We start from the raw sequence: 69,373 nt of genomic DNA on the forward strand, positions 1-69,373 counted from the left end.
ATTGATTTCCGAAATTCAAGGAATTAAAGGAAATCTTCGTAATCTATAAGATTTGATTCTCCGGTAATTAAGGAATTTGAGATTTTCTTTGATTAAATGCGGTGGATTGTCTCAATTGTTGTGTTTGAAATTTTGCTATAAATTAGCTTATTCAGTTTCATTATCTTCACCACTTCTATACTTTCTTCCTCAATTCAAACTTCCAAAAGATTAAGAAAATGCTTAATCCAGTTCTGATCCTGGTTATTATATTGACCATATATGCAGTCATTCTTCTTTTTCTTTTACCGTCAGAGGAATCTGTTTACTTCTACTATGCTCTTGGGGTTATAGTGTTTTTAATTATCCTGTGTCTTTATATTGCTATACGCATTGATATACACGGTTTGTAATTTCGGAGTCGTTATCGGGCTTTATATTTTCCCTTATATGTCGGAGCTTTATGCGTTTGTTTCTTCTTCCCGACTTCAAGTCAAGCGAGTAATGGTCCAGAATTCATAGGTATGAAGTTTCGAATGAACATAATATATAAAGTAAAAAGGAAAGGTAATAGCACGATTTGATTTGTCATATTACCAGAATATCCGAAAAAGACCGAATCATCAAGAAAAATATTTTCTTGATATGTTTAGAGGTTAAATAGAATGTAAGAGTCGTGTAACATGGCAAATGATGATTATAAAATCTATGAATCATCATCTTCCATTAAAAACTTAGCATGACTTACTGTAATATAATCACGTTGGCCTGACGTCATTATATTATACTAACTCATGCTTCAATTCCCAACACTTCTTCAAAGCATTTATAATTTAAACTCGAATTTTACAGAATATAGAAACTAAAACAGTTTCCTTTATAAAGATATCGCAAAGAGATACTTAATTGCGGACATGAATCGTTATGAAGATATCTTCCGAAATATAGAGGATATTTATGATGATATTTTGGAATTTTTAAGTTCGAAAGTTGATGAAGAAAAATTTTCCGCAAGTTTTTAACATGACTTCGGAGCAAGATATTCTCTAAAGATTTCACCGGATTCAGAATTACCTGGATTCTTTGAATATAGGGTTTGGCCCTTGTGTTTGTCCTTGGTCTCCTCCATGGTTAGCTCAATCCGTTTTCCAGTTCCAAATTTTCTTTTGAGCTTTTTCAACGTACCATTCTTTATTATCAAACTGTTGGCCCTCAAGACCATCTACAATTTTTCTGTTTTCTCTGCATTTAATGCAGCCATATTTGAATCATAGGTTATCAATCCGAGATGGTTTCAAGAAATTTCATTTTTAGATGATTAAACGCTGATTGCGATCGTCAAGATTCAAAGGACGTTTTCAAGAATTTTGAATTTGAAGTGTTTAAGCGTAAGATGCATCCATCAATGGATCTAACGTTTGACGAAGAAATGTTGTGATTTTCAAAAGTAAGGAATGGTAAGTTCGGTGGTTTGATGTGATAATTCATCATAGAATACGAATGAATATAATTCATGAATGTAGTGATCTTTAGGATGATAACACTTGCTAAAGCTTTACTTAAGTTCCGATATGTCAAAATCAGAATATGTAACTGAATTTGTATGAAAATGGTTGTTCTTTGGTGAACATATACATATATCATGTGAATGTAAGTAGTATAGTTAACAACTGCTGAATCAGAATGGAAGAATGTACAATGTAACATATTTATATGAGATATGAATATCTCTCGGGTTTTACCTACCCGTTAAAATATTTTTCACAATTAACAGTTTGTACAAAAGAGAAGATATACGTTCATATATGTATTCTTCAGATGTAATCATGGTTTTAATGAGTTAATATAATATTAAACTCATTTGATTTGCTGTTGAAACGAGAATAAATAATCTCCAAAACCTTAGAGATTTCATAATTGTCGTGAAATATTTCGCTAATGAAGTTATGAATCAATACTTCATCGTTCATTGTTATTGATATACTTTGGTATATGACGTTGGTGCTCGTGGAATTCTTGTGAAATTCATAAGGCACTAATGATGTTGTCTAGAAAGTTTCGAGTACAACGAAAATTAAAGTATACAATCAATCATGTATTTGAGTAATACACTTGGTTTATTACGAAATGGAGTTTATTGTGTTGAAGCAATGATTAACGATTGTTAAGTTATTAACAAAAGATGTACATCATAGCATATTGTGATATGAATTAACCATGTAGTACATACTAGTTAAGATTCACACGTAATAGCTTAGTACAACAAGATTTATTATTGTTCCAATCCATATATATAAAGTATACATATGTAATTCTTCAGGAAGAATGAGTCAATACATCTTAACTCATTATTACTAATATTCCTTGGTATCTATGGGGCGTATGATGTTGATGTTTGAGGTACTGAGTGTGATGTTGAGGCGTGGAATGCGGATGTTGTCGTTGGTGAAGCTGGTGATGTTGGTGGTGATGCCGATGGTACTGGTGGTACTGGTTATGCTGCTGGTGCTGCTGCTGATGTTCGTAGGTTTCGCACCATATTCTTCAGAGCCACTACTCGAGCGCGAAGCTCGTTGACTTCTTCTATTATTCCGGGATGATTGGCGGTTCGGACAAGTGGATGAATAAGATCTAAAATTTTAGATATTATATATTCGTTACTGGATATCCTGGAAATGAGGGTGAAAATAGTGTTCCGAACGGGTTCGCCAGTAAGTGCTTCAGGTTCTTCACCAAGAGGTGAATTCGGTTGGTGGAAGGGATCACATTCTTCTTGTCTCTATTGATTAAGTTTACTACGAACCCATCCCCAATTCATCCAAAATAGATGATGGCTGATTGGTTAGTTCATTCCGGTTACGCTGCCATTGGAGCTCGAAGAGTTCGAGGAATCCATATTATGTGTTTGGAATTAGGGTTTTTTTGATATGAGATTAGTGTTGAATACTGGATGATATATTCGTCTCCTCGAATACGTGTATATAGCAAAAATATTTCCGTAATTTATGGAGGGAATTTAGGAAAAGTGTTAGACAAAATCTATTGGGATAGATACGATAAGATATAATAAGATATGATGTGTCTATACTTTAATAATGGCAGTATGACTTGTCGAGATCATAAAGTGATAAGTATGTAATCTAATAATCTTTTGATTAAAGACTTTCAATTCGTATACTGTGATAACCCAATGACATTTTTCGATTCGCAAACCGATGCATAAAGGCATAAGGCATATAGGTACGTGATATAACAGGGAGTTATATACGTTTGAGTGTGAGTAGTAACAATTATAAGAGTTTCAAAATCATGGATAATATTTCATGTAATACATATGTAATACACATAACCATGATAGATGACTTATGAATGTCAAGAATTTCTGAAATCATTGTGTCGCATTTAGATGCGGTGGTGTAATTGGATAGTACTCAGGAAAGTGAGCAGAGTTCTTAGATTAGCTCGGCATTCTAAGATAAGTAAAGTTTCTAAAGTATAGTGTAGCATTTAACAGTTAAAGGCAACAATTAAAGGCACTATGGTCAAGGAAAGTTGTAGTCCTACATTAGGAAAGAGACTTTGATTAGAATCTTTAAGTCAAGTTTGGTAAAGCATGATTGTTAAGATTATAAGGCAATCCTAAGTGCTTTAAGTCTAAGGCAGGAAAGATTATAGTTTCCTAGATTACTAAGGCACCCTAGCTAGCAAGTAAGGCACACATAAAAATGCAATCCTGGTTCTCTATAACAGCCTGGTTATGCTCTGATACCAATCTGTAACGTCCTCCCAATAGGGTCTGGAAGAAACGTTACTAATATCAAATAAACCAACATATTATAATACGAGAACAATACTAAATGAGAAAATTTAACTTTATTGAGTACGCAGCGGAAAATGAAATGTCGTTACAATAATGAAAATAACGATAAAGTAATTGTTCATATGCAGAAGTAATAAATGCGATATCTCTTGATCCTAAGTCCAAGTAGCATCACATAAGTAGTAGATAAGAAAGCTTGAATCAAACAGCACCTAAGACAAAACATGCTAAAGTGTCAACCAAAAAGGTTGAGTGAAGTTCATAGGTTTAACAAAAGTAGTTATCTTCGTTTTTAGACCACAAGATTTAGTTGTAAAGTTGATCTCCCACAGGATCAAAAAGTAGATCTCGCAGATCCAAAAGTTATGCCAGTACGTGATATTTAGACTAAACATTCAAGTTTGCTCCATGACAAGTTGTGTCTGTCCTTGTCGGTTTAATTTCATTATCAAGTAATACAAAGACTTAGTCAAATGTATCGGGGACGTTACTCCCGATAGGCCTACCCCCAATAAATAAGCATGTCGCAGCACTAAAAAATATCACTGTAGGGACTTAGTCGGACATAGTCGGGTATAGCATAGTTTTAGCAATTGGTACTTGTGTCTAAATTGTAAATAGTAAAAGCAGCATGTGTCTCACCCCAATAAATAAGTTAAATAAGTTTGCTAGCAATAAAGAGTGGGGCTATGAATTCACCTTAGTAAGTAGAGAGAGAGAGTTATTCCTCGGAATAAAGAGTTGAACGAGTGAGCAGGAAAGTCAACCTATTGACATTTAAGAGTAGTTAAGTGTTTTGCCCATGTTTAAGTATGTGTTTAAGTATAGTTTGTTTTACTAAGTTTCTATTCCTAGTAAGTTACTATTTTTATAAAGTTTCTATTTTTAGAAAGTTTCTTATTTTACTAAATTTCTATGACTAGAGAGTTTCTACTTTTATCAGTGTTTTCCATTTTAGGATACTTGCCGTATTAGATAAGCTTCCAATCACCCATTTCCCTTCGAATGGCTAATTTAGATCTAGGGGCTTGAGCCATAGGACTCTTTAAATTGGGAATCCAAACCCTCTGCCTAGAATCTCATAGAAACAATTCGTCAAGAAAGTTCGAAGATCTATACATCTCTAATACATATCCCAAAATATTTTTGTGCTACAATATAAGTAGTAGGTTATAGGTGCTAGTAATAGTAATAGTGTATACATGTTAAGTACTAGTATAAGTAGTATTAGAGTTTAAGGTTTTAATATGTATATGTATATATAATTCGTATATATATGTATATGTATATATATATATATATATATATATATATATATATATATATAAATATATTTTTTTACATGTATATATGTATATATAAATCTAGGTGTGTTTATGTATATACTTATGAATAACAAGTTTATAATATGAATATGAATTAACAAAGATTAAAGTTTATGTAAATAGTTTAGGGTTTATGTTATACCTTTGAAGATTCAAGATAATTAACAAAGAAAAGATGAACACGATGAAGATGGAAGATCAAAGCCTTGAAAATTTTGAAGAACTCCTTGAAGATTCTTGAAGAACACGAAGAACAAGCTTGAAGATCCGAATACCACAAGAGATGGAGAGGGAGAGATTGTTTTTGAGAGAGGATTTTGGTGTGATTTGTGAATGAGAAACTAGGAGTCTAGGAGTGTTTATATAGTGCAAGTATTAGAGTGTTAGTCAATATAAGGATGTTCTAATTAATAATTTTATTTTGTTTTATAATTTTTAGTCAACAAAAGGTGGTACTAGTTTATAATTAGTCAACATAAGGATGTACTAGTTTATATTTTATTTTTAGTCAACATAAGGATGTAATTGTTTAAGATTCTTTAGTCTCATTATTATTATTATTATTATTATTATTATTATTATTATTATTATTATTATTATTATTATTATTATTACATTTACTACATGATAAGTATTATTTTCTTTTTACTAATTCATGACTTGTATTTATTTTTATTTAGTTCCCAATTGTTTTATTATTTATATAAATGTCACTTTTTATTTATTACTTATAGATTAATAGTTATAAATAATATTACTGAAATGCATATATTTTAATTAGCAGTGAGTGTCGAATAAAAGTATATTATTTGGTCAACGTTAAATTGATTGTGTATATAATAACTCTTAAATAATTAATACGTATAGTCAGACAGTAAACTCTAGGGTCATTTCAGAAATTTCAGAAGTCAAAAGTGAGGGTTGTTATAACCCATCTTCACCTTGCATTTAACGAACCATTCTTACACAAATATGGACCCACTCAATCACCTTTTCATCAAAAAACCCCCTTAGCCTATTGTACAAATTTTAAACCTTGTGGTAGAACACCCTTTAATGCATCATGTATAAGTTTCTCTCCATGTTGTACAAACCCTTTAATGCATATATATGTATATTTTTTAAAGAGATTGTATATATATATATATATATATATATATATATATATATATATATATATATATATATATATATATATATATATATATATATATATATAATTATTAATATTTTGGTGTTACTTAAAATAAATATAAAAAGAAATAAATTAATGACGTGGCAGTTAAGAGGAAGATGTTTTAGTCATGATAGGCAGTGTTTAGTTATAGAATTTTATGGGTTAGTTAGACCAATTTTAACGCGGCGTCAGAGGGGTGCCGTCAGACCCGCTGGCATTGGGTGACGCCCCCTGACGCCCCTAGTGGGGCGTTACCGCTGACGCTTGAGGGGCGTTAGTCAAGTTTTTCACGGAAGGGTGAGGCAGCGTCAGGTACACGTGTCAGTCTCGGATTGATTGAAAAATAAAGCCGTTGGCTAACGGCTATTTTTGTGTTTTTTTGATTTTTTTTTTTAAATTCTATATATTTTTATCTATATAAACCCATACATTCTACACTTTTAACACACCATTTCCATTTATTTTTCTTTCATTTCCATCAATTAAATCATACAATTTTCTCTCATAACTATCAATTATTTTTCTTTCATGGCATCGTATTTACTTAGTTACGATTCCGATTCAGAAGACGAGCGTATTATTGCACTAATTCAACATTTAGAAGATGATGATGACGAAGTCGAATCCGAGCGTGTTCCAAGATCACGAATTTATCATCCGAATAGAGGACGGGATCAAGACGTTATCATCCGAGAAATAAGAGATAGGACGGTGCACGACCAACTAACCGATGATCTAGTTGAACATATTTGGAACCTTCCGTCCGCATTCCGCACCATGAATGGTTAAATTTTATGTAATGGTTAAATTTTATGTAATGGTTAATTTTTATATGTTTTTAATTATATGTAATATAATTTGTATGCATAATAAAATAAAAAAGAAAAAGAAAAAATAAAACTGGTGGGACCTATTTGACATTGGAGGGGCGTCAGGGTTATTTTGGTGTCAGAGGGTGACACTGCCACGTCACAGGCAGATTGCACTTTTTGGCCAAAAAGTGGACAATCTGCCTGTGACGTCATAGGCAAGGTTATTCATGGTCTTATAGGATTTGAGTGCTGATGTGGCGCTGTTGTGTCATGTTAAGAGGATGAATAGTTTAGTTAGGATATGAGTGATCTTACTGTCTAATTACGATAATTTGCAATTTTTGTTTTATTTTTTTTGACCAAATTGCATTCACCATGAGGGTTGAAAATGGTGTAAAGGGTTTATGAATAGTATTCACGAGTAGATAGAGGACTCCAGTCCACCATTTACACTACCTGTTTCCATCTCTACAGACTCCTCTCGAAATTTATTTACCAAATTTTCCAATCCAAAAAAAGATAAAATAAAATAAACCACCATCACCACCATCCAGGCGACTGCTTCAGAGAACAACCTAAAGTACCATCGCCATCGTCACACTTCCAACTCTCTTTATGCTGTTTTTAGGGTTCCGACTACGTCGTTGTTGGTTCGATTCTTCTATTACAGTCTTCGACTTCGCTTTTCTGCTTCTAATTTCAGGTATTTTTTTTATTTTTTTTTCTTTCAAAATTTCCCCTTTTAATGCATTTGTTTTAAGTTTCTTGAGGTGGTTTCCATTTCTGTTCTTCGTTAGGGTTTGTTGTCTAGTTTATTTTATTATGTTAAGCAGTACTTATTATATAACTTTTTTAAAAGGTACACCTTGTCACCCACACCCTAACCAACACTTTTTATTAAGACGTTAAATATTTAGTTTCGAATTAAATAAATTTAACACTGAATCGAATGAAAACAGAAAAAAGATAAAATTGAATTTGAATTTGATTTTCAGTCATGTTTTTCAAATTTGAATTTCTGTTTTAAATTTCCGGTTTGGTTTTACTTTATCAGAATCGGTTTAATCAAAAACCGAATTCAATTAATAGTATATTTAATTCTTAATGTATAGACGGAGAACCGATTTTAAAAACAAAGGTCAAATTTAGAATTGATTTGTTATGATTATTTGATTAATTTGTGAGTTTTGGGTTTTCACTGAAATTGATCCAAATTATTTTATAGGTTCGATATCTGTTATAGTTTTGAACATTGATTTCAGTTTCTCTTTTCCATTATTGCATCGAAGTTTTTCAAAAACGAATTAAACTGATAAAATCGAAAATCGAACAGATCAATATTGTTCGTTTTTATTGTTGCTAGTAAGTGGTATTGACCACGGGTGATTAAAGGGTGCTTTCCAGCTTTAACCCTGCAAGTTGTGGAATCTCAATAGTGTAGTTCTAAATCTTTTTCGTAAGCAGTCTAATCCAAACCCATAATAAGTTACAGTATATTTAACAAAATAATGTTATGAAAACTTGGGTATCGTTTGTTTTTTAAGATGTTTTTGTCTGAAGATCTTCGGATCATGTCTGTAAAGAAGATGTGTCCTAAAGGAATGTATGATTAATAGTGATTAATAGTGAAGACTGTTTGTATTTATGTCTGCAAAATAACTTAATCCTGTCTGCAGCACTTACGAGTTTGCATACAGAATAAAATACTACAGAAAAAATAAACAATAGTCCGCAATGCGAACATAACATATAGTAAGATGTGCAAGCTAAAAAAAACAGAAGAAAACTTAATAATGCAAAGGCCTTTCAAAAAACACGATTGAGATATTCAGGTCATTACCAAATCATATCTTTAAGACATATTTCTTTTTTCTTTCTGAATTATGAGAATTTTTTTAAAAAAATAAAATTCAAGTCATATTGTTAAAATGCATTAGAAAATACTACGTACCTTTTTGGTTAATTACCCTAATTATATATGTTCGCGAGTATATGTTCTCTAGTTTCACTGACAGCCCTTATAAACGCTAGTTTCAATTCACGAACTTAACAATTGGGGTTTTCCTGTTTAAAACTTTGTTGTGGTTTGATATTATAAATTGTTCAGCTTGATTACAAAGGTATGCTTAATTTGGTACTCGTGTTATATGTATATATATTTTTATTTGTGTTTTGCTGCATAATCGATTATTACGATTTCATCGTTTTTCGAGCTTAATTTGGATTTTAGGCATTTAAGTTTAGCTACTTCTAATGTTATTCTGTATAAAAGCTGATATTTTAGTACACTCTGACCTTAGGCATTTGGTAAAGTTCAAAATTTGAGTGTATGGCTAAATATTCGTAGATCGCATGATCTTATTTTCAATCAATGGTTTTTTTTTGGGCAAGCAGTGATTATGGAGCAAAAATTTGTGTGCTAGTAATGAAAAGAATGTGTACATGCTTTTTTGTGCTTATAAAGTAACATAATCTAGGTTTTTTTTATCTTTATTAAATATAATGAATGATAAACCTTGCTTATAATCCTAAGTTGAATATTAGGGATACAACTCGATGTTTTATGTTAAACAAGTTATAAACTTGGGTAGTGTTGTGTTGACTGATAGCTGAAAGCGTAATGATGATTGAACATTATGGATTTCCATCTAGGTTTGTTTTTTGATTTCCTTTTGTGTATATATTTGGGGAATTATCATCCTAGGGTTTTAATAATATAGTTTTTAATAATCAATTTGGGGTTATCTGTTATTGAGGTTATTGACTGTGTATACGGGTAACAGATGTAGACGGTTGATGTTGTATTTTGTCTATGAATCTTCTAGAATAACTTCAACACTTACTAGTGATTTGATTAATAGATATGCATGTTTAAAATTTGTTTGATAATTGAGCCATAATTACAAACTACAAGCAAATAATAATTTGTTCGGCTGAGAAGAACTAGTAATTAGTATATCAGTTAAGAATTATATATACTACATTATTGCAGACATGCAGTTAACATTAGTGAACATGTGTGTATTTTACTATATCTAAAGTAATGAAAACATTTATTTTTTAGTAATGATAACATTTAGTGCAGCTGGTTCATAGGTTTTCCGTTGTTAGCTAGTTAGACACGTATTTACTTTCCTAGTCATTTTCGTTCCACCCTGATGGTTGGAATTTGATTTAGGTTAGTGTTTAATTGCCGCTTGTTTTGGCTCGGTTATGGATTTCTTTTGCGTCAGTTTTACTTGTTGATCTTCTGATCCGTTTTAGTGTTATTACGTTTTTTCGCCAAAAAAAAAAAAAAAGGAAAAAGAAAAATAGATACGTTTAGGCTTGTGATCTTTTGGAATTTTACTTTTGGGGTTCTTTGTTCAATGTAGTTTTGTAAAACACTTTATATCCTGCTTCCAGCTGTAATATAGATATAGATTATTGTTATAATAGGAGTTTACGGTTGGATGACTTAGCTTCTTGAGTCACTACTCACTTCCTAATTAACACGATAATGATCATTTATTGCTAAGGTGGATGGAGTTGTAAATTTGGTGGATCAGTTGGCCTATGTAATGGTAAAAGATGTCATTTTGGTACTGGTAAGATTGGATTGACCTGGAACAGTTCATCTCCAAAATTTTTTCGTTGCATGTGTATTTTTTATGAATATTTGGGATTTTAGTCTGTATTATATGATACTTGTACTAAAGTTCAATTCCTTCGATGAAAACTTATTTATTTATTTTAGTCTTCTCATAAAAGTGGTTTAGGAGGTTTTATGCAGTGTATGTACACTTCTGATACTCTGATAGACTTTCAAGCTTCGACCCACATGACTAATTTTCTTTTAAGATATTTCTTTTACTCTTTTGACCCGAAAGGGATAAGCATAAACCAAATTGACCCATTTAGGATTCTAATATGTCATAGTGTCATATTTGATTACTAAAGTGATGAGCGACTTTTGAGCTTCGACCCACATGACTACTTTTCCTTTTATACCCGTTTGACTAGAAAGGGTTAAGCTTAAACAAGTTGACCCATTTAGAAGTAACCACAGTGAACTGCTCAGTTCTTTATTTGTTCTTGCTAATACGATAATTTCTTTCTTTAGGCTCTTGATTATCTAGCTGTATGGATCTTTCGGACGACATATTTGGCGCATCTTTAAATTTAGAAGAGACTCACTTGAACGAAGGCTTTCAAGAAGGTTATAATGCTGGTTTTTCTTCCGGAAAAGAAGACGGACGTGAAGTTGGATTGAAAACAGGGTTCGTTACCGGCGAGGAGTTGGGATTTTACAGAGGTTGCGTTGGCGTTTGGAAATCTGCAATTCGAGTTGACCCAACATGTTTCTCAACTAGGGTTCAAAAGAACATTAAAGAGATGGATAAGTTGGTATCCGAGTATCCGATTTTGGAGCCAGAAAACGAGTCAGTAACAGATATTATGGGGTCATTAAGGCTAAAGTTCCGGGCTATTTGTGCAACGCTGAATGTTAAGTTGGAGTACAGTGGGTACCCCAAAGCCTCTGACTCGAATGAGACTCAGTTTTAAAGTATAGTAACATACCAATACCGGGTCTAAAAACTATAAAGCGATAATGTGGATCAATAAAGCTCGATGTGCGAATATGGTAGCTGATGTTGCTGATAATTGTGATTCATCAATCATCATTTTAGTTTTATTCTGTCATTTGGGTTATCTGGGTTTTGGGTACATTTAGGTAGCATGCATTATGCAAGTGGCTTTACATTAAAGAGCGATTGATTAAATAGTGATGTCAATACTAATCTATGAATTCGTGAATGTACCAGTTTATTGTTTCAATCTCCCTTACTCCACTTTACAATTTGTTAGTAAAAAATTATAGACCTGTGTATATTGTTAAAGTCAAATACTCGTAATGAAAAAAGTTTCTAAGGTGTTGTCTGTTTTTTAAGATGTTTTTGTCAGAGGGTCTGCAGACCATGTTTGTAGAGAAGATTTGGTCTAAAGGTCTGTATGCTAAATAGTGAAGGTTTATTTTGATGTCTGCAAAATAACTTAATCATGTATGCAGCACTTAGAAGCATATTTCAAACAGAATAAGACATAATTTTATCTTATGTCTTTAAAAAAATAAACAGTCTATAGTCAAAATGTGTATAGGCGCGAGGAAATAAGACATAATAAAATAGACACGAATTGATTTAAAAAATGTTAGCCTTGAAATGATGAGTTAGTTAAAAATATGGTGCCTAAAATAGAGCAAAGCACTTAGTTTAGTGGCCAAACTATAAAACACAAAAACTTATGTGCCACCGTACAAAAACCGTTGCAAGTTGAAAAAGTCTACACGAAATAACGCCAGTGAAGCTTCTTCAATAACGCGTTTTCAACACCCAAATTTTTCATCTAAACACAGGTTCTTTCATCCATACCAATTCTCAGTTTCAATTATCCATTTAATTTAATTTCTCAACCAAAATCATCAAACTCTAATTATGTCAATTCAAATCAAATCGCTTCTTTTTATTTTACTAGCAATTACCGTCACCGTCGTCTCGGCTTTCTACCCCGCCGATCACTACCTCATTGACTGCGGAACCACCGCAAGCACCACCACCGTTGACGTAGACCACCGTATCTTCACTGGTGACGGATCGTCACTGGTTTTATCATCAACGAAATCAGTCGCGTTACACGATTCGAAGCCAGATCCCAATTTTTCCCCAATTTATCACACTGCTAGGGTTTTCATGAAACCTTCGCATTACAGTTTCAAAATTAAAGAAAAAGGGACGCATTTGGTACGTATTCATTTTCATAGGTTCGATTTTAGTAATACTGGTAGTACATGTCATGATCAATTTCATGTTTCTGCTAATGGTTATGTGTTGTTACATAATTTCTCTATTTCGAAAGGGAACCCTAGAATTAAGGATTTTATGATTTCGGTGGATGATGATGATGATGAGCTTGTGATTAGGTTTATTCCGGTTGATAAGTCGAGTTTTGCATATGTTAATGCGATAGAGGTTATATCTGCTCCTAAAGATTTGATTCCTGATGAGTATGTTAAACATGCATATGAGACTGTTTATAGGGTTAGTGTTGGTGGTGTTAAAGTGACTCCTTTCAATGATTCTCTATGGAGGAATTGGGTTCCTGATGATGAGTTTTTGAAAACTAGTGATGGTTCGTTGAAAAGTTACAGCAAATTTCACTTTGGTGGTCGAATTCAGTACCGATTAGGTGGTGCAAGTCGTGAAGTTGGTCCAGATAACATGTACAACAGTGCAAGAATCATTTCAAGTTTGAATGATTCAATCCCAAAGGTGAACATGACTTGGGTCTTCCCTGTAAGAAAAGGTTTTAGCTATCTTGTTAGGTTGCATTTCTGCGATATTGCAAGTCTTTCTGTTGGAATGATTTATTTCAATGTTTATGTGAACGGAGATTTGGTTTATGAGAATTTGGATCTCTCAGCTCTCACAAACTATATGTTAGCATCACCTTTCTATGCTGATTTCGTGGTTGATTCTGAGAAAATCTCTGATGTTATTAGAGTTGATATCGGTCCTTCAAGTTTGAGCAGGTCACACGCAGTTGATGGTATTTTGAATGGGTTGGAGATATGGAAGATGGATAATTCAATGAAGAGTCTTGATGGTGAAGTGTCTGCTAACCAATTGGAGTCCAAAAACCAATCGGGTGGTCAATTGGGTCGTTTACTCTCGTTGAGTGGTGCTGTATGTTTGTTGGCAATTGCATTTTTGTTTATGCGAAGAAAAACCGAGGCCAAAAACTCTGCTGGATGGTCACGAGTACCCGTAGATGTATCTGAAATCGATCTTAAGTCTAACTATCCAAAGTCGACGGTGGTCAATGTGTAAGTCAAAATATTTCTTACAAATGCATCCATATATACGAAGCACGGATGAAGTATGGATACTCAAGTTTGGAGATGACTATAATCTGTAAGTTTGATTGTTTACTAAACAAATGATTGATCTTTTGTACTATCATACTTGGCTTTTTCTTACAAAATAAATAACTATTTTGCTAGTGAAAATGACAAAAGAAAGATCATTGTTGCAAATGAATGATTTTGGGCATACTTGTCTAATTTTTTCCTGCACAGTTTGTAGTAATGAACATATTGTGATGCTACTTTGGTAACCTCATTTGATCATTGTGTTGTAGTAATTATTTAATTATGCACAAATAAACAATATTATATTTATTTTTCTTTGTCGTGAATATTACTTTTGTGTTGCTGCCTTCCATGAAATTTTGAAATTGCGTAACTATTAAAAAATCACTGTTATCTCTGCTCCAAGCATTTTCGAGTGGGCTGATAACTTGGGGCTATACGAGCTTCTTATGTAGTAAATAATCACTGTTTTACATAATTTTTTATTTTGAATGCTCTTTAGATAGATACTTAGCTCTCTGAAATTCTGATATTGCGTAGTTCAAAATGCAAATATGAGGAGTTACAGCATTGCATACGCTATCTCAACATTTTCGTTATGTGCTTACCCCTTCCGAGTTTACAATAAAATATATGTATTCGAAACCATATGTTTATGAGGTTTGAGAGGAACTAAGTGACATAAAAGATACAATATCTTCCAAATTTTAAGCTCCTACCACATAGCAACCTTTCTAAAAGTCTTATCTTTAAATAAATTATTTGGAGTGGGTGTGAACCAGCTAATAGTTGGAACCTTTTGCTTCTAATCCTGGATGTCAAGCATTTCAACTACTAATTGAGATAATCAAGTTGATTGGTTACCATCTATAAAAATACTCTCTTGGTGTAAAGTAAGAACTCTAACGCAAACAAAATCGGGTCTTGGTAGTGTTACAGGCTTTATCAAAAACAATAAAATTGTCTTATCAGTGATAGAAACGTACATGACTTGAATAACATGGGACAAAGTTCCCTCACCATTAAATGTCGAGTTATTTGGTATTGATCTAAAACTTATTGCATACCAACATTACAATGTCGGTAAGATGATGATTGAGATTTCACGTTGAAAGCATGATGATGCAAAGTAACCAAAGCTACTAAATGGGGAACAAGGCAAATCTAGCACTTAACGACGTGTGAACAACATTAATGGTCCTCGAAAGCAAATTATCAAACTAGCAAACAAATTATGTCATCGTATACGAGATTGAGTATTGTTGTTGTATATTAATCAATTCTATTATTATAAATATAAGTGAACCAATTGTACTACTAATCACGAGTTTTCAAAAGGTAACACCTCTTATCTAACCTTTTATACGGAGTAATTTTTATTGGACTTTAAAGATAAAGGGTTTCAAATATGATTAGCTTATGTAGTATTTATACAAATTTATCAAAGATTTAAAGTCTGTATATGTACATCTAATTAGAATAAGTTAACGTAGCAAATAATACACTCTATCGATGTTGTGCTGTGATATATGGATGGATGGATGGATCAATAATAAAATAAAAGGGTCCCAGTTCTGTGCATGCATTCACGTGCTCCTGTTTCTATTTCATGGCCTTTTAATACACCACATCATAATCATATGATCATGAATCCAAAGGCTCTCGGCCCCTACCCTTCTGCCTTCAATTCTGTCCTTCCTATCTACATAGGATTCTTAAACACATACACACACACTCATTACCACGTGCCAACACACAGTCCCACGTGTGCGGTTGGCACGTGCACGTTACTCTCTCACGTGCTGTCTACTGATTGGGCTGTTCTGATTCCCACTCGGTATTCAAAAACCTTATGGCCTACTATACAGTGTACACACCACAAAACACACTCTCTCTCTATAATTAACTGTCATACAAGACAAAAGTCTTTGATGAAACCATGACAATAATGATAATGATAGGATATATTGAAAAGAGAGAAAGTTTAAAATAATACACACACACACACTCTCAAGTGTGTGCTACAAAGTGAGTGAGAAAAAGGTTTTTTGCTGTGTTTTTTTTTCAACACACAGTGGATGCGTTCTATCAAAAGAATGATGATTTATAAGTGATCAAGTGTGAAAGATAGTTTTGTGTTTGAGTACTTTCATCTTCTTTACAGTGAGAAAAGGGTTTTTGTTCTAAAAGTGACTGGTTGTTCAACAGATCAATAATACAATTGATTGTGTTAAAGAATAGTGTTGTGTTGTTCTTCATGATCAATTCATTTACACATAGTGAAAGTTGAGCTACTATGTGCTAAAAGTATTGGTTTCAATTCCTTTGTGTTTTTCAAGATATATCTTAATCTTATTATTAGATCAACAGTAAACACAGTCAGTGTGTATCTGTGTGTTAACTAAAAGTGACAAATTCAAGAAATAGATTGTTGTCTTTCAAGATCTTTGCTTTATTATACACTTAGTGAAAATTAAGAGTTTTTGTGTGAGTGATTTTTTAATTTAATTGCACTAAATACAATTTTATAAGACTACTATGTTTGATGGAGTACCAGTTGAGCAATTTCATCAATTCGTATCTACACCTTCTTCAAGAATCATCCCACCAAATTCTTCTTTGATTCAAACACAACCAATTTTAACTTCAACAAATATTAATTTTCTATCTTTTGATCCAATTTTATTCCCTCCTACTCATCATCAAACTCTATTTCAACCCAATCAATTTGTACGAACACCGACACGAGTAGATCAATTCAATGGTACTCATGAAGGTAAAATGGATGAAGAAATGGATACAAACGATAATACGTGGTCAAATGATGAAGTCATACAACTTTTGAGGATCAAATCTAGTTCAGAAAATTGGTTTAGGGATTTCACGTGGGACCATGTTTCCAGGTAATCATCCTCCTTAATTATTCTTAATTAATTTGTCTTTAAACATTTACGTACTGTTTGTTAACATGGCCTTTGAATATAGTTATAGTTATAGTTTATTTAATTTTTCTTAATTAATTTGTCTTTAAACATTTACTGTTTGTTAACATGGCCTTTGAATATAGTTATGGTTATAGTTTATTAACATCGCCTTTAAACTAATTAACACTAACCTAATTAGCATTAAACAAATTAACCGCTCTTAAATAGCTTTTGGCCTAGCAATATATATGGAGTTTATCAACCAATCATGAGGTTAAGGTTCCAGTATGTCGTTGGTATATAAACGAATAGTCTAACTAAGAACGTTATTCCATCATTAGGCACATGCATAAGCATAGATTTGTAAATACATTTTTTGGGCTAAATCTTTGGATAAACTGAAACTCATTTCAATCACAGTCACCTAATCAAAATATTTGTTATGCTGTGTTATTTTTTTTTTATTAATTTTTCTTTGGGATGAAAAACTCTCACACCCATTTTTGTCCACGACGGACTCGAACTCATAACCTCAAGGTTAATGAGTAATACCGTTGGGCCGGAAGCCCTTTGGTTTGTTATGCATGTTATTGTGGTTATGTATGTTTGCATTTGCATATTGAAAAGCATATTTACATTTATATTTGTTTTATGTTACATATGTGAACTATATATGGCTTTAAATTGTTAGTACAAGCAGTTTTCCTGACGATGTATCCAAAATTGTACTCGCTTTATATTATATTTCTGAATTTATGTACTCATAATATGTTTTTTGTTATATAAGGAACATTCATATGTAATATGAGTCAAATAGTACATGTAGGTGTAACAAGTACTTTAATGTAGCACCATTTTATATTAAAAAAAAAAAAAAAAAAAAAAATTGTAATTGCTACAAATACCTGTGACTTGCAAGTTTTTATGGCACATGGAAATGGTTTCAGGTTTTTGGTTATTGTATATGTAGTCAATTTAAATCACAACTTACAAAGTATTTGAAATGGCCAAATATCCCATATAAGCCTAATAGTGTCTTACTCTTTAGTGTGTGTAATGTATTACTGTAATTAAATGCTTATAAATTCTGTTGTGATGGTTGTTGGAGCTACAGAAAGTTAGCAGAGATGGGGTACAAAAAGAGTGCAGAAAAATGCAAGGAAAAGTATGAAGTGGAAACTTGTACAAGTTTTAGTAGCAGTACCATAGGGTACAACAAGAACATCAATAGGTACATGATAAATGAAGAGGTTGATGAAAATCTATACAATAATAGTGCTGACCAAAATACTCACCATAAGGTCACCACTGAATTATCTGAAAATATGAATCACCATGAACAACCTCAAGTACATGAGAAAGTAGCAGAAGAACAAAATCTTGAGGATCAGGGGCAAAAATGTCATTTTGAAAAAGACCCGGTTGAGGTAATAGTACAACCAACTGATCAAGATGATGTACAAGTGACAAAAAGCAAGAAAAGGAAGAGAAAGCACAAGAACTTTAAGATGGTCAAAGGGATGTGCATTGACTTGGTCAAAAAGATGATGGCTAAACAAGAAGAGATGCACAAAATGTTACTTGAAGACATGGCGAATCGCGATGAAGAGAAGATTAAGAGGGAAGAAGCTTGGAGGAAGGATGAAATGGAAAGGGTACAAAAGGAATTTCAAATCAGAGAACACGAACAAGAGATGGCGAGAGATAGACAATCTACAATCAATGAGTATCTTAACAAGATCACATCTTTTGATAAAAAGATTCAAATACCTTTTGATATGGACTTACAAGAACTTCAAACAAATATAGCAAACATTGATAAGCTCATGTCCTCAAGTGAAATTACAAAGACACCCTCGTTGGATATGATCACCGAAAAGTCGAATCAGTATCAGCTGACGGCGAAAGATGACATCGGGAAAAGATGGCCAAGAGATGAAGTTTTGGCATTGATAAACATAAGGAGCAAAGTGAATAATGGCATTGGTGTAGGCAATAATGAGGAACATAAAGGTGGTGGTTCATTATGGGAGAGGATATCACAAGGGATGTTAGATTTGGGTTACAAGAGAAGTGCAAAAAGGTGTAAAGAGAAGTGGGAGAATATAAACAAGTACTTTAGAAAAACAAAAGATGCAAACAAGAAGAGGTCATTGGATTCAAGAACTTGTCCTTATTACTACGAACTAAGCAAATTGTACAATCAAGAAAAGGTAGCCTTATCGTCCAACTCCGGCCCACCATCCTCTAACGAGCCAGAAAATACAACCATAATCATGCCGGAAAGCTAGCGAGGTTAGCCTGAGATCAATGGGATGTGGATCAGGAGAGACTTTTAATGTTGGTGTCTTTTCACTTCATAGATTAGTACATTTTTATTTTTTATATTCCATAAATGTTCAAATTAAGTACACATGTTTGCTTATTTAATTCAATAAATATGTAGTATATGTTTGTTTGTCATGACTATTCAAACCAATTTCAATTATTAGCTTTGATATTCAATTGTTTTAAGTTACTAGCTTTTCAAGAGCATGTAATCATGTATACATGTAATTCCAAATTGAATAATCTACCCTACAATCATCTCACAGGGAATATTTGCTTCCTAAAATACCTAAATTACCCCTGAAATGGGAAAAATGCTGCACACAACAAGAAGAAAATAATACTAATAATAACCAATTTTATAAAGATATGTGGGATTGTTTACACGAATTCAGTGAGATAGTGTCAGTTATATGGACTTTTGTCTTCTGTCTATTGATTGAATGGGCCCATAAGTTTTATCTTGTGAGAAAATGAGCCCAATAGTTTATGTTTCCATGACCATAACATGAGCAACAAATTTATGGTTACAGAAATAGATATACCAGGTATCTGAACTTATTGTTAAAAGGTATACACATAACCATAACCATAAAAATACATAACAAAACATGATGTTTAAATCCCTGACATAGCAATGTTCACTTTAGTACACTGCAAGAAACAAGAAATATAATATATGTATTTAGTTAGAATTACTGAAATTATATGTACAGGTCTTGCAATTGGGACCATATGCCTACAAGGAATGAAGAATGCATGGTGCAACAATATTATGCACACAAAAGTTGTTACATATTCTTGACTAATATAATCAACTTACTTGTATAAATATGCAGCAATTCCAAGTATTAGACATAGGAGTATGATATCGATGCAAAAGTTTCGACTAGATCTCAACTGAAAGATTCACGACACACGACGTTAAAAGTAAAAACAAATAAGCAAAATTAAAGAATATGTTAAGTAGGGTTACCTTTATAACAGTATCCTTGAGTCTAACATTAGTACTTTTTAGGTCAGAGGTCGCCCTATCGACCTGGAATTAATTTAGAACTTAGTTGGAGTTTAACAATACAGAGTAGTTGTGAACTACGATCTTGCCTAAATTACGACTTGGTTCAATTCAGTTTGAACGAAATTACCTTATCGTCAATTTCATCCATCAAAGGCACCTGCCTATCAACTTCCTGCACAGTAAAAAATCAGGAAAATACTTTTATTGTTATGTTTTTTTTATATAAAATTCTATCCAGTTTCATTTGTTAGAATTTTACCTAGTTGACACCAACAATAGAGAAAACAGAACAGTTGGTGACTTACTCTTACATTCTAACCTCCATTATATATTCGAAATAGGGCATGTTTTAACTATTAAACCAATGTAGAATTGAACTGGTTGTTATTAGTTTAACTTTTCGGGTTGTATTCACTATGACATAAATGTAACAAAATTAATGTTGTGAAACCTCTTTCATGTCCTGGGTCATGTTTTTCAGAGTACCTAGTCCTTCTGCTATCACATCCAACCCTTCGTCCTGCGTAAAATCATAATAAATTGATCATATTCACCACACTTTCTGTTGCATACACCAAAATTTTGCATTAAAGTGTTGTACCATACGCATTTATAGAGTACTATCTTGATGTATGCATCATAAAGTTTGATATATATATAAAAAAAAAAAAAAGTTTAAATGTTTGATATAAACATCACTAGTCTCATTCTATAAATGTTATTCGTTTGACAGCAAGATTATAAACTTATGCATGTTGTACAGACCTGTCGCAATCTCCGCATTTCATATTCTTGTCTAAAGTTATAGGTCTCATCAGTATGTTGATAATAGTAACTATCAAAGGTTCCATCTGATAACACAAAAATGATATACTCCGTATTACTTACAAAATTTTCAAAATCCATGAAATTAAGCATATGTGTTTAAGAGAATATTACCTAAGGATGAGTTAAACTTAATTCTTCCATTCGAACTGGATGATTCCAAACCATGGCTTTGTTGAGGCTTGCTTGATGTCATATCTGGCACACATTCAATCCTCTCTTTAAGTGCTAAGACCAAATCATTTCGTGCATCGAGCTCATCTTTAGAAACCCCTTTCACCTATACACATTATAAATCAACCTCAACAAAGTGATAGACTCCATTCAATTATAGCCTAATGGTTAGGGTTTTGATATACTCATAAAAGGTCTTAGTCAAACCTCACTAGAAGCATATATTATAGCGGCTAGGTAAAGGGTCGAAAACGGTCGTGGAATAACCAGTGGCGGATCTAGAATTTTTTTCGATGACGTCAAACGTTAAAAATATGAAGGAAAAAAAGGCGAAACGCCGAACTTTTAACATATAAATACATTTAAAAAACCTTTTGTCGGGGGCGACTGACCCTATTGCTTCAACATAGGTCCGCCCGTGGGGATAACCCGGTTATGACGAGTATATCTTACTAAAAATACTCACTTTCCGTTAGCCTGAATAGAAAAAGCCTTATCCATTTACCAGTTTACAATTTGCCAAGATGCGTGCAACTAGTAGTACATATTCGCACTCTGGTTAATACATATGCTAACATGACAACTATCACAAAATATTGTTTAAGGTTCGTATATAGCGCAACTGAATTGTATAAATGAGCTAGCGTCCATTAAATTAAATACTAATAAAAACATACTACCATCTATGGGCACTCTATGATCCAAATCAGAACTATAAGTTAGTATATAAATGATATATGCAGAAAAATGTTAATGTTCAAGCATGTAAACCTTTTTGAAAGCTAAGCGTTGTAACTTTGGTAGTTCATCAAGCAACCGCGCTTTAGTCCTTCGAATTTCAGCATATAGTGCCACTGCAGCTGCCCTGTTTTTCTCTGCTGCAGCAACTTCCGATTTCTACACAACGAAAAGTGCATTTAATGATGTAACAACAACATGATACGTACACCATTAAATTTGATATTGTAATAATAAGAAGAAATCGAGTACCTCCATGGCTTGATCAAGGTCAGATTCAATAGCCGTGTAAAGGTTAGCGAATGCATCGTTCGCATTGATATTGTCGTTAGCCTCCTTTTGTTTGTTGATATCGTATTTTTCGTACTTTTTACATATGGAATCTAGTCTCGTGATCACGTCAATTACTCCCATCTGTATATTTTCGATCACAGCTTTGAATTAATTATACAAAATGAATTTTAATCGTACATGTATTAATGTGTTTGTATGATGAGAGTTGGAATTGAGCAGAAAATGATATTGAATTGATATAAAGTGTGTTTGTTTAGGTAACGAGTTGAGAGTAAAGACAAAGCTGGCGGAGGTGGGGGAAGATACGGACGGAGATGGCAAAGCACACGTTCGAAAAACATGAAAATAGATAGATGAAATTTTTTAAAGGTAATTATCTCAAAATTAACATAAATTAGTTGGAGCGTATAATGTAAAATGCTAATGTTAATTGACATTAAGAAAAAAAAAAAATTAAAACTCACATTAGGCCCATTATTTACTCATGATCAAGCGTATTTCAGGTTTGAGTGGAAAGAGTATGAAATGTTTGGAGATTAATTGTTTACTTTTCAACAAGCGTGTATACCCCTGTATTAGAGATTTTAGATACGCGAGGTTGGCTTAATGGTCAATTTGTGAGGGTTTAATTCGGTAGTGAACTTGAATGAGTTGTTCAACGAGTCCATAGAGTCAATGAGTGCTGTGTAAGAGAAAGTACTAATTTCAATCAATGATTGTCAGAGTGTTGTTAGAAATAGATTTTGCAGGTCATTTTATATGTAAGTAATATGGTTTGCACTTATGGGTCTAACTATGTACACGTTTCACATTATGATGGATTGACCAACATTAAGAGTTGTTGTAACGACCCGTCAAAATCGCTTTTGACGCGGCACGTTAATCATTGATTCTACAGTGAGGTTTTGACCTCTATATGATACGTTTTGATAAAATATTGCATTCATTAAAATAAGTGACTTTCTAAACATAGAAAGTTATAAATATGTGGTCGAATGCTTAGGTATAAGCAAAACCCCAAAATACATAAGTCTTTAATTTACAGGTTGACATCACAGTCCAATTATTTATTACACAACACAGTTTTATTTTAAATGCAATAAACTTTGTACAAAGCATGAGAGACTCCATGCAGGCAACAAGCACATCACAGCGGAAGCAGTCTAAGGACCTGAGAATAAAACATGCTAAAAAGTCAACACGAATGTTGGTGAGTTATAGGTTTAATTGCTCGAGTCATAAACATATATAAAGATAGACCACGAGATTTCATCAAAAGTTTATCAATAGATTCTACGTAACAGAGCACCCTGGTAACTAAACTTAACGCTATAGTGATAATTACCCCATTCGTTTTAATACACGCAAACCAACGTGTCTTAAACTCAAATAACATACGTCCGTTAAAAGGCTAGCGCTCTAGCTCGGACGGGGATGTCAAGCCCTATGGATCCATATACAATTATTCGCGCCCACCAGTCCATATCCTATGTACTGGCAGCTACTAGTTACCAAAGCTAAGGGATTTTCGGTTTAACTCAGTGTAGAATTTAGTATGTACTTGTGTCTTATTGCGTTTAAAATAAATTGCATGTATTCTCAGCCCAAAAATATTTAAAGTATTTAAAAAGGGAGACTATAACTCACAGTTCAATATTGAGACTCAATATTGTAGGCAAATTGCGTAGACGTAATGATGGTAGACGACTGTATGGTTGGCCTTGGATTCAAGAACAATACCCCGAACAATACCCAATATTTCCTTACCTTAAAGCGGTTTGAAACCCGAATTAAAAACACTCTCGTATATACCTTATTATTATTAAACTTAAATTTAAAATTATAATTATAATTATAATTTAAATATAAATTTTGATTACTGAAAAAGTTGTGAAGAATCCGTAGAGCAAACAGGCGTATTTATAATACTTTTTCATTTACTGTAGCTCATGCGATCGCATGAGTTTTCAGTGTTTTTTTGCCATGCGATTGCATGGCCGCCTTTTCCGTTTTTGTTTGCTAGTTCGTCGACATCAAATAGTGTTTACTGTAGTAAATAGTGTTTACTGTATCAAATCACTGTAGCAAAGTCTTTTTCACTGTAGTACTGTAGCAAAATACATTTTCACTGTAGCAAATAGTGTTTACTGTAGCAAATAGTGTTTTACTGTAGCAAAGTCGTTTTTACAGTAGCAATTAGTGTTTTACTTGTACATCTTAATATATATATATATATATATATATATATATATATATATATATATATATATATATGTATATATATGTATATATATGTATATATGTATATACATATATACATATATATACACATATACATATATATATATATATATATATATATATATATATATATATATATATATGTGTGTGTGTGTGTGTGTGTGTATATATATATGTATATTTACATAATATTAAATCATATAGAGAATTGGTTTAAATTAGTCAAAATTTTCCGGGTCATCACATAACCTCCCCGTTAAAGAAAATTTCGTCCCGAAATTTTGAGTAGTACCTGTTTTATGAGCGATATCAGTGAACAAATGTGGATACTTTTGCTTCATTTGATCCTCACGTTCCCAAGTAAACTCGGGTCCTCGTCTAGCGTTCCAACGAACCCTAACTATCGGTATTTTGCTTTGTTTTAATTGTTTGACCTCACGGTCCATGATTTCAACAGGTTCTTCGATAAAATGAAGTTTATCATTGATTCGTATTTCGTCAAGAGGAATTACGACATCCTCTTCAGCTAAACATTTCTTTAAATTTGACACGTGAAATGTGTCATGAACACTACTAAGTTCTTGCGGTAGCTTTAATCGATAGGCAACTGCTCCAATTCTTTCGGTGATTTCAAAGGGTCCTACGTACCTAGGACTTAGCTTTCCTCGTTTACCGAATCGTACAACGCCTTTCCAGGGTGACACTTTCAACATGACTTTGTCGCCCACTTAAAATTCTAACGGTTTTCTTCTTACATCAGCATAACTCTTTTGGTGACTCATGGCCGTTTTCAATCGCTGTTGTATTTAAATGATCTTGTCGGTGGTTTCATGAATAATTTCTGGTCCAGTAAGTTGTATTTCTCCTACTTCACTCCAACAGATAGGAGATCTGCACTTTCTACCGTAAAGTGCTTCAAATGGCGCTGCGTTGATGCTCGTATGATAACTGTTATTGTATGAAAATTCTGCCAACGGTAAGTGTCGATCCCAACTGGTTCCAAAGTCAATCACACATGCCCGTAACATGTCTTCCAATGTTTGTATTGTTCTTTCACTTTGACCATCTGTCTGTGGGTGATAAGCGGTGCTCATATCTAATCGAGTTTCCAATGCTTTTTGTAATGACTGCCAGAAACGTGATGTGAATCGGGTGTCGCGATCAGATATGATGGAGATAGGTACACCATGCTTGGAAACTACTTCCTTCAAATATAGGCGTGCTAATTTTTCCATACTGTCTGTCTCCTTTATTGGTAGAAAGTGAGCTGATTTAGTTAGACGATCAACTATCACCCAAATAGTATCATGACTACTTGCAGTCCTTGGCAATTTCGTAATGAAATCCATGGTTATTCTTTCTCATTTCCACTGCAGAATTTCCGGTTGTTGCAGTAATCCCGACGGCTTTTGGTGCTCAGCTTTGACCTTTGCACACGTCAAACATTTGCTTACATAAGTAGCAATTTCTGTCTTCATATTAGGCCACTAATAGAACTTCTTGAGATCGTGGTACATTTTCCCGTTTTCTGGATGAATTGAGTACCTCGTTTTGTGTGCTTCATCCAGTACTAGTTGCCTTAGGTTACCATGTTTTGGTACCCATATCCTACCAGCAAAACACATGGTTCCATAGGCTTTTACTTCAAGTTGTTTTTCTAATCCTTTGCTCATTTCACCTTTTTCGTGTTCTTCTTTTAAGGCCTCTAACTGTGCTGCTTGAATTTGCTTTGTGAGATCAGTACGAATTGTAATATTCAAATCTCGGACCCTAAGAGGTTTTACTCTTTCTTTCCGACTTAGGGCATCAGCCACAACATTACCCTTTCCGGGGTGGTAACGGATTTCACAATCGTAATCGTTTAACAACTCTACCCAGCGACGTTGCCTCATATTGAGTTGTTTTTGATCAAAAATATGCTGAAGACTCTTATGGTCAGTGTACACTGTACACTTGGTTCCATATAGATAGTGTCTCCAAATTTTGATTGCAAAAACTACTGCTCCAAGTTCCAAATCGTGCGTCGTATAGTTCTTTTCATGAATTTTTAGTTGTCGTGAGGCATATACGATAACTTTTGTGCGTTGCATTAATACACATCCTAAACCTTGGCGCGAAGCGTCACAATAGATCACGAAATCATCATTCCCTTCTGGTAATGACAAAATGGGTGCAGACGTTAACTTCTTCTTTAATAACTGGAATGAGGATTCCTGTTCCGTGGACCAATCATACTTCTTTCCCTTTTGAGTCAACGCAGTTAAGGGTTTGGCGATTCTAGAGAAATCTTGAATGAATCTTCGGTAGTAACCAGCAAGACCTAAGAATTGGCGGATTTGTGTTGGAGTCTTCGGTGTTTCCCATTTACTAATGGCTTCGATCTTGGCAGGGTCAACTTTAATTCCATGTTTACTGACAACATGGCCCAAAAACTGTACTTCTTGTAACCAGAAATCACATTTTGAAGATTTTGCGTACAATTCTTCTTTCTTGAGTATCTCTAGTACCAGTATTAAGTGTTGCTCGTGTTCTTCCTTGTTCTTCGAGTAAATCAATATGTCGTCGATAAAAACAATGACAAATTTGTCTAAATACGGTCTACAGATGCGATTCCTTAGATCCATGAATACTGCTGGAGCATTAGTTAATCCAAAAGGCATGACTAGAAACTCATAGTGACTGTAACGGGTTCTGAACGCGATTTTAGGAACATCTTCTTCCTTCACTCTCAGCTGATGATATCCGGAGCGTAGATCAATCTTAGAATAAACACTTGATCCTTGCAATTGATCAAACAAATCATCAATCCTCGGTAATGGGTACCGATTCTTGATCGTTAATTTGTTTAATTCTCGGTAATCTATGCACATTCTCATAGATCCATCCTTCTTCTTGACGAACAGAATAGGAGCACCCCAAGGTGAAAAACTGGGACGAATAAATCCACGGTCCGATAATTCTTGTGCAAGTCTATATGGGGATCGGGCTACAGGTGCGGCTCCTGGTATGAGATCAATCTGGAATTCTACACATCTGTGTGGAGGTAGCCCCGGTAATTCTTCTGGAAATACTCTGGGATATTCTCTTACAACCGGCATGTCATCAATGCTTCTTTCTTCAGTATCGATCTTCTTTACATGTGCCAGAATAGCATAACAACCTTTTCTTATAAGTTTCTGGGCCTTCATACACCTGATAAGGTTCAGCTTCGAGTTGCTCTTCTCCCCATAAATCATTAATGACGTTTCATCCTTACGAGGGATGCGGATTGCTTTCTCAGCGCAAACAACTTCCGCTCTTGTTTTGGACATCCAGTCCATGCCAACGATTACGTCAAAACTTCCTAATTCTACGGGTATCAAATCGATTTTGAAGGTTTCACCAGCGAGATTTATTTCGCAACCGTGGCAAATTTTATCGGCTTTTATCAGTTTACCATTAGCTAATTCAATAGTATATTTATCATCTAGAGGTAATGATGCACATTTTAGTTTAGAACTAAAGTCTTTACACATATAACTTCTATCAGCACCCGTATCAAACATAATAGAAGCTAGTTGATTATTAACGGTAAACGTACCCGTGACCATATTAGGATCCTCACGTGCTTCACTGGTACTAACATTAAATGCCCTCCCACGTGCGGGTTCTTTGTTCTTCTCCTTATCAGGGCATTGATTTATAAAGTGACCAGACTTCCCGCATCAAAAATATTTCTTGACATCGGTCAGTTTTGTCTTTACTTCAGAAACGGCGGCATAACAATCTTTCGCCACATGTCCTTTCTTGTTGCACTTATCACAGACCACTTGGCAATAACCTGCATGATGTGTGTAACATCTTTTGCAGAACGGATGGGGTCCCTTATAGTTTGGACTTGCAGTTGCCCCATCTTGTTTACCTTTAAAAGTTTCTTGTTTCTTCAGGTGAGTACTTTTGCCCTTATAGTCTTCCCATTTCCTCTTTCCTTCAGTTGTTTTGACTTCGGTAATTGGTGCCTTAATCGAACTCTCTGTGATCTGGTGTGATGACCCGGAAAATTTCGACTAATTTAAACCAATTCTCTATATGATTTAATATTATGTATGTATATATATATATATATATATATATATATATATATATATATATATATATATATATATATATATATATATATATATATATATTATAAGATGTACAAGTAAAACACTAATTGCTACTGTAAAAACGACTTTGCTACAGTAAAACAATATTTGCTACAGTGAAATCGTATTTTGCTACAGTGCTACAGTGAAAACGACTTTGCTACAGCGATTTGCTACAGTAAACACTATATGCTACAGTAAACACTATTTGATGTCGACGAACTAGCAAACAAAAATGGAAAAGGCGGCCATGCGATCGCATGGCAAAAACACTGAAAACTCATGCAATCGCATGAGCTACAGTAAATGGAAAAGTATTATAAATACACCAGCTAGTTCGACGGAAAAATTCACACAAATATATTTATATTCTCTGTAATAAATATTTATATTTATAATTATAATTTTAATTATAATTTAAGTTTAATAATAATAAAGTATATACGAGGGTATTTTTAATTCGGGTTTCAAACCGTTTTAAACTAAGGAAATATTGGGTATTGTTCGGGGTATTGTTCTTGAATCCAAGGCCAACCATACAGTCGTCTACCATCATTACGTCTACGCAATTTGCCTACAATATTGAGTCTCAATATTGAACTGTGAGTTATAGTCTCCCTTTTTAAATACTTTAAATATTTTTGGGCTGAGAATACATGCACTTTATTTTAAACGCGATAAGACACAAGTATATACTAAATTCTACACTGAGTTAAACCGAAAATCCCTTAGCTTTGGTAACCAGTAGCTGCCAGTACATAGGATATGGACTGGTGGGCGCGAATAATTGTATATGGATCCATAGGGCTTGACATCCCCGTCCGAGCTAGAGCGCTAGCCTTTTAACGGACGTATGTTATTTGAGTTTATGACACGTTGGTTTGCGTGTATTAAAACGAATCGGGTAATTATAGGATTAGAAGAACTAGAGCTGGGTGGGGCTGAAACCTCCTCTGGGTTTACCGGGAGTTGAGATTCCCCGGCTAACACAATTTTTTCTTTAATAGGTATTGGAACGCCCTTTTCAGTTGTGGATATAATAGATTCAATGTCCGATTCCGAGTCGTACAAAATGATAGGATTAGAAGAAGTCATCTATCACATAATTGAAACAACAATTACGTTAGCATATAAATATATCACATATAATGTTTTTGACCAAATGATAAGCAAAAATCAGTAAAAACAGATATGGTCATAGTCCAGACTCACTATTGCATCCTAAGAATTATCAGTTAAACACACTAATGTAATTTCTGGTTCCCTATGACCTCAAGCTCGGATACCAACTGTAACGACCCGTCAAAATCGCTATTGACGCGGCACGTTAATCATTGATTCCACAGTGAGGTTTTGACCTCTATATGATACGTTTTGATAAAATATTGCATTCATTAAAATAAATGACTTTCTAAACATAGAAAGTTATAAATATGTGGGCTTAGGTATAAGCAAAACCCCAAAATACATAAGTCTTTAATTTACAGGTTGACATCACAGTCCAATTATTTATTACACAACGCAGTTTTATTTTGAATGCAATAAACTTTGTACAAAGCATGAGAGACTCCATGCAGGCAACAAGCACATCACAGCGGAAGCAGTCTAAGGACCTAAGAATAAAACATGCTAAAAAGTCAACACGAATGTTGGTGAGTTATAGGTTTAATTGCTCGAGTCATAAACATATATAAATATAGACCACAAGATTTCATCAAAAGTTTATCAATAGATTCTACGTAACAGAGCACCCTGGTAACTAAACTTAACGCTATAGTGATAATTACCCCATTCGTTTTAATACATGCAAACCAACGTGTCTTAAACTCAAATAACATACGTCCGTTAAAAGGCTAGCGATCTAGCTCGGACGGGGATGTCAAGCCCTATGGATCCATATACAATTATTCACGCCCACCAGTCCATATCCTATGTACTGGCAGCTACTAGTTACCAAAGCTAAGGGATTTTCGGTTTAACTCATTGTAGAATTTAGTATGTACTTGTGTCTTATTGCGTTTAAAATAAATTGCATGTATTCTCAGCCCAAAAATATTTAAAGTATTTAAAAAGGGAGACTATAACTCACAGTTCAATATTGAGACTCAATATTGTAGGCAAATTGCGTAGATGTAATGATGGTAGACGACTGTATGGTTGGCCATGGATTCAAGAACAATACTCCGAACAATACCCAATATTTCCTTAGCTTAAAGCGGTTTGAAACCCGAATTAAAAACACTCTCGTATATACCTTATTATTTTTAAACTTAAATTTAAAATTATAATTATAATTATAATTTAAATATAAATTTTGATTACTGAAAAAGTTGTGAAGAATCCGTCGAGCAAACAGACGTATTTATAATACTTTTTCATTTACTGTAGCTCATGCGATCGCATGAGTTTTCAGTATTTTTTTGCCATGCGATCGCATGGCCGCATTTTCCGTTTTTGTTTGCTAGTTCGTCGACATCAAATAGTGTACTGTAGCAAATAATGTTTACTGTAGCAAATCACTGTAGCATTGTAGCAAAATACGATTTCACTGCAGCAAATAGTGTTTTACTGTAGCAAAGTCGTTTTTACAGTGGCAATTAGTGTTTTACTTGTACATCTTATATATATATATATATATATATATATATATATATATATATATATATATATATATATATATATATATATGTGTGTGTGTGTGTGTGTGTGTGTGTGTGTGTGTGTGTATTTACATAATATTAAATCATATAGAGAATTAGTTTAAATTAGTCGAAATTTTCCGGATCATCACAGTTGTGCTTGAGCTTTTTAAGGCTGACATATGGGATTTACGTGACACATCTATGACGTATGCACATTGACATGTCCATGGCTTAGGTGTTGCCACGGCCTGAAAGGCTTACGCATTGTTATTGCCTGATAACATCTTTTGTACACTTTTATCTGATTATAAGCCCTTGATGCTATTGATTTTGTTGATAAAAATGTGGTTGAGATCGACTTCCATGTGATACTGATACGTATATAGAAGAATATTTCTTCTTATGATTTACGTATTTCGGAATGAATTTCAGTAGACGTATCATTAACTTACAAAAACAAAATAAACATCAAGAATCAAATAAAATAAGGCTTTGAGGTCAAATGTTGAATTTCACTAATATCGTAATATTTTTTGATAGTCAGAGAGAGCTTAAGTCGTATATGTCTGTGTAAAAAATAATTATATTCTCACACCAATGATCCGTAATTATGTATTTTTATTTTCATAAGCTCGACATTGGGAGTTGAAGAAGTTTAATTTTAATTTTAATTTTTTAATTAAAGTTGTGTCAATTAAACAGGGATAATTGTTAGAGTTTATAAAATACTCCGTAAACAACAAATTTTAAGCACACATATCCAACAAACTTTTCTATGCTATACATCTCCTTTTTTTATTTCATTCCTCTAAAAATTCTGGATTCTGGAACAAGTGTATAATATGTCATTAAGGTTATCCTATATGCTATATCACATATAGTATATAGTATAGTATAAGCACACAACCAACAAACTTTTCTATCCTATACATGTTTTTTTTTTTCATTTGATTCCTTTAAAAACTCTGAAACAAAGTGTATATGTTATTAAAGTTATCCTACATCACATATGTCGTATATAGTATAGTATTCATAATTGGTAAAATGAAAGTAAATAAAAGAATATACCGTAATATTGATTCATCTATGAAACTCAATTACTTAATAGTTGGAAAAATTAATGCTTAGTCAAGCTAACAAATGATTTAAGATTCATTATAAGCATATACGTTATATATGCTATATATCATTTAAATAAACCTCATTAACATCTCGGTTTCGTGGTGTAGTTGGTTATCACGTCAGTCTAACACACTGAAGGTCTCCGGTTCGAACCCGGGCGAAGCCATTTGCATGATTTTTAATTTTCAAAAACTGGCTGCTTGATGGCCAAATATAACCCGAAAATCGTAAACCAAATGTAATCATCAGTTTCACCTTTCATGCAACTGTTTAGAAAAACACGTTAGTATATATGCTATTAAAAATGCAATTCCAAACACCCTTAGATAACTAATTGTATGACCAAAGGGCCTTATGGCTTAGCAATATGTGACGAGTCCATCAACAAAGAAGAGCTTGTGGGTTCGAGTCTCCTAAGAGGTGTGTCTGTATATCTATGACAAATATATATTATGTGGTTTTTTTCCTTTTTGGACGGTGATACCGACATCGAATGCTCTCATTTGTCACCCACACACGCGTTAGGAGGAAAACTAATTCGCGACGATGTTGACAGTACCATCGAAGGTTGGAAAAATCCTCCCGAGACCTTCTCAAATCGCATTGATGTTGGCAGTACCCTCAAAGGTTGGAAACTCTGTGTTTGGAGTGAAATCGAATCTAGGTTGGCAGTACACCAAGTTGGATCCACCCTCATACCACTCAAGCCAAACTTCGGTGGTTATATTATGTGGGTTATGTTAGTTGTCGGTTGATTCTCTAAAATAAAAATAAAAAAGTTAACCAATCGTATGTTCAAATTTAAAAATCGGTTATTTCATTATAACTTAAAGCACACTCTGGTGATAATAAATCTTTTTGTGTTGTATTTATGTTCAATTTGTCGGTTTGATAAGATACCGGAGACGGTCCATAATATGTAGATGCATGGGCATCAAACTCGGTCTAACAAAAATGTCACCTTTTCTGTTACAGGAAATGGACTTTGAAGCTCTATGATGGACTTTTTGTAGTGACCCGAACTTTTCCATGTTTATATATATATTAAATGAAATTGTTATTTACATGATTAAGTGTTTCCAACATATTAAGCAATCAAACTTGTTAAGACTTGATTAATTGAAATAGGTTTCATATAGACAATTGACCACCCAAGTTGACCGGTGATTCACGAACGTTAAAACTGGTAAAAACTATATGATGACATATATATAGTTATATATATAGTTAACATGATATTATGATAAGTAAAAATATCATTAAGTATATTAATAATGAACTACATATGTAAAAACAAGACTACTAACTTAATGATTTTGAAACGAGACATATATGTAACGATTATCGTTGTAACGACATTTAATGTATATATATATCATATTAAGAGATATTCGTACATCATAATATCATGATAATATAATAATTTAAAATCTCATTTGATATTATAAACATTGGGTTAACAACATTTAACAAGATCGTTAACCTAAAGGTTTTAAAACAACATTTACATGTAACGACTAACGATGACTTAACGACTCAGTTAAAATGTATATACATGTAGTGTTTTAATATGTATTCATACACTTTTGAAAGACTTCGAGATACTTATCAAAATACTTCTACTTAACAAAAATGCTTACAATTACATCCTCGTTCAGTTTCATCAACAATTCTACTCGTATGCACCCGTATTCGTACTCGTACAATACACAGCTTTTAGATGTATGTACTATTGGTATATACACTCCAATGATCAGCTCTTAGCAGCCCATGTGAGTCACCTAACACATGTGGGAACCATCATTTGGAAACTAGCATGAAATATCTCATAAAATTACAAAAATATGAGTAATCATTCATGACTTATTTACATGAAAACAAAATTACATATCCTTTATATCTAATCCATACACCAACGACCAAAAACACCTACAAACACTTTCATTCTTCAATTTTCTTGATCTAATTGATCTCTCTCAAGTTCTATCTTCAAGTTCTAAGTGTTCTTCATAAATTCTACAAGTTCTAGTTTCATAAAATCAAGAATACTTCCAAGTTTGCTAGCTTACTTCCAATCTTGTAGAGTGATCATCCAACCTCAAGAAATCTTTTTTATTTACAGTAAGATATATTTCTAATACAAGGTAATACTCATATTCAAACTTTGATTCAATTTCTATAATTATAACAATCTTATTTCGAGTGAAAATCTTACTTGAACTGTTTTTGTCATGATTCTGCTTCAAGAACTTTCAAGCCATCCAAGGATCCTTTGAAGCTAGATCCATTTTTCTCATTTTCAGTAGGTTTATTCACAAAACTTGAGGTAGTAATGATGTTCATAACATCATTCGATCCATACATATAAAGCTATCTTATTCGAAGGTTTAAACTTGAAATCACTAGAACATAGTTTAGTTAATTCTAAACTTGTTCGCAAACAAAAGTTAATCCTTCTAACTTGACTTTTAAAATCAACTAAACACATGTTCTATATCTATATGATATGCTAACTTAATGATTTAAAACCTGGAAACACGAAAAACACCGTAAAACTGGATTTACGCCGTCGTAGTAACACCGCGGGCTGTTTTGGGTTAGTTAATTAAAAACTATGATAAACTTTGATTTAAAAGTTGTTCTTCTGGGAAAATGATTTTTCTTATGAACATGAAACTATATCCAAAAATCATGGTTAAACTCAAAGTGGAAGTATGTTTTCTAAAATGGTCATCTAGACGTCGTTCTTTCGACTGAAATGACTACCTTTACAAAAACGACTTGTAACTTATATTTCCGACTATAAACCTATACTTTTTCTGTTTAGATCCATAAAATAGAGTTCAATATGAAACCATAGCAATTTGATTCACTCAAAACGGATTTAAAATGAAGAAGTTATGGGTAAAACAAGATTGGATAATTTTTCTTGTTGTAGCAACGTGAAAATTGGTAACAAATCTATATTAATCATATCCTAGCTAACTTATATTGTATTATTCATGTATTCTAATATATTATGTAATCTTGGGATACCATAGACACGTATGCAAATGTTTTGACATATCATATCGACCCATGTGTATATATTATTTGGAACAACCATAGACACTCTATATGCAGTAATGTGGGAGTTAGCTATACAGGGTTGAAGTTGATTCCAAAAATATATATACTTTGAGTTGTGATATAGCCTGAGACGTGTATACACTGGGTCGTGGATTGATTCAAGATAATATATATCAATTTTTTTCTGTACATCTAACGTTGAACAACTAGTTGTAGGTTAATAACGAGGACAGCTGGCTTAATAAACTTAAAACATCAAAATGTATTAAAAGTGTTGTAAATATATTTTGAATATACTTTGATATATATATGTACATATTTGTTATAGGTTCGTGAATCGACCAGTGGCCAAGTCTTACTTCCCGACGAAGTAAAAATCTGTGAAAGTGAGTTATAGTCCCACTTTTAAAAATCTAATATTTTTGGGATGAGAATACATGCAGGTTTTATAAATGATTTACAAAATAGACACAAGTACGTGAAACTACATTCTATGGTTGAATTATCGAAATCGAATATGCCCCTTTTTATTAAGTTTGGTAATCTAAGAATTAGGGAACAGACACCCTAATTGACGCGAATCCTAAAGATAGATCTATTGGGCCTAACAAACCCCATCCAAAGTACCGGATGCTTTAGTACTTCGAAATTTATATCATATCCGAAGGGTGTCCCGGAATGATGGGGATATTCTTATATATGCATCTTGTTAATGTCGGTTAACAGGTGTTCACCATATGAATGATTTTTATCTCTATGTATGGGATGTATATTGAAATATGAAATCTTGTGGTCTATTGTTACGATTTGATATATGTAGGTTAAACCTATAACTCACCAACATTTTTGTTGACGTTTAAAGCATGTTTATTCTCAGGTGAATATTAAGAGCTCCCGCTGTTGCATACTAAAATAAGGACAAGATTTGGAGTCCATGTTTGTATGATATTATGTAAAAACTGCATCCAAGAAACATATGTCGATGTAATATATTTCTATTGTAAACCATTATGTAATGGTCGTGTGTAAACAGTATATTTTAGATTATCATTATTTGATAATCTACGTAATGCTTTTGAAACCTTTATTGATAAAATAAAGGTTATGGTTGTTTTAAAAATGAATGCAGTCTTTGAAAAACGTCTCATATAGAGGTCAAAACCTCGCAACGAAATCAATTAATATGGAACGTTTATAATCAATATGAACGGGACATTTCACTTTTCATAAAAAAAAACCGACATTATAGAACCAATATTGTGTTCAACATTAAAATTTGTTATCAGTGTTGTTTCTACTCAGAGATCAAATAATCGTTCATCCGTGATTCGTTCATGTCTCTTACAAATAGACCATTTTTTATATTAATTGAAGATTAAGAGACAAAGAAACAACAACTTTATTTACAGAATTAAAAACTATATAGAAATAGATCATTAATTAAAAAGTAAATATGCCCTTATAGAAACTATATGAGGTTTGGTTTGTTGGTTTATCTATACCACTTTCATCGTTATTAAATTTGTTCTCAAAATCGACTAACACCACATAAGCATTTATTCGCATAACTCAATAGTAACTGAACTCATTACAAACGCTCTTCTTAAATAATTGGACTCAGTATAGGAGTAATTGATTGACCTTGATTGTTGTTCAAGCAAACAAAATAAAGAATATAAATAAGATAAAAGAATACCACATGGGAATATATCTAAGTTAATTGCATATAAAAAAGATGGAAACAATGGGGAGAAGACGATCTCAAGTTGGTTCTTGCTCTAGGCTGATCACAAAAGTCATCGTTTAATTACAACACTGGTCAAAGTTGAATGAAATTATTTTATATTTACTTAATACTAATTTCAATCTATAAGTTGCTTTATTATTTTATAAAATTAATATTATTTTAAATAATTGCACTTTTTTATTTCTTCACTACTCCTCGTGCTATTATGTAGTTTGATTATTATGACACAAAAAAGAGTTAAATAATAAATTTTTATTTATTTAGATATCTCTTCATCTTCTATCACCATCATCTCTTGCTCATATATCAATAATGTCACCACTACCGACACCTATTCGCTATAACCACAATCCCAACAATCAACTAATCTCATAATTAAGATTTTGTTTCGGGCTTACACTCAAATTTGACTCATTAGTTTGATTATTATGACACAAAAGAGTTAATTAACATTTTATTTATTTATTTAGATATCTCTTCATCTTCTATCACCATCATCTCAATCATCTCTTGCTCATATATCAATAATATCACCTCTACCAGTGCTTATTCACTATAACCACAACCACAACAATCAACTAATCTCGTAATTAGGATTTAGTTTCGGGTTTGCAATCAAACTTGACTTATAAAGTATAAGAAACCCTAATCTCCTCCCTATAAATAAATATATAAGTAAAAGCCACCCACAACACACCCCTCATATTTCCAACTTTCCATATACTTTTCCTTTCCTTTGCATTCCATCTCTTCACAACAAATAAACACTTGCTTTCCCAATTCTTAAAATAAGAAAAACCCTAAATTTTCAATCACATCTCTTCACCCAATAAAATATCCCTTTACAATAAATAGAACCCAAATGGGCTAAAGAAAAGGAAACACACAAAGACAAGGGCCTCCTCTTCACAAAAAAGAAAGGAAACTGGTAAATATTTCATCTCTTTGATTATTAATTTTCCTTTTTTTTTTTTTTTTTTTTTTTCTTGTTCAGAATAAAAACTTGAAATGTCTCTTCCACCCTCCTCTCTCTTTCAGAAAAGGCGGGGAGTTCAAATGGATTTTAATATTTTTCTCCCTCGTTTCATCTAACAACCCTGAAAATATTCAACAAAACCCTAAATCTGTAAATAAACTTATTTGGGCAACACTTATTTTTTTTGTTTAATTTTGTTTGATTCTTGTACCATTTAATACAATTTATTATATCTTATTTGGGCAACTCGTGTTCTTTTGTTTGAGTTAATTTTTCTGGATTTTTGTTAATTTTTACATTAGGGTTTTGAAAATAATGACAGAATTGTCAAAGTTGACAGATGGGTATGCGTTAGATTTTGTAAGAACCCTAGAAAAGATACATAATAATGAGGTTTATGTAAAGTATGGAGATATTGATGATAAATTTGAGAATTTTTTTAATCAAATTGTTTCTAGGTTTTTAAAAGAGATCTGTCAAATTACTTGTTTTAGGCCTTTCCCCTCAATGCTTGAAAATGGGAAATCAATTGATTTGCTGAGGCTCTATTTGTGCGTACGAGAGAAAGGTGGATATGAAAGTGTAACAAAAGACGGTGTTTGGGACTCGGTTGCTAACGAAATAGGGTGCGATTCGGATGTTTCTGCTAGCTTGCAGGCGGTTTATGTCAAGTATCTTGAGTTGTTAGATAAATGGTTTTGTAAAATTGTTAAAGATGAAACATCATGTTCTAATGATGTTGGTATGAAAGTTGTTGATTCTGAAAAGCTGTTTTCGGATATTGAGATGAACGATTATAGAGAGTTTTTGGATATGGCTGGCGTGAAGAGAGAAACGGATGTTAAAGATTTGAGTAGTTGCGTTGGGTCTGATGAAGGAGTAGATGTTAAAGATGATGCGGCTATTGAATCGGGTGGTGGTACGAATGAAGAAAATGAGTCGAGTCGAAAGAGGAAACGAGAGCGTTATTTGCCGTTGTTGGATTGGGTTAAAAGAGTGTCGAAAGATCCGTGTGATCCTGCAATTGGGTCGGTGCCCAGTAGATCCAAATGGAAAAATTATGGAACTTCATATGTTTGGAAACAGGTTTTATCTGCTCGAGAGGCATTGCTCGTGAAGCGTAATATTGATCCAATGGCCGAACAAGCTTGGCAGGTATTTTTAGTTAATCAATCAGATAATATGGTAGTTTCAATAATCTTTATGAGTCGTGCTAATTTAATGCGGAAACCCTAGTGCTTAATAGACTATGATTTGCATTTCTTGATTTTGCAGTTTTGTCTTTGCTCATATATGAGTATGACATTACATCTATGTTTAACTAGTTATCTGACATGTTTAATTGTGTTATGTTTCATATGCTTCAAGTTCGTCTATTGTATGACGCAGGTTATGAAATTTTTGTATGCTTAAATGAAATGTCATTAGAATTATAACTATTCATTTGTTTTTCAGTTTTGGTTTTAACATTTGCGTCTTGCCAAACTTATGTTTTTTGCTCATGATTTGAGGTCTTAAGTTAACAAATAAATAGCAAAATTGTTTATGTTCTGTTTGCTTGTTAAGGATGAGCTAAAAGGGGTTGTCTGCTACCAAATTTTCAACTGAAACCAAAATTGTAAGATCTAAGTGGATTAATAAATACTTGGATAATAACTACAATCATGATTTCAAGTGTTCAGAATATGGATGTACGTAGGAGGGGAAATTAGTCATTTTTTCGTGAGATGAGAATACGTAACTTATGCCCCTAATATCAGAAAGCGAACTCCATTTATCAGAAATTAGTCATACATAAAACATATAAAGTCGAAAGTGAACTCTATTTAGGACAAACGTAGCCCATAATATTGTAATAACATGTACATTGCTTTATTTGATTGAATATATATTTTTATACAACAAAATATAGACGTGTATCTATCTTGCATACTACATACGCACATGTATACACATACCAAAACATGTCAACCTTGATTTACCCTTTACACCTGAAGTTGGTATCTTCATGAGTTGTTTCTATCATTTTGTAAAACTGTTAGGATCTATTTGAAGGTATGTATTTGAAGTGATGATCAAGCTGCATTCTTAGTTTAGCCTGAATGAGAACATCAATTAAACTGAAGATATGTGGCTTGTTTGACCAATTTGGAAATTTCTAGTTTGGTTAGCCGGTTTGAAGTTTTGAAACTAAGTCGCGTGTTGATATTGGTTAACTAATCATTACACTTGACCAAATCTTAAACGGGTAAATGGATGAGGTTTTTGCTGCTAATCGGTGGTGGTAAACTCAGAATCACTCGGGGATTACTCGGTTTCTGGAGAGGTCCCATCCAAGTAATCAAAATCGGTCATACTCAACGATTACTTGATCAACATCTGATTAATTGGACAATAAGTTTGTCAACATCAGATTACTCCATGGTTAACGGTTTTGCAACATTGATTCATGTTACGAGGAGAGGGCGAGTATTTTTACTCAGATGTATGCGGCCTAACCATCCCAAGATAGGCTAGTGGTTGAAGTCTTGATATCCTCACAAGAGGTCCAGGTTCAAACCTTATTTGCAACATATTTGAGGGTGGCCACGAAAATGGTTGTAAACGGGACGCACATGTTTGTCAAAGTCCCCTGACTAGTCGTTTTGAAGTAATCCGACTAGTCCCGATTAGTCTTTGACTTGGCCGATTTATTCTTTAAAAGTTGTTGAAAGTTTAATTTAGTCGGTCAAAGTTCGATGAATTCGTTAAAAACAATCAAAGTCGGTCAACTAAAGTCAAAGTCAAAGGCAAAGTTAATCAACATTTGACTAGTCCTCGACTTGGCCGATTAATCCTTGCAAGGTCCTGACCGACTAGTTAACGACTAGCGATTTTTCAACCTTGGGTACGGGATGACCCGATTAGCCTGCGTATGCTCGTTTATTCCCAGTAGCCTGAGAAGATAAACTTATCCGTTTACCAGTTAACTAAGCCGTCTTTAATTAATATTGTATGACTGTTACCGGTAGAAGTTTACAGTCATTGTTCGCCCATTACAGAACTTTATGTATCATAAGCTATATATTTCCTTTGCTTATGATGTCACAAGGCTATGCATTTTGGGTTCCTTAGAAAAAGTTGACTTATTCCCCTAGGCATTTTTTGTAATTTTCATTTTTCATTGTTTCACAAAGTAGTAGTCCATACATTGAATATTTTTAGTCTAAATTGAACTCTATTTATCACTAATCCACTCCATAATATAGTATTACATGCATGTTGCGGTGTTTAATTCAAAAATATACAACAAAACGCACACATGAAGACGAACAGCTATACACACATCTTATAAACATACGAAGAACCCTGACATACTTTAATCCAAGTCAGTATCTTGACCACTCCATTATAGGATTTATCTGATTTTCAGCTGGAAAAATCAGAATAAAAAAATCAGTTGTTTATATCCCTTCTAACTTTATTTTGTTTTGCAGAAGAATTTGATGATGCATCCGAAAATGTACGATAATCGAACAGAGAAATCTTCAGCAAGATATAGTCAAAGGCTCGTTATTAAAGAGACTAAGCCGGTCAATACTTTGAGAAAACCTTCACTTCAAGATTCTCCCGCGTCATCTTCCACTTGCAACGTGAGTGACCTAGAAGATAATGAAGATTCTTTCTATGGTTACAACTTTAGACGTAAACGTATCCCTTTGGGTCGAAATTGTCAAGCCAAAGTTCCCGAGTGGAAAGAACAAACTTACGAACCCGAGACCAAATGGTTCGGCACTCCTATTTGGCCTCTTGAAAAATCCGAAGTCAGAAGTAGTCTAATTGAGCTAGAAAGAATCGGAAAAGGAAGGCAGGATTCGTGTGGGTGTCCGTTTCCAGGGTCGTCAGAATGTGTTAATTTTCATATTGACGAGAAACGAAACAGGGTTAAACTTGAATTGGGGTCCGCTTTCTATAAATGGAAGATCAATCAAATGGGTGAGAGTGTTGCTGAATGTTGGACTCCTGATGAAGAAAGAAAGTTTGAGGATATAATAAAGGCGAACCCGGTGTCTTTGGGCATAACCTTTTGGGATGATATGACGACACATTTTAAGAAGAGGAGTATGGCGGTTTTGGTTAGGTACTATTTCAACGTGTATCTTATTAGGCGCAGGGCCCACCAGAACAGATCGGATCCAAGTAACATTGATAGTGATGACGAGCTCGAGACAATTGGAAATGAAGCAAGCCACAATGATCCTGGATCCATCTTTCGCTCCCCAAAGAAAGCGCATTTAAATGTCAGATAGATAGATGCATAGATGGGTAATTTGGATTTGTGTTTTTTTTTTCTTGATTCTGTATGTTTTTGTTAAACCTAACACTTCAAGTATCGATGGTGAATTACTAAATACTCTACTTGTTGCTTAGAGCATATATGATGAGAAAAGCTATTTTTGCTTGCAACATTATACTGTAGTATTTCATTATGAAACAATCTATTTCATTGAAAAAGAACCATGTTCTGTAAAGCTGCATATAAACTTAAGTTTGTTGTTTTGAGTTCTTGTTTAGTTTAGACACTTTGCAGGTTGTTTTTGATTATATCTTGTTATGTTTCGGTTCCGTTTTGAAGTTGCATTGTCCGTAGTGGCTCGGTTAAAATTAGCCAGGTCTAGGTTTTTGATTGTGGTTTTAGCAAGTTTACCCTTATCGAGCCGTTTTGGTCGGATTGGTTGTATCGGTTTACAGGTTCATTTTTTGATGAAGGTTTTCTAATTTTAATAGTAATCGTTATTTTAGCAAAAAAAATATGTGACCATTACTCGAACCTAGTGAAATTTGGTAACCTGTCAACAAAGGGTCGTGACTCGCCTTTTTTCAGCGAAATTATAGTAAAAAACGCATCTAACTCTATTTTAAGCCAACTAATAGGAAAAAGACGAATATAATCAAATTCTCGCTTTTCTTAGAAGGATGATCATTAAACACCACTCAATCACTCATGATTTGAAAGTTTCTATATAATATGTTTTTTATTACAGTACATTGTAAGTTTATTGTGTTTGTAAAAAGTGATACAATATGAAGAAATAAGTCTTTAACAAGTGACTCTAAGTTGTGAATGTAGATGATCAATTTTGTTACAATACATACTTCACTTAAAAACAAACGATTCTTGCAACATCCTTAAATCCGAAGCTATTTCCTTATATGAAGTTACTCGAGAATGTATTTGGTTGAGATCATTGGCACAACTTATTAGTAGTTATTACTAATTAGAACATGAGAAAAGCTCAACACCAATCCATTAAGATAATGTAGTGTACATGAGAAAGGAAGGGTATTTTAAAAATGGCCTAACAAAACATTTACAGGTACGGTCCCGAGAATTTAAGTACCTGGAACGATGTTAAAAAATGGCTCTAACGAATAATATAAGCTATTTAAAAAAACGGCCCTAACGAATAATATAATATAAACTATTGAAAAAGGGGTACAAAGGAATGATAGTATACTTTCATTTCTTTTTTTTGGGCTATTTGATTGTTGTTTTTGTGCTTATTGTGTGTCGTCCTTGTTATTTCAGTTGTGTTTCACTAGTTACCATGCTTCTCAAATCTACGATTATGTTTGTATATATATAAAAATTGGGCCTATGAAAACTTTGAGCCCGAAGCATATGGTAGTATTGACTGATCACCTTGTTCCCCATCCGTACCTCCCATGAACATATACATCTAAAATTCTTCTCATACACACAAAAATTCATTAAGAATAATCAAATAAAAATGAAATATGTTCAATCTAGCAACAATTCGAGTGATCTTTAAAACCGAAACACTCCTTACTACGATATATAAAATAACATACTTACAATACTGGCATGACACATGCTCAAACTACGTAATTGCACAATGATGTCATTTTAAGGGGACGTCAAAAAGTGAATGCAAATATGGTACTATTTGATTGATTATTTCAAGACTTGTACCCAACAAAGTATACACGACCAAAAAAATGTAAAGAGCTACGTGGCACAGAAAAATACTCGTACTTGTTCTCCAAACACACGCAATGCATCTCCCAATCCAAATTCATCTTATCCGTACAGCAACTGCTTTTACTGCTTAGTATCATTGACACCGAATTTATCAAATCCAGTCCCTCTACTATATAAAATTTGAAAATTACGTCCTTTAGTTATTCATGTTTTTTACAATGCCCCAAAGATAAAAATAATACCCCGTCTTCGATTATACTTGCAGAGCTGTTGCTTTCTTTTTTCCCTACCAAGACTTTTTTTTTTCTATACTTTATTTATCATATTCTCTGTTTATTAAACGCAAGCAAACGATTGATTAATGGGGTTATAAAGTAAGTTACATAGAAATTATATCAAAAACAAACATGATCTCATATAAACTACTAGTATTTAACATTTTTTTCTTAACTCAACATTTTTGGCCGTTGGTTCAACTGAAGTTATCCCTCTACCCTCGAGTATATAGAGAGATGACTTTTTCTTCATGTAGGTGGAGAATGCTCTCTCTCTATATGTGTGGAGAGAAACGACTACTCTTCTATTCTAGGGTAGGGTAGAGAAGAATTGTATACATCTCACCTCCCCATCATGTGCGAGATTAAGTATTGTTGTTGTTGTATCTTAACTCAACATTTAATCATCTCCAGAGACATGTGTCCTCCTTAGTTCTAAGTCTCGGAGACATATATAATGTAGAGACCTGTCCTAATCCATCTGGACGAATACATTACATTTGGTTACATCGCGAGGTACTTGAACTCTATATGATACATTTTACAAACATTGCATTCGTTTTTAAAAGACAAACTTCCATTACATAGAAAGTTGACGACACGCATACCATTTCATAATAAATCCAACTATAATTGACTTAATAATATTCTTGACGAACTCAAGGACTCGAATGCAACGTCTTAAACCTCATTTGTATTTTGTCCAATGTTTTCTTCATTATGCCACTTGTTGGATTCTGATAGGTCAAAATCCAATATGAAATTGAGTGAAAATGGTTATTCTGAAGTGAACGGATACGTATATCTGTGGATGTAAGTAGGATAGTAAATGACTGTTGAATCAGATTCGAAGAATGTACAGTGTAACTTATTAATGTGAAATCTAAATATTCCTCGGGTCTTACCTACCCGTTAAAATATTTTCATCATTAACAGTTTGTACGAAAAAAATTTCAATTACAATCTTTATGAAAATATATATACATATATATTTTCTTCAGATGTAATCATGAATTTAATGAGTTACCATGATATTAATCTCATTTGATTTACGTTAGAACAAGAATATATAATCTCTAAAACATTAGAGATTACATAATCGCCATGTCGAATGAAGATAAAATAGATAGAACGATACGTAGAACGATGATTAATTTCGAGGTACAGAATGTGATGACCCGGGAATTTCCGACCAAATTTAAACATAATCTTATATGATTCGACTCGATAAACAAAGTCTATTAAACCGAGTCTCATTATGTTTGAACTATTTCATGATAACATTTGACCTTTAACTATTTCCGACGATTCACGAACCTTTAATTGTAACTAAGAATGTAAATATAAATAATTATATATAAAACTAATTATATTAGTATTAATGAACTATTAAGTAATTTTGTTATTATAAAAGATAACATTTAATAACTAAAGATTTTCATTTTGAATATATATAGTATATTGTATATAAATGATTCAAACATATTTTACCAACGTTATCAAAATATTAAATGTACAATGTTATACTTTGTAGTTAATTGTAAAAATATACATAATTAATCATCTACTCAACATTTAAAACATGATTTTATATATATGGTAGTATACATATATACATAAATATTACTATATATATATGATTTTATACATAATTATTATATTATGTATATGTAGAAATTTATAATATATCTATGATGAAATAATGTACTATTTTAATAAATATATATAATACTTACATATATAAAACATTTATATTTTTCATAATTACATACATAAGTATAATATAATTAGTATGTAAATAAATATTATAATATATTTATATTAAAATGCATAAATATATAATATTCAGTATATGTTACAATACATATTACATAATTATTAAATATTACATAATAATAGATGATATTAATAAATTAAATTTAAATACAAATATAGTTATTGTAGTAATGTTATTTGTATCGTCAAATATCAATATTTGTATTCATAATATCACTTTATATCATATAAAGATGAAATTGGATGTATATATTAGATTATTATTACTAATATTATTATTATCGATAAAATATTAATATTATCATAATTAGTATGGTATTATTATTATTATTATCATTTTTACAATTATTATTATCATTAATATTATATTTATCATTATTATTAATTTTATTAATATTATTAGATATTAATAGTATTGTTATTATATATTATTATTATTAATAAAAAAAAAAACAGTAGAGATCTATATTATACGCGTGACCTCTGTATCCTTTATCTCTATTATTATTATTTTTTTGTTTCTTTCCTGCTCCCAACTCGTGAACCTGTGTTGACATTTTCTCCATTTTTTATCAACCGATCTCTATTATTACAACATGATTATGTATAATTGCAAATCAAATAAAAAGGAAATCCAATGGGATTAAAGAGCACAGCGATATTTTTTTTTCTTCTTCTCTGCACGCTCCAATTTTTTTTTCTCTTAATTCAATTTCGAATAAAGTTTCAAAATCTAAAAATGCAGAAAGGTTAGAAATCTTTCTTTGAATCTATCTGCAAAATCTCAACTCTCAAATCTTTATATCGATCTTGAATTTTGAAGTCAAAGTTTAGTTTAAAAAAAGTCAACAATTATTCTTGAGACAAATTCGCGTTCGTGTATATGTTTCTGATCAAATTGACGATTCCAGTAGTTTTTATACATGTTTAGACAACTATTTCGTGTTATAAACATTATCTATAATGTTATCTATTACGAAATCAATTTTTTTTTGTTCCAAGAACCGACGCTGCAGTAGTCCTTTAGTATTTTTTTTTTATTTTAGAACCCAAATTATTTTTTTTCTGTAATGTTTTGAAGCTTTAAAGGGAACCCCGATTTTGTTTTTTTTTTTGGTTATTGATGTTTTGTTGAATCCATGAGACTTGTGGAGAAGAAGAGGAATAGAAGAAAAACAGTTTATATATAAAATTTAAATTCGATATTAGTACAGAGAATCAGAATTGGTGGGATGGTCGAGAGTGTTTGCGTGTGAGCATGTGGTCACGAGATCGAGTCCAGAGGACGGTAGTTTCTTTTTTTTTTGAAACTCTTTTCATGTGAGGTAGTTTTCTTTTCTAATTTTATTATTGTTATTATATATTAATTATTATTAGTATTATTATTATTATTGTGATTGTTTTGATTGTTATTGTTATTGTTATTATTAGTATCATACTTGTTATCATATTTGAAAGTATTATAGACATTACTATTATTATTATGATAGGTATTAATAATATTATTATTAGTAATAAACTTATCATTTTAGTATTTTATCATCATTAGGATTATGATTATCATTATTATTATTATGAAGGAAATAAAAATATATTATTATCATCAATATTAGAATTTGTACCGGTTTATAAATAATAGTATCATCAGTACATTTACAATTAATAATATCATATTTATCAGTATCATCATTAATATTTACTAGTATTATTATGATTATCATTTATCATTTTATAAATATTAGAACCCTTATTATTAACATAAGTATGGTATTAGTATTAATATTATTTTAGAGTTATTATTATTAGTATCATTAACAGTTATCATTTTCATTTTTTTTGCTATTAGTATTATCATTATTAATAAAATTATTATTATTATTAGTAAATCATTATTATCTAAATTATTATTTTAACAAATAAATCTTTTGTACACTATATATATACTTATGGTATATACTAGGATTGTATTAATAATTCACATAACAAACTAATAAAATTTCATAAATACAATACTAACCACAAATATATGTATATAAATATATTAATGTCACTATTTATATAAACGTAAATCATTATAGATATATATACATAAAATCGATATATATATATAAAATATAACTTAAAATATAATATAAGTATACGTTTTAAAATAAAGGTTAGAATAAATTCTACCAAACTATAATATATAAATAATACATATTAATAAATGAAATTTTGTAACTTACATTATACGTATTAATATATACACAATTGATATAGGTTCGTGAATCCGAGGCCAACCCTGCATTGTTCAATGACGTCATATGTATTTTTACTACAAAATACAGTATCGTGAGTTTCATTTGCCTTTTTACCCTTTATATTTTTGGGCTGAGAATACATGCGCAACTTTTATAACTGTTTTACGAAATTGACACAAGTACGTGAAACTACATTCTATGGTTGGATTATCGAAGTCGAATATGCCCCTTTTTATTAAGTCTGGTAATCTAAGAATTAGGGAACAGACACCCTAATTGACGCGAATCCTAAAGATAGATCTATCGGGCCCAACAAGCCCCATCCAAAGTACCGGATGTTTTAGTACTTCGAAATTTATATCATGTCCGAAGGAGGATCCCGGAATGATGGAGATATTCTTATATATGCATATTGTTAATGTCGGTTACCAGGTGTTCAATCCATATGAATGATATTTTTGTCTCTATACATGGGACGTATGTTTATGAGAAATGGAAATCTGAAATCTTGTGGTCTATTAAAATGATGGAAACGATTGTTTAAGTTAAACTAATGAACTCACCAACCTTTTGGTTGACACTTTAAAGCATGTTTATTCTCAGGTACGAAAGAAATCTTCCGCTGTGTATTTGCTCATTTTATAGATATTACTTGGAGTCATTCATGGCATATTTCAAAAGACGTTGCATTCGAGTCGTCGAGTTCATCAAGATTATTATCAAGTCAATTATAGTTGGATATATTATGAAATGGTATGCATGCCTGTCAACTTTCGATGTAATGAAAGTTTGTCTTTTCAAAAACGAATGCAATGTTTGTAAAATGTATCATATAGAGGTCAAGTACCTCGCAATGTAATCAACTGTTGTGAATCGTTTATAATCGATATGGACTTCGTCCGGATGGATTAGGACGGGTCTTCACAGTTGGTATCAGAGCGGTGGTCTTAGCGAACCAGGTCTTGCATTAGTGAGTCTAACTGATAGTCGTTAGAATGCATTAATGAGTCTGGACTTCGACCGTGTTTGCATGTCAAAAGTTTTGCTTATCATTTAGTGTCGAAAAATTATTTGCTTACCATCCTTAAAGTCTAAGACACGTCTTACTGCCTTTATTGCATAGACAGTGTATAGTTAAATTCATATCTTAGCGTATCTGTTATTGTTACCTTTGCCTGACAGCTTCCGTAGATTCCTCCGTAGCTTATGGGATTTTAGTATTATATATGCATATGTAAATTATGTATTGCAGGGTACTAATCTACATCCTATAATCTATTTCTTATCGAAAATCCTTCATCTGATCGTACGAGATGAATCCCTCAACCAGTTCGAGTCCATCTGATTTCGATAGCTATTTCGATAGTTATTCCGACAGCTATTTCGATATGGATTTCCACTCGAGCTCCGAAAGCAGAGTAACCGGAATGAATCGATCAATTAGCCATCATCTATTCTGAATGAATTGGAGATGGGTTCGTAGTCGACTTAATCAATGGAAACGCGAAGAAGGCGATCATTTCCACTAACCAAATTCACCTCTTGACAATGGACCTAAAACGTTTACCGGCGAACCTGTTCGAGACACCATTTTCTCTCTCATTTCCAAAGTATCTCATCACGATCATATACTATCTCAGATTCTAAACCTCATTCATCCGCTCGTCCGAACCGACAATCATCCCGGTGTAATAGAAGAAGTTAACGAACTTCGCGCATAAGTTGTAGTCTTGGAAAATATGGTGCAAAACGTACCAGCTTCATCCAAATCACCGGCACCAACGGTACCACCAACAACCCAAATTTCAATATCACATGCCTCAACATCTCAATCTATACCTCGAGTATAATCATCATTCTACATGACATTCTACATCAGTTATCTTCGTTCGACATGGTGATTATGTAATCTCTAATGTTTTAGAGATTATTTATTCTAGTTCCAACTGAAAACTAAATGAGTTTAATATCATGTTAACTCATTAAATTCATGATTACATCTGAAGAAAATATATATGTATATATGTTTTCATAAAGATTGTAATTAAAAATTCTTTTGTACAAACTGTTAATAATAAAAATATTTTAACGGGTAGGTAATACCCGAGGAATATTTAAATTTCACATTAATAAGTTACACTGTATATTCTTCGAATCTGATTCAACAGTTATTCACTATCCTATTTACAACCACCGGGATACTTATCCGTTCACCAAAGAATAACTATTTTCATTCAAATTCAATTTCATATTTGAATTTTGACCTATCAGAATCCAACAAGTGGCATAATGAAGAAATAATGGACACAATAAAAATTGATTAGAAACAGACTAATTAACAATATTAAATTTTATTAAGAAACCACGCTAACAAAATCCTAGCTAACTGTTCCTAGCTAACTGTTAATTCCGTATTACATTTTATTTATCGCAATTTATTTATCGCAATTTATTTTATCGCAATTTATATTCTCGCAATTTTATTTATTGTCATTTAATTTCTGTTATTTACTTTACGCACTTTATTTATCGTCATTTAATTTCTGTTATTTATTTTACGCACTTTAAATATCGGGACACGTATACAAGGTTTTGACATATCATATCGACACATCTATATATATTATTTGGAATCACCATAGACACTCTATATGCAGTAATGATCGAGTTCTCTATACAGGGTTGAGGTTGATTCTATAATAATATATATACTTTGAGTTGTGATCGAGTCTGAGACATGTACACGGGTCACGATACGTATTAATTAATTCAAATATTATATATTAAACTATATATGAATGATTGCACTGTCAACTGTGGACTATCGACTGTGGACTAATAACATTGGACAATTAAAATGAATTAAAATATTGAATATAACATATGAAACTAAACAATTCTTCAAGTTTGCCACTTGATTTCGTCTTAAACCTCATTTGTATCTTCACGATTACATTCTGCGTTCAAACCTTTCATGATTCTTGAAAACACCTCAATCGATAGGATGAATCAACCGCACTTCATCTACGGAAGGAAAGATTTATGCATATAGTTATGCACCTGAGAAACTCTCGGCAATTGAGTAAAAGTTCAACACGTAGCCGCGTCAGATCCTTTGGCATTTATTAACAAAAACAACTTTGCGATCCCTTTTCAAAATTAGCCAATTTTGTCACAGCTCCAACAAGTCAACTTCGACTTTTCGTACGAAACAACCTTATTATAACGTTTATATATACGCGTGCTCTTTTATTGTTACCAGGTAACCTTTCATATTCCATCATATTACCATCAGCGTTTAATCATCTAAAAACACAATTCTCCTGAAACCACCTCGGATTAATAACCGATGATTCAGATATCATAGCATTAAATGCAGAGGAAATAGAAAAATGGTAGATGGTCTAAACGGACCAAAGTTTGATGATAAAGAAAGGAGTGTTAGGAACGCTCGATAGAAAATTGGGTATTGAAAAACAGATTGAGTTACCCATGAAGGAGACCAAGGACAAATACAAGGACCAAATCCTATATTCAAAGGATTCAGGTAATTCTGGATCCGTTGAAATCTTTAGAGAATATCTTGCTCCGAAGTCATGTTAAAATCTTGCGGAAAATCTTTCTCCATCAACCGTCGAACTTAGAAATTCCAAAATATCATCATCAATATCTTTGATATTTCTGAGGATATTTTCATAAATATTCTCGTCCGAAATTATATACCTCTTCGTGCTTCCTGTGTATCAATATATTGGAAACATTCAATAGAAAATATAGTACCGAAAAGCAGATTATGCGAAACTATGAAGAAAGCCGTGGATAAATCACAAAGAATAAGTTTGACTTCAAAGAATCCAAATAATTCAATGTCTGCTAAAGTCTATAGTGAATAACTTGCTCCTTACTCTAAACCCTTGCAGACAATAGTTTCTATCATCCTCTGATCTTAGATATTCTGAGATATTATCGTACCTTTCATTATAAATATCCTCCATATTTCTGGAGATATTTTTATAACTATTCTTATCTGAAATCATTAATCTTTTCGTGCTATCAGTATTACATCATATAGAAACTGTTAGTTTCTATATTCTGTAAATTTTCAAGCTTAAAATATGAATGTTATTGAAGTAATGATGGGAACTGATGCATGAGTTAGTATAATATAATGACACTTGATCAACGTGATTATATTACAGTAAGTCATGTTGAGTTTCTAAATGAAACGTGATGATTCACAGATCATAACGTCATCATGTGCCATGTTACATAACTCTTTCATCCTACTTAACTTCGTAACAAATCAAGAAAATGTATTCTTGATGGTTCTATCTTCCGTGATGTTGATAAATTTGAAAATCAAATCGTGCTATCACGTTCCTTCATGCTTAGAACATTATAATCATTCGAAACTCTATATCTATAAATTCTGGACCATTATTCGCTTGACTTGAAGTCGGGAAGAGAAAACAAAAGCATAGAGCTTTGAAATATAAGGGAGAATATAAAGTCCGATAACAACACATAAATTACAAACCGTGTATATCAATGTTTATCGCAACATAAAGACACGGGAGAATTAAAAACATTATAATCCCGAGGGCGAAGTAGAAGAAAGCAGATTCCTCTGGTGGAAGTTGAAAAAGGAGAATGATTGTTGCGATAGTAAGGATGAGGACAAGGATCAGAACTGGATTAATCATTTTCAGAATCTTTTGGATGTATGAACTAAGAAAGAAAGTATAAGAATGGTGAGAATAATGGAAAGGAAGAGCTTAATTTATACTGGAAATATCAGACGTAGTAATCGGGGCAGATCACCGTATTTAATTAAAGAGATCTTAATTTCCATAAATCCCGAAGAATCAGATTTTATAGATCTTCAAGATTTTCTTTAAATCCCTTAAATTTCGGAATTCAACCAAGGCAATGTCAAAAGTTAAGACGCGCCTTATTTTCTAAATTCAAACCTGACTACGTCAAAAGTTAAAAACAAATCTTTGTTTCTCATTTCATCCTTTTGTGAATAGCTTCATTCGCACTCTTCGAATAATCGAATTATTTTTATCCATATTACTCAATGATGATAAAACTCAAGTTATCAACTCATATTCGTCAGGAAAACATATTTATTGTTAGCTATGACGACCTCACTCAAATTTCGGGACGAAATTTCTTTAACGGGTAGGTACTGTGATGACCCGGGAATTTCCGACCAAATTTAAACATAATCTTATATGATTCGACTCGATAAACAAAGTCTATTAAACCGAGTCTCATTATGTTTGAACTATTTCATGATAACATTTGACCTTTAACTATTTCCGACGATTCACGAACCTTTAATTGTAACTAAGAATGTAAATATAAATAATTATATATAAAACTAATTATATTAGTATTAATGAACTATTAAGTAATTTTGTTATTATAAAAGATAACATTTAATAACTAAAGATTTTCATTTTGAATATATATAGTATATTGTATATAAATGATTCAAACATATTTTACCAACGTTATCAAAATATTAAATGTACAATGTTATACTTTGTAGTTAATTGTAAAAATATACATAATTAATCATCTACTCAACATTTAAAACATGATTTTATATATATGGTAGTATACATATATACATAAATATTACTATATATATATGATTTTATACATAATTATTATATTATGTATATGTAGAAATTTATAATATATCTATGATGAAATAATGTACTATTTTAATAAATATATATAATACTTACATATATAAAACATTTATATTTTTCATAATTACATACATAAGTATAATATAATTAGTATGTAAATAAATATTATAATATATTTATATTAAAATGCATAAATATATAATATTCAGTATATGTTACAATACATATTACATAATTATTAAATATTACATAATAATAGATGATATTAATAAATTAAATTTAAATACAAATATAGTTATTGTAGTAATGTTATTTGTATCGTCAAATATCAATATTTGTATTCATAATATCACTTTATATCATATAAAGATGAAATTGGATGTATATATTAGATTATTATTACTAATATTATTATTATCGATAAAATATTAATATTATCATAATTAGTATGGTATTATTATTATTATTATCATTTTTACAATTATTATTATCATTAATATTATATTTATCATTATTATTAATTTTATTAATATTATTAGATATTAATAGTATTGTTATTATATATTATTATTATTAATTAAAAAAAAAACAGTAGAGATCTATATTATACGCGTGACCTCTGTATCCTTTATCTCTATTATTATTATTTTTTTGTTTCTTTCCTGCTCCCAACTCGTGAACCTGTGTTGACATTTTCTCCATTTTTTATCAACCGATCTCTATTATTACAACATGATTATGTATAATTGCAAATCAAATAAAAAGGAAATCCAATGGGATTAAAGAGCACAGCGATATTTTTTTTTCTTCTTCTCTGCACGCTCCAATTTTTTTTTCTCTTAATTCAATTTCGAATAAAGTTTCAAAATCTAAAAATGCAGAAAGGTTAGAAATCTTTCTTTGAATCTATCTGCAAAATCTCAACTCTCAAATCTTTATATCGATCTTGAATTTTGAAGTCAAAGTTTAGTTTAAAAAAAGTCAACAATTATTCTTGAGACAAATTCGCGTTCGTGTATATGTTTCTGATCAAATTGACGATTCCAGTAGTTTTTATACATGTTTAGACAACTATTTCGTGTTATAAACATTATCTATAATGTTATCTATTACGAAATCAATTTTTTTTTGTTCCAAGAACCGACGCTGCAGTAGTCCTTTAGTATTTTTTTTTTATTTTAGAACCCAAATTATTTTTTTTCTGTAATGTTTTGAAGCTTTAAAGGGAACCCCGATTTTGTTTTTTTTTTTGGTTATTGATGTTTTGTTGAATCCATGAGACTTGTGGAGAAGAAGAGGAATAGAAGAAAAACAGTTTATATATAAAATTTAAATTCGATATTAGTACAGAGAATCAGAATTGGTGGGATGGTCGAGAGTGTTTGCGTGTGAGCATGTGGTCACGAGATCGAGTCCAGAGGACGGTAGTTTCTTTTTTTTTTTGAAACTCTTTTCATGTGAGGTAGTTTTCTTTTCTAATTTTATTATTGTTATTATATATTAATTATTATTAGTATTATTATTATTATTGTGATTGTTTTGATTGTTATTGTTATTGTTATTATTAGTATCATACTTGTTATCATATTTGAAAGTATTATAGACATTACTATTATTATTATGATAGGTATTAATAATATTATTATTAGTAATAAACTTATCATTTTAGTATTTTATCATCATTAGGATTATGATTATCATTATTATTATTATGAAGGAAATAAAAATATATTATTATCATCAATATTAGAATTTGTACCGGTTTATAAATAATAGTATCATCAGTACATTTACAATTAATAATATCATATTTATCAGTATCATCATTAATATTTACTAGTATTATTATGATTATCATTTATCATTTTATAAATATTAGAACCCTTATTATTAACATAAGTATGGTATTAGTATTAATATTATTTTAGAGTTATTATTATTAGTATCATTAACAGTTATCATTTTCATTTTTTTTGCTATTAGTATTATCATTATTAATAAAATTATTATTATTATTAGTAAATCATTATTATCTAAATTATTATTTTAACAAATAAATCTTTTGTACACTATATATATACTTATGGTATATACTAGGATTGTATTAATAATTCACATAACAAACTAATAAAATTTCATAAATACAATACTAACCACAAATATATGTATATAAATATATTAATGTCACTATTTATATAAACGTAAATCATTATAGATATATATACATAAAATCGATATATATATATAAAATATAACTTAAAATATAATATAAGTATACGTTTTAAAATAAAGGTTAGAATAAATTCTACCAAACTATAATATATAAATAATACATATTAATAAATGAAATTTTGTAACTTACATTATACGTATTAATATATACACAATTGATATAGGTTCGTGAATCCGAGGCCAACCCTGCATTGTTCAATGACGTCATATGTATTTTTACTACAAAATACAGTATCGTGAGTTTCATTTGCCTTTTTACCCTTTATATTTTTGGGCTGAGAATACATGCGCAACTTTTATAACTGTTTTACGAAATTGACACAAGTACGTGAAACTACATTCTATGGTTGGATTATCGAAGTCGAATATGCCCCTTTTTATTAAGTCTGGTAATCTAAGAATTAGGGAACAGACACCCTAATTGACGCGAATCCTAAAGATAGATCTATCGGGCCCAACAAGCCCCATCCAAAGTACCGGATGTTTTAGTACTTCGAAATTTATATCATGTCCGAAGGAGGATCCCGGAATGATGGAGATATTCTTATATATGCATATTGTTAATGTCGGTTACCAGGTGTTCAATCCATATGAATGATATTTTTGTCTCTATACATGGGACGTATGTTTATGAGAAATGGAAATCTGAAATCTTGTGGTCTATTAAAATGATGGAAACGATTGTTTAAGTTAAACTAATGAACTCACCAACCTTTTGGTTGACACTTTAAAGCATGTTTATTCTCAGGTACGAAAGAAATCTTCCGCTGTGTATTTGCTCATTTTATAGATATTACTTGGAGTCATTCATGGCATATTTCAAAAGACGTTGCATTCGAGTCGTCGAGTTCATCAAGATTATTATCAAGTCAATTATAGTTGGATATATTATGAAATGGTATGCATGCCTGTCAACTTTCGATGTAATGAAAGTTTGTCTTTTCAAAAACGAATGCAATGTTTGTAAAATGTATCATATAGAGGTCAAGTACCTCGCGATGTAATCAACTGTTGTGAATCGTTTATAATCGATATGGACTTCGTCCGGATGGATTAGGACGGGTCTTCACACAGAATGAAATGTTGAGGCATGGATTATTGATGGTACTGGTGCTGTTATTGATGGTACTGTTGGTGCCGGTGATGTTGCTGAAGCTGGTAAATTTTTGCACCATATTCTCCTAATTGATTACTCGAGCGCGAAGTTCGTTGATATATTCTATTATTCTGGGATGATTGGCGGTTGGAACGAGCGGATGAATAAGATTCAGAATTTTAGATAGAATAAAATCGTGACGAGCTACTCTGGAAATGAGGCTAAAAATGGTATTTTGGATAGATTCGCCGGTAAGTGCTTCAGGTTCTTCGCCAAGAGGGCAATTTGGTTGGTGGAAAGGATCGCCTTCTTCACATCTCCATTGATTAAGTCGACTACGAACCCATCAGATGAATTGGGGATGGTTGATTGATTGATTCATTCTTGTGACACCGATTTCGGAGCTTAGGTGAAATTCCATATCTGGATAGCTGTCGGAATCCGAGGAATTCGAACTGATTGAGGGATTCATCTCGTACGATCAGATGAAGGATTTTTGATAAGAAATAGATTATAGGATGTAGATTAGTACCCTGCAATACATAATTTACATATGCATATATAATACTAAAATCCCATATGTTACGGAGGAATCTACGGAAGCTGTCAGGCAAAGGTAACAATAACAGATACGCTAAGATATGAATTTATCTATACACTGTCTATGCAATAGAGGCAGTAAGACATGTCTAGACTAAGAATGATAAGCAGGTAATTTCCTAAGGATGATAATCAGATGATTTCCGACTAGAAATGATAAGCAAAACTTTTGACATGCAGACACGGTCGAAGTCCAGACTCACTAATGCATCTAAACAACTATCAGTTAGACACACTAATGCAAGACCTGGTTCGCTAAGACCACCGCTCTGATACCAACTGTAGAGACCCGTCCTAATCCATCTGGACGAATACATTACATTTGGTTACATCGCGAGGTACTTGACCTCTATATGATACATTTTACAAACATTGCATTCGTTTTTAAAAGACAAACTTCCATTACATAGAAAGTTGACGACACGCATACCATTTCATAATATATCCAACTATAATTGACTTAATAATAATCTTGACGAACTCAAGGACTCGAATGCAACGTCTTTTGAAATATGTCATGAACGACTCCAAGTAATATCTCTAAAATGAGCAAATGCACAGCGGAAGATTTCTTTCGTACCTGAGAATAAACATGATTTAAAGTGTCAACCAAAAGGTTGGTGAGTTCATTAGTTTATCATAATCAATAGTTTTCATCATTTTAATAGACCATAAGATTTTCATTTTCAGTTCTCATAAATATACGCCCCATGCATAGAGACAAAAAAATATCATTCATATGGCAAACACCTGGTAACCGACATTAACAAGATGCATATAAGAATATCCCCTATCATTCCAGGAAATCCTTCGAACATGATAAAACAACATCGAAGTACTAAAGCATCTGGTACTTTGGATGGGGTTCGTTAGGCCCAATAGATCTATCTTTAGGATTCGCGTCAATTAGTAGATCGGTTTACTAATTCTTAGGTTACCAAGCAAAAGGGGAATATTCGGCTTCAATCATTCACCCATATAATGTAGTTTCAATTACTTGTGTCTATTTCATAAAATATTTATAAAAATTGCGCATGTATTCTCAGCCCAAAAATATAAAGGGTAAAAAAGGCAAATGAAACTCACCATACTATATTTTGTAGTAAAAATACATATGACGATATTTAACAACTAAACAATGCAGGGTTGGCCTCGGATTCACGAACCTATATCATTTGTATATCTATTAATACATACAGTGTAAATCACAAAATTTCATTTATTATTATGTATTATTTATATATTTATATCTGTATAGAATTTATATTAAATTTCATTTTGAAACATATACTTATATTATATTTTATATTACATTGTATATATATATATATATATATATATATATATATATATATATATATATATATATATACATATATATATATATATATTGATTTTGTGTATATATAATTATAATGGTTAATATTTATACATTTAATTATATTTTATATTACATTGTGTGTGTGTATATATATATATATATATATATATATATATATATTGATGGTGACAAAACTGATGGCGGTTTAATCGAAAACGTAACGTGTGAAGAAAAGGAAATTTCGGAATCCAAGGATTCTGTGGGAATTTTCAAAGAGAATAACACTTCTTTCAATACAAATTTAAATTCAAATTTAAGTGATAAAGATGCTGGATCAAAACTCGAGGGTCAAAGGGTTTCAATTGGTTGTGATGGATGTTGGTCTCCACATGCTTTTTCTAATAGTGAAAGTGGTTTTGATATGGACATGGAGAATACGTCCAACTTTTCTATCCATGAGATAAACAATTCAAAAGATTTAGGTGATGGGCTTAAAGGAACAAGTGCTTCCAATGATGGGCTTATTAAAGGACCAAACAATGTTATATATAATGGGTCATTCGCAGAGGGTTCGGTATCTAGTGAAGTTTCAAGTGGGCGAAAAACAATGAATGGTGTTTCAATAGACAGGTGTAGCTCGGCAGTTCGTTTTCGATATAAGAAGCGAAAATTTAGGCCTTTGATTAAAAATTATTTTATTAAGTACGTACACGGAAGAAAAAATTTGAAGCGCCAAAGATGTCGTGAAAAACGTACTTGGTATGAAAGGATTATTATCGATAAACTGATGAAGAACTCAGATGAGGACGATTGCGATTGTGATTGCGATTGCTACTACGATGACGATCGCGATTACGATTGCGATTCGGTTTCATCTTCGGATTCAGAATCGTAGAAGGGTATGGTTTAGGGTCTACGTGTTGTGTGGTTGGCTCTATGAGTCTTAACTCTCATTCGTGTTCTCGTTTCGTATCGTTGTATTCGTGTCATTCGAGTTATTTTTTCGTGATTCTTCTTGTTAGCTTTTTTGCCGTGTTTGTGGTTTGGGAAGTTTGTATTTCGTAGGTGTGTTCTTTTCGTGGTTTCTGTGTCTTTTCTAGCTTCTTGCTAGTTGTATTTTATTTTAAATCAATAAAATTACTTGCCTTTCAAAAAAAATTATATTAATATACTTATATATCTATATATGTGATTAGTATTGTATTCATGAAATATCATTAGTTTGTTATATGAAAAATTAATATAACCCTAGTATATGTAATAAGTATATATATAATATACAAAAGATTTATTTGTTAAAATGATAGTTTCACTAGTAAAGTAAAAAAAAGAAAAAAAAATGAGAGTTTTAGTAAAAATATTATTTTTAATGATAGTAGTAGTTTAATAATAATTATGGTCTTATTAGATAGTTTAAATGACCATATGTATAATAATACAAACAGTACGATATTAGTAATAATAATGATAGTAATAATATTACTAAAAATTTTAAATTGATACTAACAATACTTCTTAATGATACTTAATAATAACAGTAATATTAATAGTATCTATCATACTAGTGATAATAATAGTCATATAATTAATATTAGTAATGATAATATTAATAATAATAATCATGATTGTAATTATAATTATGATAATAACAATAAATGATATCTAATTCTTTTACTAATAATATAATAATTGTAATAATAATAACTACAATACTAGTAATAATAGCAACAACTAATAATAACAATAATAATGATAATATGTAAAATAATAATGATTCTTAATGATAATACGTAATAATAATACTAGTAATAATAAGTTGCATGTTTCAGTTTTTTTATATCTATATATTTTATATTATAATAATATTAATAATACTAATAATAAGTATAATGATAAAAGTAATAAGAATATTGATAATAATAATAACTATAAAATCAATAATAATAATAATATCATTAATGATAATATTACTAATACTAATTATAATAATATTAATCTTATTAATGATAATAATTTGAGTACTAGTAATACTATAACAATTTATATATAATGAAATCATATCTAAAGATTATATTTTTAAAATAATAATATTAATAACACTAGTATTGATAGTACTATTGAAAGTAATATTATTATAACAACTATATTTATAATTAAATTTCATATGTTGGTATTAAATTTCTATTATGTAGTAACTTATTTTGAGTATTAAATTCTTATACCTTTTAATACATATACTTTGTACATATAATAATTATGTACATAAATCCTATATATTTATATATATTAATTTTAATAATATCCTATTTATTTTGCATACTATTCTACATATTTAAATCGAATGATTAAATGGTATTATATTGATTCAAGTTAATATATACACTTATTTATTTATATTTTTTTATATTTACATATATATATATATATATTTGTTCACATATTAATTTACAATAATTGTTCGTGAATCGTCGAGCAAGGTCAAAGGTAATTGATTACATGAATATAGTTCCAAAATTTTGTGACTCAATATTACAGACTTTGCTTATCGTGTCGAATTCATATAAAGATTAAGTTTAAATTTGATCGGAAACTTTCGGATCGTCACATATAAAACCTGTGATCTAAAATAAAAACAAGCATTAAGGTTTATAATATTACGGAATACTCCGTATATATACTATCAATAGTAAAACTTCTCAACTCAAGAGTAGGGATGTGATGTTAAAGCTAAGGGGTATAAAATACTATTAAATTTTAGCAGAAAATACTATTAAATACGATACAATTTTACACAAGATATTTATTTATTTATAGAATGGATATACTTAAACCTTGCTACAACACTTATAGGCAGTGTACCTAATCGTACAGTAGTGTAGTTTTTAGTAAGTCCGGTTCGTTCCACAGGGAAATCTTTAAACAAAGCTCAACGCTATATTAGTTTACTTTTATAAAAATACAAATATATATATAAGTAATATTATTATTATAAAGGGGGGTTTTTACCGTTTAATGACCGGTTTGTCGATTTTAAGACTTTAGTCGCAGTTAAAACCTAATGTAAAATATAAAATAAATACAAGACTTAAATTAAAGCGTAAAGTAAATAACGATAATGAAATTGCAAATAATAAAAATGCGATAAAATAAAATTGCGATAATTAAAAAGTACAATAATTAAAAGTGCGATTAAATAACAATAAATAAAAGTGCGATAATTAGAAGTGCAATTAAATATAAAATAAAGGAAATTAAATATGAAATAAAAGAATTATGCTTATTTAAACTTCCGTAATCATGATGTTTGACGTGTTGATTTTAGTTTTATGCCCATGGGTTAATTGTCCTTTGTCCTGGATTATTTAATATGTCCGTCTGGTTTTTGTCCATAACAGTCCATCAGTCATAAATATAAATTGCAAGTGTCCTTGTCAAATTATTATTATACCCGAAGATAAATATTTCAACTAATTGGGGATTCGAATTGTAACAAGGTTTTAATACTTTGTTTAATGAATACACCAGGTTATCGACTGCGTGTAAACCAAGGTTTTACTACTTTGTTAACAATTACACCAATTACCCTTGAATGTAATTTCACCCCTGTTTTAATTATTCTAGTGGCTATTAATCCATTCCCGTGTCCGGTTAAATGAACGATTATTCGTACATATAAATACCCCGCCCATCGTGTCCGATCGAGTGTATATGGTAATTTATAGGGACGCCCAATTGTAAATCTTTATATTAACATTAACAAACTTTCATTTAGTTAAACAAATATAAAGCCCATTAATAGCCCATAGTCTAGTTTCCACAAGTGTCGTTCTTTTGTCCAAACCCCAATTATGGTACAAAGCCCAATTACCCAATTTTAGTAATTAGCCCAACATCATGATTACTTCGTTTTAAATAAGCATAATAATAACTTAGCTACGAGACATTAATATAAAAAGGTTGAACATAACTTACAATGATTAAAAATAGCGTAGCGTTACACGGACAGAATTTCGACTTACACCCTTACAACATTCGCTAACATACCCTTATTATTAGGATTTAAAATTAAAATTAAAATTAAAATATAATTATAAATTTTACGTATGAAGAGGAAGAAAAAGATGATGAAATTTGATCAGAATTCGGTTGGCTTTATAGCCAGAGTTGAAAATTGGGGCTCCGCGACTCGCGGCAAAAACCCCTTCAATCTCCGCGAGTCGCGGAGATAGTATTTACAGCTCAGTCCTTGGAGTTTTCTCTGCCGACGGTTTTTTATATATAAATATAATATATATATAATTAATATAATTAATTATATATTATATTATATTTATATACATAGTTAACTTGTAATTTTTAGTCCGTTGCGTCGAGCGTTAAGAGTTGACTCTGGTCCCGGTTCCGGATTTTCGAACGTCCTTGCGTACAATTTAATATCTTGTACTTTGCGTTTTGAATCTTGTACTTTTGTAATTTCGAGACGTTTCTTATCAATAATTGGAACCTTTTTGATTGTCTTTTGTACTTTTGAGCTTTTTGGTCGTTTGCGTCTTCAATTCGTCGAATCTGTCTTTTGTCTTCACCTTTTATTATTTAAACGAATATCACTTGTAAATAGAATAATTGCAACTAAAAGCTTGTCTTTCTTGAGGAATAATGCTATGAAATATATGTTCGTTTTTAGCATTATCAAATATTCCCACACTTGAGCGTTGCTTGTCCTCAAGCAATATCGTCTTGAAATACTAGAATCACTTCTTTATTCTTCACACTTTGTACATTAGTGATTTCTATACGGCGGTATAAACAATGGTAGTAACGATATGGTTTACAGTCCCACATGACTATAAAAATTTAGATCCATTAAGGAAATTGGATCTTTATGAAAACATTTGATCTTTTGAGAATTAAATCTAGTTTTTACCCTAGATAAGTTTTCCGGAATAACCCTTTACCGGTGTTTGCAAAATATTTTTGTGGGTTTGGTGGGTTTCAAATTTGAAAATTTTAGCTCAAAACTTGCGGTTTTGTGTCACCCACTTGCTAACCTTGTATTTGGAAAGCAACACGTCCAGTTTACTTGTTCCGTATATTACCTTTCGGCAAACTACCGTCCGGTTGTAAAGGAAAGCGTAGAACAAGCAACTGTTTAAGGCAATGTCCCGTGACATGCTTTTGATTATGGTCTATAACGTGTCGGACGCAATTACTATCCTTGGTAGGAGCAATAGTAAAGCTCACCCTTATAATTTGTCAGTTTGGCACAAAGTCCTGTCTTGGACCATGTTATGCAACCACCGTTCTTACGGTTGACACCCGATTTAGTTCAGGTGACCTAATGAATTCCAGGTGAATTCCTAGGATTTTACGTTCAATGGTAATGAACGCATTGAAAATAGGGTTTTCAGAAAACAAATCGGTTTGTAATTTTGATCAAAATATTTTCTCGTTCAATCTCGAGTTTAGATATCATTGAATTCCATGAGTCTGTAATTCTCAATCTTTAAGGTCAATCTCTAAGATTGAATAATATCAGTCTTAAAAGCTGATTTTTAATCTTTAAGGAGATTATCCTTTCTGGGGATCTGATTCATTAGTCTTATCCAGCTAATTTGCATGGTGCCCCCCCATTGTACGAGATAAATCCTTCTCATGGTTAGGATAAATCTGACCACTTGGCGACCCTGTTTGATGCTGAGGTCCGTGGATTTCCAGCCGATTTTAGAGATGACTTTTCTAGATTTTTCGTCAACCTACAGCTGGTCTGGACGACAACTTCATGACCTAAATCAAGAAGCGCGTGTCTTTTTCGGAAGACTTTACTTCCTTTTAATGATGGAATTGATTCATCGTGTAGATCCATCTTTTCTTTTCTTTCATCGGGTAAAACAGTTTAGTTTAGTACAAAGCAAAAGTATTTTCAGTTATTTGTTACAGATATATGTGACATATGTTAAGATAACTTGGTAAATTTTCCCACACTTGGCTTTTATTTTCCTTTTTATCGTCCTCTATTCCATTTTAAATGAATTTTAACATTTTAGTTTGTTTCTCAATTTATGTCCTTTCCGAGGTAACAATAATTTCGGTGTTAAAACCTAGTTTTATCGTTCATAAATATGTATAAACATGATTTTGAATTCATTTAATTGAAAATTTTGAAAAATTTTACTAGAATTGGGTAGTCAGTATATAAGACTAGGGCTGTTCTTTTTTATCAGAGAGCACTAGATTCTAATACAACTACTGCTTTACTAGTATTTTTAATGGTAACCAAGTGTTTAATATAAATTTTTTTTAAAATCCTAAAGAATTTAACCCCTTCCCACACTTAAGATCTTGCAATGCCCTCATTTGCAAGAAATCAGTAACAATTTAAATTATTGAGGGTGATTTGTGTGAAAATGATTAAATTTTTACCAAAGTTTTCAAATATATTGGCGTTTGTTTGCTGAATGATAAATGGTGCACATCATTTGTTCATTCCGTCTTGTCGTTATTTCACATATATTTTGCATCTTGTCGTCAAAATTAGTTGCTTTTGCTGAACTTAATGCCAGTCTTTGAAAATGCGTTGTTTTACCCTGTTGTGTACATAAGATAAACTGCAAACATATATACATATTTTTGAAGTTTGGTATATTACCCCACGTTCAAAAATTATTAAAATCTAAGAATAAAAGTTAGATAATTATATAAATGATTACAATATTAACAAAAATATTAAATGTATCAATAATTACAAATTACAAAATAAAAAAAATAATAAGTAAACTAAGGATGATATTGGTACCAATAGGGGTTCCAGGCATAACCATAAGTGCTATAGAATGCTTCGGCAGGATCATACGTAGGATATGGTGGCTGCATCTCTATCGACCAAGGAGGGAAGACGGGTTTCGGTGTAGGAATATAGTTTCTACCTATATGTTGGCAATGCGCTATGATCTGGTTCTGATGAACTTGCCAATCTTCAAATGCTCTCTGTCTAGCATTTTCGTATTCCTGAGAAGCTATAAACCTATGCATTTCTTGCATCTCATTCCCCCTCCTACATTACCTTGTTCCTGGTTTCTCTCCACCTGTGGATGTCTACCATGGTATCGTACTGCGGCGTTATTTCGCCGCTTCAAAACTTTCGCACCATGGTATACATTTAAACCTATAGTGTCGCGGGGTTCCGGCTCTTCTAGTAATAATCCCCCCCGACTTATATCCACACCGAGATATTCACCAATCAAAGTAATAAAAATACCACCTCCTATTATGCTATGTGGACGCATCCCCCGAACCATAGCTGATAAATAATAACCCACACAATATGGTATACTTACAGCGCTCTGTGGGTCTCGAATACACATATGGTAAAACAAATCTTGTTCATTTACCTTTTCTTTGTTTTTACCCCTTTGTGTAAATTAGCTAAAAACCTATGTATTACTCTTAATTCGGCTCTATCTATATCCAAATAAGAGTAGTTTCCCCCTTTGAAACGGTGATGGCTTGTCATTTGACTCCACACACCGTGTGTATCAAAATTCTCATCTATCTTTCTGCCGTTTAGTATCAATCCTCTACAATCGGCAGACGCTAACTCCTCAGGCGTATATATACGTAAAGCCTGAGCCATGTCCAGTAAAGACATGTGGCGCATCGAACCGCCTAACAAAAATCTAATAAAAGAACGATCGGTTAAACTAGCTACCCGATCATTCAACTCTATACTACATAACAACTCTTCACACCATACTTTATATACAGGTCTGCGTATGGTGAATAAATATATCCAGTCATTAAAAGAAGAATTACCATACCTCTGTACTAGTAATTCCCTAATTGGCCCGGCCAATTCTACAGCTTCTAAGGGTCCCCATTCTATGACCCTCGGTACCTCAACAACCTTAGAGTGAAGAGTATGCAAACCCCGTTGATATTTTGGATAATCTATCCAAAGTCTGTCAAATCTCAGGTTCGGGTGCAACTCTTCCAAATGCATATCGGAAAAGGTCATGACTGGATGAGGTACATCCTGCTTGTAGTAGTTATCTACCTCCTGTTGTTCCAAATTCTCGGCAGGAGCATTGCGGGCTTGGGATGAAGATTCACCCCTTTCATTCTGCAAAACACATCAAACACAAATTTTGTGCATCCAAATATGCATTAGTGTCAGCAAAATCATCAATCAAAATAATTACAATGACATTATCAATTTATATCAAACTTAAGCTTATTTTCACATTTTTATCAAATCTACACTTTTTCAAATAAGCATATACCAAAATTTTCGCCAAGTTCATAAGCATTCAACTCAAATAACATGTCAAAATAATCATTACTAGCAATTAAACAAGTCTCAAATGGCATTATCTTTCAAAAATCAAGTTCATGAATTTTGGACTTGAAAAAGTCCACTTTAATTCTCAAAATCATGTTTAGGCTCAAAGTTTGGATCATTTAACTACCTAGACATGTTACACTACTCAATTTAGCAACAATTCATGACAAAAATCGGCCATAACCTGTTTATATCAAAAAGCCCCAAATTGCTCAAGAACACAAACCCTAGATTATTCAAAATTTGAAGTTTAAGGCTTCTAATCATGTTAAACAACATCAATCTAGGTTATACAAGCATAATACATAAACAATTTAAGTCTAATTACACTAAAAAGCATCAAAATCAAATTGGGGAAAAAATAGCTCAAGAACACCTAATTTCGAATTAATGGTGTTTAGGTGTAGAAATTTACCGTTTTTCTTGAGAAATTCTTAGATAGCATCCTTCTTAACATGATTTTAGCAAAAAATTTGGTGATTAACGGTTAAAAATTGGGATTTTTGGGGTGTTTTTGGGTGGTTTTTCGGGTCTGTTTTCGAGCTGTATTTCTGTTTTGTGTGTGGGTGAGTGATCAGTTCGTGCAGCTCTTTTATTTTTTTTCTGGGTTTTGGTCCCTCCGCGAGTCGCGGAGGTTTTGCACCTCAAACTCCGCGAGTCGCGGAGTTTGCTCTTTTTTTTTTTTTTTTTTTTTTTTTTTTTTTTATATAATCTTTAACTTATAAAACAATTAAGAAATTAATTTTAAAATTTTGTTTCCCTTGTTATTTAGGACGAGGTCGTTTCGGATCGATGTCCTAGTCCGTCCTTCGACAAAATTTTAAAATTTGTCTTTTTGTAGCGATTGTTTTAAAAGCTAAGATTTTTGGGTTTTTTCAATGTTTTTGGAATACTTTAAATCAATAAGATTAAAAATAATGATAATAAAAGTTCTCGTCCCTCCCTCGGGTAAAGCAATTTCGGTTCAAAGACCTAGTCTTCAACTTACGACGAATTTTAAAAATCATATTTTTAACTTAATGAGATAAAGTAAATTTTTGTTTTTAAATTCACACAACTTAAATATAAAATTCAAATTTAAAAATTCACACCAAACTTAAAATTTGAAATGCATAAAATTAAAAATTTATATTTTAAAAATTAAAAATTCACACCAAACTTAATTTAAAAATTCATATTATAAATTCACACCAAACTTATATTAATTTTTCAAATATTTACAATTTTAAATATATTGTTTTTACAAAATTTTACAATATTAATTTAAGATTTAAATATTAATTTTAAAAACATGGTAAAAATAAAATTAAAAATCTTTTTGTCTTTTTATCCCACTTTAATCAATCAAATATTATCAAAAATATGCGCCCCTCTTTTCGGTAAAGTAATTTCGGTTCCAAGACCTAATTTAACTCATGACGAATTTTTGAAATATTTTGGGTTGATTGATTAAAGATATTTATACCTTAAGAATAAACGTTAAATTTCGCAGTGATGTAATAAATTTTTGAATGATATCAATAATTTCGGTCGCCAAACCTAATTTTATTCAATACCAATTTAATACTTTTTAGCGAACAAATTAGCGTTTATTATCAAAAGGTTAA

The 69,373-nt window shown here is 31.8% G+C and overlaps 5 protein-coding genes and 1 non-coding gene across 7 annotated transcripts; 5 read left to right on the forward strand and 1 right to left on the reverse strand.

The window, feature by feature from the left end:
* The first annotated feature begins 11,235 nt into the window (after window positions 1-11,235).
* Window positions 11,236-11,658, forward strand: LOC139842445 (uncharacterized). Its single transcript, XM_071832583.1, has one exon. The coding sequence runs from the start codon at window positions 11,236-11,238 to the stop codon at window positions 11,656-11,658; it is 423 nt and encodes a 140-aa protein (XP_071688684.1).
* An 817-nt stretch (window positions 11,659-12,475) lies between these two features.
* LOC139844782 (probable receptor-like protein kinase At5g24010) lies at window positions 12,476-14,111 on the forward strand. The gene has a single exon (XM_071835006.1). The coding sequence runs from the start codon at window positions 12,588-12,590 to the stop codon at window positions 13,977-13,979; it is 1,392 nt and encodes a 463-aa protein (XP_071691107.1). The 5' UTR covers window positions 12,476-12,587; the 3' UTR covers window positions 13,980-14,111.
* A 1,958-nt stretch (window positions 14,112-16,069) lies between these two features.
* LOC139844783 (trihelix transcription factor GTL2) lies at window positions 16,070-19,407 on the forward strand. The gene is made up of 2 exons (XM_071835007.1): window positions 16,070-16,923; window positions 18,059-19,407. The coding sequence occupies exons 1-2, from the start codon at window positions 16,559-16,561 to the stop codon at window positions 19,233-19,235; spliced, it is 1,542 nt and encodes a 513-aa protein (XP_071691108.1). The 5' UTR covers window positions 16,070-16,558; the 3' UTR covers window positions 19,236-19,407.
* Window positions 19,408-20,091: 684 nt separating this feature from the next.
* LOC139844784 (syntaxin-71-like) lies at window positions 20,092-22,441 on the reverse strand. Its single transcript, XM_071835008.1, has 8 exons — window positions 22,280-22,441; window positions 22,061-22,186; window positions 21,230-21,395; window positions 21,056-21,141; window positions 20,742-20,810; window positions 20,418-20,462; window positions 20,249-20,311; window positions 20,092-20,172 (listed from the first exon to the last, which is right to left on the reverse strand). The coding sequence occupies exons 1-8, from the start codon at window positions 22,439-22,441 to the stop codon at window positions 20,092-20,094; spliced, it is 798 nt and encodes a 265-aa protein (XP_071691109.1).
* Window positions 22,442-32,545: 10,104 nt separating this feature from the next.
* TRNAV-AAC (transfer RNA valine (anticodon AAC)) lies at window positions 32,546-32,619 on the forward strand. The gene has a single exon. It is a non-coding gene; the product is annotated as a tRNA-Val (tRNA).
* A 5,454-nt stretch (window positions 32,620-38,073) lies between these two features.
* LOC139844785 (AT-rich interactive domain-containing protein 1-like) lies at window positions 38,074-42,755 on the forward strand. 2 transcript variants are annotated; one of them, XM_071835010.1, is made up of 3 exons: window positions 38,074-38,197; window positions 38,740-39,400; window positions 41,722-42,755. In XM_071835010.1, exons 2-3 carry the CDS (start codon window positions 38,753-38,755, stop codon window positions 42,532-42,534), a joined length of 1,461 nt encoding a protein of 486 aa, XP_071691111.1. In that variant the 5' UTR covers window positions 38,074-38,197; window positions 38,740-38,752; the 3' UTR covers window positions 42,535-42,755. The 2 variants fall into 2 exon arrangements, with proteins under 2 accessions (XP_071691111.1, XP_071691110.1); XM_071835009.1 differs by lacking the exon at window positions 38,074-38,197 and having other exon boundaries at window positions 38,561-39,400.
* The last annotated feature ends 26,618 nt before the right edge of the window (window positions 42,756-69,373 follow it).

The sequence above is a fragment of the Rutidosis leptorrhynchoides genome, chromosome 4 (assembly GCF_046630445.1).
Source record: "Rutidosis leptorrhynchoides isolate AG116_Rl617_1_P2 chromosome 4, CSIRO_AGI_Rlap_v1, whole genome shotgun sequence".
Taxonomy (NCBI): Eukaryota; Viridiplantae; Streptophyta; class Magnoliopsida; order Asterales; family Asteraceae; genus Rutidosis; species Rutidosis leptorrhynchoides.

Bases quoted from the DNA above. Each gene is read 5' to 3' on its own strand.
- LOC139844785 (XM_071835009.1), top strand. From the start codon at position 38,561: ATGACAGAATTGTCAAAGTTGACAGATGGGTATGCGTTAGATTTTGTA. The intron at 39,401-41,721 runs GTATTTTTAGTT...TTTGTTTTGCAG, and splicing joins TGGCCGAACAAGCTTGGCAG to AAGAATTTGATGATGCATCC.
- LOC139844782 (XM_071835006.1), top strand. From the start codon at position 12,588: ATGTCAATTCAAATCAAATCGCTTCTTTTTATTTTACTAGCAATTACC.
- LOC139844783 (XM_071835007.1), top strand. From the start codon at position 16,559: ATGTTTGATGGAGTACCAGTTGAGCAATTTCATCAATTCGTATCTACA. The intron at 16,924-18,058 runs GTAATCATCCTC...TTGGAGCTACAG, and splicing joins ACGTGGGACCATGTTTCCAG to AAAGTTAGCAGAGATGGGGT.
- LOC139844784 (XM_071835008.1), bottom strand. From the start codon at position 22,441: ATGGGAGTAATTGACGTGATCACGAGACTAGATTCCATATGTAAAAAG. The intron at 21,142-21,229 runs GTAATATTCTCT...TTGTGTTATCAG, and splicing joins TAAGTTTAACTCATCCTTAG to ATGGAACCTTTGATAGTTAC. The intron at 20,312-20,417 runs GTAATTTCGTTC...AATTAATTCCAG, and splicing joins TGGATGAAATTGACGATAAG to GTCGATAGGGCGACCTCTGA.
- LOC139842445 (XM_071832583.1), top strand. From the start codon at position 11,236: ATGGATCTTTCGGACGACATATTTGGCGCATCTTTAAATTTAGAAGAG.